Source organism: Myripristis murdjan, chromosome 4, assembly GCF_902150065.1.
Source record: "Myripristis murdjan chromosome 4, fMyrMur1.1, whole genome shotgun sequence".
NCBI classification, from domain to species: Eukaryota; Metazoa; Chordata; class Actinopteri; order Holocentriformes; family Holocentridae; genus Myripristis; species Myripristis murdjan.
In genome coordinates, this window is record NC_043983.1 from 28877218 (window position 1) to 28949306 (window position 72089).

General features: G+C 40.3%; 1 protein-coding gene across 1 annotated transcript; it reads left to right on the plus strand.

The window, feature by feature from the left end:
* Window positions 1–3026: 3026 nt before the first annotated feature.
* On the plus strand, window positions 3027–46902 carry brinp3a.2 (bone morphogenetic protein/retinoic acid inducible neural-specific 3a, tandem duplicate 2). Its single transcript, XM_030048753.1, has 9 exons — window positions 3027–3393; window positions 15949–16303; window positions 28770–28960; window positions 32631–32821; window positions 38588–38693; window positions 38956–39192; window positions 41458–41680; window positions 44539–44881; window positions 45579–46902. Exons 2-9 carry the CDS (start codon window positions 16086–16088, stop codon window positions 46347–46349), a joined length of 2280 nt encoding a protein of 759 aa, XP_029904613.1. The 5' UTR covers window positions 3027–3393; window positions 15949–16085; the 3' UTR covers window positions 46350–46902.
* The last annotated feature ends 25187 nt before the right edge of the window (window positions 46903–72089 follow it).

Below are 72089 nucleotides of genomic sequence, written 5' to 3' on the forward strand. Positions count from 1 at the left end.
TGTACTGCAGCCACTGTTGTCAAAAATGTAAAATCAAACAAGTGAGCAAGGCAAAGCCAAACAAAAACAAACAAACAAGACAAAAAAAGGGAAAAAAAAAGAAAAGAAAGTTGCATTTCTTCTTCAAGCACAGCTCTCCTCTTTTTGAACTGAATTCTGGCATTAGAAACTCCAAGATGACAGTGAAAATGGCCCAGTATTCCGTGTGACATCTGCCATCTTATTGCAGAGACATTTTCTGCGCCGGTCACACAGTCAGACAGTCACACAGCCAGAATAAGTGTGATGCTCTCCAGACATTCCCAGGTCTCGTAATGAGACTGTGCTTAAGGTGTAAATTAGTCACACAGCCCTGCTCATCACAGACACCCGAGCAGCAAATCCACTGGGTTGCTCCAGTTCCACCAGACATGGTGAGGATCCATTTCATGAACATCACTCATTAATATGCTAATGGAAGTCATTAATGCTTGATAGTGAAATTAATGGAATTAGAGGACTTAGTAGGTCAGGGTCGAGAAGAAGGGGGTACCATTTCAGACAAAGAGCCATTTCAGTAAAGTGTAGTTTTGCTGTGGTGTGAAGTGTTTTCGCCACATAAATGCATTATCGGTTAAAGTGGGTTGTTTGTATGTTTTCATGTAAAGAGTGCACTCTGGGTAAGCCTTTGCAGATATGGACTCATAGCACTATGAATCACTTATCCAATTGAGCTTTTAAGTGGTTTTAATCTGAAAATTAAACTTTTGTATTCCCCATGGCTCAGCGTCAACAGCTCCTCTCTGAGAAGTGTTTGAGGATGGCTATTCAGCACCATGGACAGCACCACCGCCCTTAGACTCCATGCTCCTTCCACAACTGAGACCTGCAGGAGCTGCTCGTTTACTTCTTCCTTACAGTCTCTCACAGATTTAAAACAGCCAAGCAGCTGGCATAGCACAATATTTCTGATAAGAGCCTCGCTATGGGAACAACACTGTCATTTTTCTGATGTTGCATATAAATGGGTGAGCATATCTTAAGAGAGGGTTAAAGGCATGATATTTTTCTAAGAAGTTGTCACTTTTTCTGCAGCATCCTGATCGGAATTGACAGTTAGGAATATAAAATGGAGTCCATGTCACACCGAATCTGGCACAAATCTCTGTTGGGACGGGACATAAATCAACTTCAGGACCACGGACAGCTCCGGCACAGCACAGCATACTAAGTGGACACTCAAATACACGGGGAACTGGGTTAATTACCCCCACACTGAGGCTCGTGCGCCTTTATATTTCCGAGACTAGATTGCTCCCCGAGATTCATTGCGGCTGATTCTGCTCTGATTTTTTTTCTTTTCTTTTTTTTAAATTTCAATAGCACCTCGTGTGACACAGCTCAGTTAATACTTAGGGAAATCTATTCACAGTATAGTGACATAGCATTCATTCTGTTAAAATAATGAGACATGGTTCTCTGACAGGAAAAAAAAAATGCTGAATAGCTGTACATATCTGTTGCTGTGTGAGAGTTCAAACTTCCTGCTATTTACACTGAAGTACACACTATGAGCTTTTAAAGGACAGCATGGAGTTTTTTTTTTTTTTTTTTTTTTTTTACCTACTTACCAGGGATAGTATCCACATCTCAGAGGGCTTTGAGTTTGGTTTCAAATGTAACTCAGACAAATTTCCCAAAAGAAACTGAGTCCTTTCTTCCACTCCATTGTATTTTTTCCATCTTTTTTTTTTTTTTTTTTTTTTTTTTTTGGTGCAGCAGTAAGCCCATAAAAGCAACAAAATTGGCCTTCCTGTCCAATTCAGATGCTGGGCTCTGAGATGGTTGGTTTTGATCAATGCAATCTAAAATCAAATCAGGTGCTGGGGTATATAGTATATCAGTGCTGATCGCTGTTTGTATAATATGTGCTGTCATAGTCATTGTGAAAATGCCAGCATTCATTCGTTCACACGCTCAGTGGCTAGAGTCACTTCTGCATGGTGGATTTTATGAGAGCTGTCTTTGCAGTGATTCTTAATGACTCAGGGCTCATGCATAAGCATGCTCCTCCAGACAAAACCAAAAGATTAAGCCTCATGCTCAACACCTTTGCTCTCCTCCTACTTGGAGACAACTAATGTGACAGCTCAGACAAGATAAGGACTTGTATTCTGACGTCTTCTCCCTGGGGCTTTCTTTCTTTTTTATTTATTTATTTATTTATTTATTTTTTGGAGAGCAGACCAGCCTATCAGTAATGGGAGATAATGAATCAATGACTTATAGGCTATAGTGCATGTCTTTATAAATAACAACGGTATTAAAAAAATCTTGGGCCAAACTTCTAATATATTGGGACATAAAGTTAATGACGTGAGTGTCATTTCGCTTAGTGCACACCAGTGCTTTTCATTTAAAGTAGGGGAGAGAGAGAGAGAGAGAGAGAGAGAGGGTGACTGTTAACAAAATGCTTGTTATTATTCCTGCCACGTCGCCCACCTTAGTCTACCCTCCTTTTGGCAGCTATTACAGAGGGCTACTTGTGTCTTAAACATGTGACTAAGTGAGAGAGGGGCACAGGGGAGAGCTGCTGAGGCTGCCCATGCCAGTTATCTGCTGCCCGGCGCCTACCTACAGTACAGAAATCTGGTTCCTCCGCTCCTGCGCTCCTTCACACAGCGATGCGGAGTAGGCGGGTCAAGTAGAAAACGGGGCTCGCGTGGAATTCATAACGGGATATTTAACCATCTTGGTGGGGCGGCTGTCCGCGCGCCGCAGCCGCATTAACGCCGCATCTGTCCGACGCGAGGAGCCCGCCGATGTTTGGTAGGGAAATGCGCTCACGTTGCCATTAATCTGCTAAACAAGAGCCCCTTTTGCGCTCCTGGACTCCCGTCTCTCTCTCTCTCTCTCTCTCTCTCTCTCTCTCTCTCTCTCTCTCTCTCTCTCTCTCTCTCTCTTCCTCCTCCTCCTCCTCCTCCTCCTCACCACATCTCTTGCTGGATGATTTCATTTTGTAAAGTCATTATCCCCAGAAAGGTCAAAGCCTCTGCTTCCAGGAACGTTGAATTATACTCGGATAAGCCGACTTTACCCCCACAGCGCACCCCGTCTGCTTTCCCAAAGTTTCTCACTGGTGTAGAACGGTAGGACGGATTGGTCGGGCGCAGGCTCTGCTTTTTACCCCCCTCTTTGACCGATCACTTACACCTCTCCTCGGATCTTGGTTTCTTTTTGGGAGTTTTTCTTTTTTCTTCTTTTTCTTTTTTTTTCGGGGCAGCGATTGAGTCCTGACAAACTGTGAAATGAGTTTCTCTACAATTTCGTCAGTTTCAGGATCAGAGTGCCTCCGACATCAAGCAAGAAAATGGGAAATACTCAGTTAAACTTTGAATGCTGTTCCAAACCGCGGTGAGTGATATCGTTGTTTTTGTCCGATTGAACAGTGGCTTTGACTTGTTCATTTCAGTACGTGAATTTTGACCATAGGTACCTGTGGACGTTTTCGCTCAACCTGCTGGCTATAAAATAACTCCATACCAGCAGTGTTCTTGACCTGGATAGGAATCTGCTGTGCTGTGACATGTGTGAAATCCTATCTGTAGCTTGTTCATCATACAACCAGAACACACACACACACACACACACACACACACACACACACACACACACACACACACACATACACATAGAGAGAGATAAACACAAGCAAACAGACACAGGGGGATGCACGCTTGCACAAACATGGACACAAGCTGAAACACACACATGCATGTACACACACAAACCATCTGCTGCCTCTTTGAGGCCAGCAGTGCATGCACCCTACATTCCTTTACACGTCTTTTCACTACATTACATGAGCTCAATCAGACTCCTCCCTGCCCTTTTCTATACTGCCTTCCTCCCTCTCTCCCTCCGTCCCACCTCTTCTTGCCTACCTCACCACCCTTTTATTATTTGGCTTTCCAGCCAACATCTCTTGCCTGTTCCTTATAGTGTGTATTGGCATGCTTACCAGGAGAGGAACGGATCTGTAACACTGATGTGCACTGAGCAGGATTTGCCAAGCACCAGTGAGGCAGAAAAAAACAGCTCCCACTCATCCAGGAAAAAAAGAGAAATAAATAAAGAAATCTCAGTGTCTTGATAATTATACATTTCACCCTCAAGCGTCACCCTGGAAGAAGGCACATGAGTCGGGGCAGCCTTTTGAGATTGCATGTGGAAGCTCTGATAATGAGCCAAATGCCCTCCGAGAAATCAAATAAAACTTTAAATGCAATTGTATTGGCCCTAGGCAAGCTGACATAGGTGCAAACAATATTATTAGTGTTATTTCACATTTTCTTACCTAATATTAGCCGCAGAATCCTGGAAACACCTCATGGTTGAAATACTTTAGCGCCAGAGAGATAGTTTGATAGCCATGCTTTATGATGGAAAAGCAGTGAGTCCGTGGTGTAATTCTCATTGTGACTTGCATTAGCCAAGGGCTCTGGAGGGATTTTAGCCAGAAGTGCTAAAGCCTCAGACTGTTTACAGGGCCACAACAGGCCCACTGTTCAGTCGTGTCCTCATCTATCCTGGGAGACTGGTGAACCCGACCGTGTCCAGGCCTGAAAGGCACACTGTCTCCTCCCATGAAAAGAGAGATTTCTCTCCCATATCAGTCACCTGCCCCAGAAATGAAAGAGAGTTAAAAGCTCAACTCATTCCCCACTCTGTTAGGACACCCAGCCAGGACTGGTGTGTGTGTGTGTGTGTGTGTGTGTGTGTGTTTGTGTTTGCCTCTGTCCTCTCCATCTGTCTTGACATGATATACTAAATATATACATAAAAATATGCATCATACCAGGTAATTTAGTCTGTACTGTAAAAATCTTGTTTAATCTCAAAACAAGTGGACAATGGAAAAAAAATGCCACCAAGATGAGATAACCTCACTTGTTTCCAATGCAGTTTCAATGGCTTCAGGTTTTATTTGTGGGAACAAGTATAAATATGTTGAATGAAACAAGACAGAGTAAGGCAGGTCAACCCATTATCATCAAGAAAATGGCACTTGATTCAAGAAAATTATGGAAATAAGTTGAGTAGTACTGGGAAACAGAGAAATCACCGGAGACCTAAGTTTGAGTCCAGCATGAAACAACAGTGGTGTGTGTTTGTTGTAAACCTTACATATGTTATGTAACCATAACCAAATGGTTTTTATGCCTAAACCTATCCTCTCCCAAACCTTAACCAAGACGTTTTGATGGCTAAATGTAACATATTTGTGATATGTCAGAAACAAACATATTCTGTGATAAAATACATTTCCCCTAAACATAATTGTGAATGCAGTTTAGTTTTATGGGCAACGCAATTTTTAGGAGACGGTTGATTTTTTGGCAGTGTGTGTGTAAGCATGCTGGACACAGTTCTCTTGTTTTCTGCATGTTTGCATGCTTGCTTGTCAGGCTGTTGTTGAGCAGACCAACTCTCGGTGACGTGGATGCGTGGCCTTTATTCTTGAGAGGAGACAAAGTGAGCTTGAAAATGCAATTACATTGTTACTGTGACTGAACAGGGAGCCATCTACAGGTTTCTAAAGGGATGCCGACAGAGAGGATTTCATGGCTGGGAGGGGTCCGTCTTCTTCTTCTTCTTCTTCCAGTTCCTGTTATGTGGATGTGGCATTTTACGAAAAGATGTGATAGCTGAGGAGAGTTGGGGAGAGGGGAGGGGAAGGAGAGGAGAGCACAGGAAAGGAAAGGAAGGGAAAGGAAAGGAGATACCCCCCCTGAGCCCATCCACCCCCGTCTATACACAGACACACACAAACACAGAGCCACATCCATAACTGCTACCTCTCTGTCAACAGTCTATTCATCTGCTCCAACTGTGAGATGCTGGTGCAGATCAGAGGGGATTGTAGTCGCTGACGAGATGGCCCCCTCATTCAGTCAGATGCACCTCGACAAGCCCCGCTCTCCTTAAAATGGCTCTTCATCTCATAGTTTTAGGAGACTAACAAGTGCTTGACTTAACAAATGAGGCGCCATGCCGTGTGAAATACCACTGCAGCAAATTTGATCGCATCCGCTATTCGCTGGGAAGAGTGAGACAGAGAAAGAAAAGAAAAGAAAGATGGAAAGAAGTCTAGGCTGAGGGAAAGAAAAGAAGAAAGAGAGCCCGAGTGTGGGGGAGCTATGGGGGTCAAGTTTTGCCACAGTGTGCTGAATATCCATAGCCCATTATTTTATGATAATGAGCAAACCGTTGGGTTTGACTTGAAGTGTGAAGTGATAGAGAAGAGGAGAGGGGCTACAGGGAGAGGGGGGAAAGTAGGGGAGACGAGAAGATGAGGGGAAGGAGAAAGGAAAATCATAAAGGGAGAGGAGAAAATGTCTCATTGAGGGATTTCAGACTGACAAGGGCGTTAAACTAGAATCTCTCTCTCAGATTAAGAGCGACTGGGGCATTAGACCAAAATCTCTCTCAGAGGCAATTGGTAATTGAATGTTGAGTCTTAACATACTCTGCAAATGCACACACACTCAGGGAAACACACATACTCTCTTTCTCTCTCTCTCTCTCTCTCTCTCTCTTTCTCTCTCTGTTCTCGGCTACACATACCGCAAATGTTTCTGGGAGAGTGAAAAGGAAAGTTTAACTTGCTACGTTAATGGATATTCAGCATGCGACTGCAGCGGGGGAGAGAAACATAGTGTGTGTGTGTGTGTGTGAGAGAGAGAAAGCGCGAGAGAGAGCATGCAAACTAATCCCCTTTATTTAAGAGCAACCTTTGTCCCTGCTTATACAAGGCCACTGGTTGAAGAGGTCTATTTGTGTTTTACTGTGATTTATAGAGGCTTCACCCTCAGTGTGTTCACAGACACTCAATGATATGCAGCCATATAAAAACGTACAAGAAAGAAGTTTACAGTCTGGGCAGCCATCATTAAGGTGACTTTCCCCTCATTGCTCTGCAAGCTTAGCTTTTTATGTTGCCTTAAAAGAATTTGTGTTGTTCCTCATTGCACCTTGCAGATTAAAAAGCGCCCGCCTTCAATAAAGCTTTCGGTTTAAATTTACCACGCGCAATCTCTGTGCATACACAAATATACAAGACACACACACACCCACCCACACAGACATGGACACATGACACCAGACGACTAATTGATTAAATCCATTTATTTACCTCCTATTGCTGCAACAATCACCCAGCACAACATATACTCTCTCTCTCTTTCTCTCTCTCTGTCTCTCTCTTACACACACACATACACACACACCCACACACACACACATACTCAGGCAAGAGTATTGATAGTCAGCACTCTCCTCAAAAGTCAAGGCTTGTTTTGAATTGATTTAGAGGGGCCTGAATAAGGGCAAGGCGAGTTTTCAAAGCAACACTCCAAGTTCATTTTTTGGTTCGTTTATCTTTGCATAATGATGTCCATTTTTGATGTCACTGTGCGAGGTGAACGGGCTCATCACTATCCATCTCACATAATAGATTACTGTTGTACAAAAGAGAGGTGCCTTGTTTTCCATCAGTTCATTGCTCGCCGCAACAAATTTCCATCTTGCTTGCTTTTGTGAGAGGAAAGATGAAATTGGCCCGTCCCGACAATCATTCGAATGCTGACCTAGAAGTTACTTTTAATGTTGTTGGCGACGATTAAACGGCGATACAAAGACTCAGAGGCAACTATTCCCATTCATGACAGTGACATATAGACCTATTTAACTGTTAAGACTTTACAGTAAGTGTACATGAACTGCCATTAATTCATGCATGAGTTCATGCATAAAAAGGCATTAATTCATGTATGTAAATAATTTATGAATTTTCAGGACTGTGCAAGAGTTAACAGTATCTCATGATTGCTTTAATGCAAGGACAATCATCATGAATGCTGCATTATTAAGTTCCTGTCTTCTGCTTAGTAGCCTACAAGTAAAGCAGCCAACTAAAAACCAGCTCATCTCAGAAAAGCACTCATGCATCCAACTGAGTAACTGTAACTGTTATTAATGAAGCATTTTTCATTAGTTAATCATATTTTTTTCAAATAACATAGAAATTTGCTCATTTTTTAATAGTGATGTATAATATTTTGTATTAGAGATGAAATAACTGAGCAGTGCCATAAATTAAGCATTAGTGCCTTATGAATTTATCATATTCGTGACCTATCAAATAAAGTGGAGTATTCAGCCTCTACTGTATTGATTTTGTCACCACTAATGACAGACTAATGCTGCTGATTAAGCATTATTTGCAACTTGCTTATGAGTTAAACATCTTTTTGACCCTGTGAGTAAATGTGGATGCTCATTATAGCTATTTTTTGGTGATGTAGTGGGCATAAACAGCCAACGCAGGTTCATTAAGGAAACTATAGGTCACAGAGAATAGAAAACAGACATCGGCCAATATAATACATTGCATTCACAAAAGGTCTGTATGCCATTGCTTTACTCACTAAAACAATGTTACAAGGTCATGAAATGAACAGTAATGACTGTGATTTTTTTTTTTTTTTTTTTTTTTCAGTATGAAGAAGAGAGATGAAGATTAAGTGCTTGTATGTCATCTGACATCATGTTTCAAACATGACATCTTTTCAAATCTGTCTTCATTTATGTATTTATTTAATTTGGTTCCTTGGTCTGGGTAAAAAAGCCACAGGTGTTCAAAATTAACAGTATTAAAATAATAATCAAGGGTTTACATATTCAAAAAGCTGGCTACAGTAATAATCAATCATAAATCTACAGTATTTTTTCCCACTTGAGGATTGCTTTAAGTTGGCTCCTAATTACAGAAACCCCTGCATTAATGGCTCTACTCAATACTTTCACCTGTTCATCAATAAAACATTGAGCATGAATTTACAAAAAAAAATAATAATAATAAGGCACAAACAAGATAAACTTTAATAAAGCAAACGCTTAATAAATGATCATTACAATAGGTGCAATGCAGTGGAAAGTGTGTGCTGCGTGCTGTGATAGACAAGTTTTGTTTCATGCATGAAACTGTTACCGTTTAGTTAGCAGTTTGTTTGAATGTGCTCCTTTAGTTTAATCTTCTCCATGACCAAAACAGGAACATTTGTCTACGCTTGGCTTGCTCATGAATGTTAGCCACTGAATTGTTATCAGACATAGCTTATACCATATCATATAAACACATGAAAATAAATGAATAAATACAAGCATAAAAGCACTGCTTATACAGTAATGCACTTAATTAAAAAAAAAAAAATCTGATGCTGTGACAATTTACCATCATGATAACACCAGTTTATTTATTTATTTGTGTAAATTGATAAATCAAGAAACCTAATGGCGTTACTGAAAATAATTTATATACAGACATTTAAGTGCTTACTATATTATCAGTTATATACTACTTAATCATCTCATGATTTTTTCTTGGTGAGGTGTCAAGCTGAATTCACGCTTGAGGAACACAACACTAGATTTTACAGGAATAAGAAGTGGGTGAGGGGAGAGTATGTCTTTGGATTTATGGCTATCTTCTATCACAGATGTGCCTCTGAATTAGACCCACTACACCTCCAGAAGGCTCAGCAGTAAATTCAGAACTTCCAAGTCCCATCTATACCTTCTCTCAGCACCGTTCGGACCCTCATGCCACCAGACTACATCTCCACTTTCATTTGACCTTCACTGCAGCCCACTGCTGCTGTTACAGTGTTCAGCCTCACCAGTCCATCACAGTGAGTCTCGATATGTGCTTATCACTCGTGCATGTTTGCATATGGCTGCATGCATGTGCATTCACAATAGTGTGTGTGCGCGTACATGTAGCGCTTACATAGTGGCATTTAGTCTTTGATGTCTTCTTCCCAGGACACCACGGGAGCTTATCCTTTGTGTTTGTTTGTAAGACAGCCGGATGAGTGCGACTGGCAGTCGTATTATAATTTCACAAAGGCTGTGTTTTACCCCTGGCGCTGGTATGAGAGGTATTGTTGACAGTTGTAGGAGGGAAGATAACTGGGTTAATTAGGGCCAAAAACCTCGTTAGTCAGCATGGAGGGGAAGATGTAAAGTTTATCAGTTCCTGTTTCCCTACTTTGAGGATGGTTTTGGGGTTGGCTTGCAGACAAGTTACAAAGTGCAGGAATTACAAATTGGATCCTGTTGAAGAAATTCTAATGGAATATTTTAATCAAATCCCCCCTGCAAAGGACTCACCCCCTCCATCTTTTTTCTCTACCCTCTCCTTGCTTAAAATGTATTCAAAGTGTGAGATATCACAAAAGGAAAGTCACTTCAATTTGCATAGTTACAGCGCCAGCCAAGTGAATCTGATGCAGTGAGAGTGTCCTAACCATGGATACGGACAAACGCTATATGGACACACAGACAGAGACAGACTTACATATCTGATGTACATACTGTACATTCATACATACATACACAAAGCTCAGATAGCTGGCTGTTACACTGGAGGCGCCGGAACACAAAGCAAGTGAACAGATGTTCAGAGGCCGAATTCTCTGTTTTGTCCCAGTCTCCCATGATCATGGCAGATGAAATCCTTAAGAAAGATTAGGCTGGGGAGTTCCCACATCTCATCAAACCTCCTGTATCCTCCAAAAAAACAGGGTGAGAGTCAAGATCCAACAATGCAGTCGGTAGCCAGGCCTGTCTCTAGAGGAAACAAGTAATTCAGCAGGTACACAAAGTTATAGCAAGTGCTGCAGGAAGGGCTAAGAAAACATGCTCCAAGACTTTGCCAAGATTTAGCCCCGATTTGTGAGTCATTCCTCACAAATCCTTAAGACGGCTATGGAAGGCCAACATGCTAGATTGATTGCGATGTCTTCTTGTAGCAAAACAATTGAGATTGATGTCAGCGGCGACTTTGGCAACATATTTTATTAGTAAACAGAACAGAATAGAAAAGAAAGCCTTTAGAGTCAGTGTACAAATACAACGAAATTAGCAGCACCACTCATGATCAGTGCAATTAATAAGACAAACAGACAATAAGCACACATTCAATAAATATAAAACTAAAATAAATACTACAAAAGAATGGGTGTTGCACTTAAATCTGAGCAATTTTCAAAACAAACTTTGAATAACTTAAGAAATTCTTGTAATCTCGTTTCCCATAAATTGACTTCTTTCATTGAATCAGTTGCATAGCTAAAGAGCTTTTATCTATGGCAGCAACAGGCAGCTACTCCACAGCTGTGCAGAGGCCTATCTGGTGGAAGATTCAGCATCCAAAATGTTTTTTTTTTCCTTGTCAGCATGCATCTCACATGGTCATCGAGAGGCATGTGGAAAAACAAAAAGAGTTGTCATTTTACATAGATTTTCCAAATAGCCAGAGGTTCTTCCTTGCCCACGCTGTGCAAGTCATATTTCAATATATCCACTGGAGCTCTGCGCTTGTCTGCTGCATGTTCAGCAATGAAAATGCCTTTGACTCACTGTCTCTCATCATGCCATTCAGCCTTTTAACATTATGTATAGGGCTCTTGCCTCAAGGAGAAACATTTTGCGAGGATGAGCGAGTTATCATCATGTGTCCTGGTGCTTGAATGGTGGTCTTCCAGCATGGATCCCTGTGTTTCTTTCAGTCACTTTTGCAGGACTAGAGCACTCCCCTCAATGAATTTAACCATGTATTGAAGTACTGTGTGTGTCATGTTTTTTCTGTAAAAGGGCAAAGCTTGATGTATTGTAATGGAAAAGGAGTCCAAAACATTTTAGAGTTTTATCAGTTTCCAAAAATCAAATCTGAATCAGTCTCAAATGCCAGCTACCTCGTTTCCTATATTAACAGAGGCTGATTTAGCATAACAGTCAGTGTTTTTGAGGCAGCACCAGTGCACAGCTTTAGAAATGCAATGATTGACAGATGACCCTGGGCCCACATTACACTCAAAACCTGAAACCCTGTCCTAGAGACACTGTCAGCTCTGTGGTGTCAACCTTGTTGTTTTCCTGTTTTTGGTTATTAAAAAGACAATCGATCACTTGGATCTCCAGCTGCTAAGGGATATGTCTTAGTTAAAATAAATAAATAAATAAATAAATAAAAGTGCATTCCATTTAGAGCAACAGTTTGCCTAACAAAATTGCATGCTTATTCAGTAGACAGACCTGCATGGCCTTTTGCTCAAGGAAGGACTGGGCATTAAACCTGTCTTGCATATTACAGGAGCCATCGCAGACTATTTAAGTATTTTTTCAGCTGAAATAGTTGATATTCATTGGTGCTTAATGAATATAGCCTGTCATTATGGTGAGCAGTGGGCGTAAAAATGTTACCGAGCTTGAACCACGCTGGCTGTACCTCATTGGAATGGCCATTTGCTTAAAGCGCTCCCGTCGCCATTGTATCGCCACAATGAAAAGATTTTCAAACAGATATTTCTTCCCCACAGAAATAAACAGGACCTTGTCACAGGGACCATTTAAATGACAAATTGCAATCTCTGTGCGCTCTCTCTACTGATGGAAGCCTTGTAGGTCCGTCTGCAAATATTTTGGACTTTTTTTTTTTTTTTTGGGACGTTGTTTGAAGTTTGAATGAAAAATTGTATGTCAAATGACAAGGCTGAGGCGATTGTGCACGGGGGCATATGCTGACTGTAAATTACCCCGGAGAGCTGTTTGTAAACCTTGAGGGCCCCATAACAGATGTTTGCAAAAGCAGGGAGAATGCTTAGGAAAGCTTATACAGTTTTTAATTTAACTTGAAATTATGATTACCTCGGTGCACTGAGAGTGAACAGCGGATTATGAAAACACTGCCACACTTTAAAAAAAAAAAAAAAAAAAGACAAAAAAAAACAAAAAGCAACTGAGACACTCAATAGTGAAAATAACATGGATTGTTTGTAAAGGTCTGGTGGGCTATATGATGACACATCTTGGCTTTCGCTGCTACTTATTTTTGATACTTGCCTATTCTGTGAATGCCAGCCCTCATTACATTCATGTGAGAGGAAAATCTATTTCCCCATCATTTGCACTCTCCTCACAATTCCATTGAGAGGACCTCACAGGAACAAACAGAGCTTTCATTTTATACAGAGGTTCCAAACAGCCTCAGGTTATTGCTGGCCCACGTTGTGCAAAATCATATTTGAGTGGATCCACTAGAGCCCCAGTGCTCGCCTACTGCTTGAAATGAAAATTCCTTCCTCCTGCAGCACCCAACATTTGATTTGTTGTTTTAAGATTATGCGAAGGGTTCTCGCCTCGAGGATGAGCATTTTAACAGTGTTTGATGAAAAGCAGTGTTTGCATGAGGTTGAAAATGTGACGTAATGCCCTTGTAAAGTGAGAATGACATGTATCTGATATCAGCCAGGCAGCAGATAACAAAGGCTTAGTGGCTGGCTTTGTTTGGGCGATAATGTGATTATAAGGCTGGTGCTAGACTGTCTGAAAACAATGAATGTTTACAGACAGGAATGTCATATCGGGTGTGTAAAAAAATACGGAAAAGTGAGTCAAAAGTGAATTTGAGAGACACTCGAGAGGAGAGTGCGAGAGAAAGGAGGTTGTTTGAGGGGAGAGACAAAAGAGTGCGAGGGAAAGGAGAGGAGCAAGAGAGCCACAGAGAACAGAGCGAGCCTGTGTTCTCCGACCCTCCTTTCCTGCATCAGCTTTTTGGACGGCTGCCTGTTGGATGATAGGATTAAAGAGTCTTTAAATATGACCTCTGTGCTCTATTCTGATATTAACACGCCACACACTCCCCTCTGAGGAAGGTCACTTTAAACACAACGTGCACCGTGTAAACCAAGGCAGCATTTCCCCTGTAATTTGTCCATCAAATATTGCACTTGTAGCTGTTTTAGAGCCAGTTTTACTGCAGGTTGCACCCATTGCAAACCATTACTTCGGCTTCAAATTTTGTTTAACGATGGTGCCACTCCCTCTTGGTGTGTGGCCCTCCACTGCTGAAGGAGGAGAGAGAAAACTGCGTTGCTAGTGCTCGAACAAAAGAACATGGCAGAAGATAACAGAAATGCAGGGAAGAGAGGGGTCTCTTTGTCTCAGCGCGAATAAACTATTCAACACTGCTGGAATGAGAGCAGAAATCGCTAAAGGACTCTCTCTCAGTTTAACAGCATCAACAACAAAAGAAGTTAAAAGAGAATAGGAGAGAATTGCTCCTTTGCAGTGTTTGGTAACTTTACTCCCGCCCCTGTTTCACTATTTGGAGCAGTGCTATGCAGAGCTGCACTGCATTTATGTTCCTCCACACACACACACACACACACACACACACACAAACACATATCACTGTGTTCTACCGTAAATCAAGCAGCTTCCTTCGATAATCAATACGTCTAATCATGCATGAATGTCTGCACTCAGAAATTGGATGTCACACAGAAACATCTTGTGATTAAAGAAAGTCTAATGAAAAAACATAGGCACTCTACATGCGTGTGCAAATTGACTTGGGAGTCCTGTTATCTTTGAATTATCTTTCAGCACCTACCGTACCTGCCATACCGCACAAACCAGAGTATGTGCACTCTCTCTCACACACACATACACACACACACACACACACACACACACACACACTGGGGACAGGTAGGCCAAGGCTAATGAGTGATGACGATAAACCAGATGTCAGAGTGAAATCAGTTTCCAGACAGGCACAATCTCATCTCATCTATTAAAAGTACCAATTCCACGTTCTCCTGCATGGTTAAATCTCAGTGACCTTCCTCTCTCTCTTTCAGCACACAGTAGTATACCAGTATTTCATATCATATGCTAAGACTGTTTTGACTCTCTCCTGCGCTCTCTCCAGCATTCTCTGCACACTTTCACCTACTGTGCCTTCTTTCTGTGGTGTTTTGTGGTATTGTCTGAGTTATGATTTTTGAAACCCACACACATGCACACACCCACACACGTGCGGTCATATGGCTGGGTTCACTTGACAGATTGTCATCAGAATACTGTAATGGGACTCACCGCTACCCACCACTTGCACCACCATGACACACTCACACACACACAGCAAAGCAGTGTGTCACCATGGGGGGAAATGATTGACAGGCCTTGAGATGGTGATGAAGACTAATGTGAGCCCTGAACAACAGTTGGAATAGCTGGTAGCCTAATAAAGCAAAGGCACTGAAGCCTTTTATTTTAGCAACAAATGTGTTTTTTTTTTCTCTTTTCCTTGGGAGTGAGAGTACAAATGGTAACAGATCTATTGTTGCGACGTTGTGCAGCAAAGCCCACACTGAAGAGTGATGAATATAATTTTGAAAAAAAAAAAAGAAAAAGAAAAAAGCAGCACAGCACAGTCATTATTCTTTAATTAAAAGAAGGAAACTGGCAATAGGGACCACAACTGGTTCTAGTTTTAAAGCTGCACTTGGCAGGATTTTTATGTCAAAACACGCTTGTCCTATCAGTGGGGCTGCAACGTAGTCTCCCATCTCTACTAATTGAGACGCATAAATTTCCCCAAATCAAAACTCAAAAGCAAAATACAAAACTGTCATGAATCAAGAGAACGCTCTGTCCAGAGAAAGTTGGGCTCACCGATAATGAATGAGACACATTGTGAAAATGTTTTGTTGCTTCCACTACCCCCACGATATGCTAAGAAGAACAAATTGAAGCTTGAGGATTGTGCAGTTTACTAATGTCAGATTAAATTATTTCTGGGTAATTAAGTCCTTAAAAGTTTGAAAAATTCAGCTATCTCTCACTGCCACTTGAAGCCACCACGGTGCAAAGTGGCCCATAGTGCAGCTTTAAATATTCTGATGATTTTTCTTACTTTCTTTCTTTTGTTTCTCTCTGTCTGCATTTGTGCTTGTCTATGTGTTCTGTGTGTGTGGGTGTGTGCCTGCATCCTCATCCATGTGTTCCTGTGATCCTTCCTCTGTGTCTGTATGTCCACCCACCATGTCTGATGCTCAGGTGCTCGGGGGGCGTTGAGGTTATGCAGGTCCCCCCGTCGTCCCAGTGGAGGAGGTTAGCTGACGAGCTGACAACCAGTGGCTTTGGCTTTGGCTGCTGAACCCCTCCTCATCCCTCCCTCGCTCCCTCCATCTCTGATGGCTCTATGGGGCGTCCTCAGCCTCAGCCTTCACTGCTGGGTGTGTTTACGGTCAGCAACAACAGCAGCAGCCACAGCCAGCCAACCCAATGACAAGCCTGGGGGTCCGCTGGACTGGCTCCTGTCTGATAAAGGGCCCTTCCACCACTCCCCGGAGTACATCGACTTTGTGGAGAAGAACCGGCAAGGCTTCTCCACCAGATACAAGATATATAGGTGAGTCACAGACGTAAAAAGAAAAGTATGCACTTCTGCACCATGTGGGCACTGGATCAGAGTGCTCCGAGTCTGCATTTAAGTAGCAACTGTGTCTCACACCATCATGGTCCACTGGAGAATTGACTGTGTGCAAATAATAGCTAAATATAACAACCAGGCAAGAACAAACTTGGACAAGAATGATGTGGTGTGCCTGTAGATCCATTCAGTAATAAGAGAATAGTCTGAGGTGAATAGTCTTTTTTTGTATAGTATATCACACAAAACAACTTGTCTTTAGCTCAGACCTGTACTTTCTGTAAGTCACTGTGAGCGGTTAATCTAAACAAACTGCTGCTGTGTTGTTGTTGTTTGGTTTTTTTTTTTTTTTTTTTTTTTTTTTGTTTTGTTACTTAGCTAACAAGCCAGAACAATCTAGTTTAGCAAAGCCACTGATGTCAATGTTAAAATACAACTAACCGCAAGTAACACTAGCGTGCACTTGATATGCTGGCAATTGTGCTAATTAGATGTGTTTACAATAAGGTGGTGAGCTGCCTAGATACTACACCGGTTAATTGGCTAAAAGCTGACGAGCTTTTAAAAATAGTGTTAGATTTTCATTACATTTACATTTATACATAACGCTGACATACTGTCATTGACACTGTTACCCATGTGCTAAAGACCTATAATTCAGCTGCCAGAGGGTGTGTGCTCGGTGACAGAAAACACTTTTCATGTAAATACAAAAAATATGAGAAGTGCAAAAATGTCTGCGCACTGGAAGTAAGATCAGTTTACCTAAAACAAACATTAACCAACATGGCTGTCACTGAGTTTAAAGGTTGCATGTTTTACATGAGGGGGAAAAAATAACTTAGACAGTATTGTGAACATAGCAAACATGGTGAATACAGTGAAGATTTCACAGAAGGCAATGAGCAGGAGGTCGCCAAATTTAACATGAACCTAAATTATCATAATTTTCGCATTGTAATATCATGATAAAGATAAAGAGTTTTTTTTTGTTTGTTTTTTTAATTGACATCTTAAAGATGTTTAGATGTAAATTTCACAGCACAAATACAGGTGGTCTTTATAGATGACTGAAGACTTCCACTTTCATTCAGGGTGTTGTATTTAAAGTTTTCAAACACGGGTGTAGGTTATCACATCCACATCATTATTCAAGATCAAAATGTTTGCTGGGAAATGTTCTGAGAAGCATTTTCAGAAACTGAATGCAATGATCTGGTCACAAGCTCTTTTAATGTCTAGTGCAGCTGAAACGTGGGTCATTTGGTAAATTTTGGCACAGAAATATTAACACACAGAGGAAATTAGTGCATCTCTCTGACACTACGAAAGCTTTTTGGTGGTTTGAAAATAGCACCGCTGTACATTCTTATTAAAACAGTTGTAGGTACCAGCAATCTATTGATTTAGGTAGAAATCGGTTCTTCTTCACTAATGTTCATCATGTTTTTGTCCCTGTGTGCGCTTCAGTGGTGCAAATCACAAGCTGAGGTTCATGTCGAATTTGTGCCAGTCCCTTACCTGGCTGCTATTAAAGTGCTGCAGTGGAAAATATATTAGAAGAAATAAACTGTACCTCATTTGAATCAGGTGAGGTGTATAAATTGACTGAAATGAGGAACGTAGAGAGTGAACCGCTTTCATCTGTCAGGGTCAAGTTAACCTGCAAACTGGCAACTACACTACATCAGCTGTAATATCTTGGTTAAGGAGCAGACTGTGAGTGAATGGCACAATCATTCCAAGGATAATGCTTCCTAGTAAAGTCTGCTGTACGGTTATCTGACCAGCACTGTCCAGTAATGCTTTCGTAGCCATAAAATAAGAGTGAATTTAATGCCAGTATATTTGTTTCCCCCTACAAAATAAATGTATGCACAAATTTATTCTAATGTGGTCATGTACTGCATGCAAGATGAAATTGAAATAATGAAGGAACTGCAACACATCAACATATGGTAATGCTTAAAGTAGGCAATTCTCAAAACGATCCTGTCATAACCTTGTTCCTGATTGGCTCGTGGCTGTGCATGATTTGGCCTGGGTTGTCATGCGGAATCAGCTGCTCAGCCAATAATCACATGGTATGTGGCACATGTCTGGACAGGTTTGATTTATGAGTCATGATGTATTACATGCAGGAATATTGCTATCAGCTTGCTGCACGTCACATTTTACTGCCTTTTTTTTCTTTCACCGAACCCTCAGGCAGAATGCAGAGCATGTCACCTGATCAGGTGGTCAAGTGAAATATGTTGATTAGTGCCGGGCAAAATGATGATTTGTCATGACGGCAACACAGTCTGAGGTATCAGCTTGTGACCAAATTAGTGGGGATTGTGTCATAAATCATATCCATCGTCTTTTAACGGGATGTTGCCCAGGCCTCTGGAAGTGGACAGACAGGGTTCCTGATATCTATGGATCGACACAGAGATGCTTTATGGCTTTGGTGATCAGCCGCCGCGTTGGAACGTTTTAATATTTCCTACTCTGGCCAAAGCAGTGGTCCACCGGAGCTGAGCTGCATGGGCGGCAAGATTAATAGTCTTATCATGTGGCCAAGTGATTAGTGAGCTCTTAATACTTATTACTCTGCATTATCACCAACTCCCCTGAGAGACTTCTGTCAGCTTTAAGGTTGTGTTTGAGGCCCTCTAGATTACCACAATGCATCCATGATTAATAGTGATGGTATTAAAGGGAGAAACTAACCAAAAAGTAAATAGTCTGTAAATCTTCCTAAATTCAGCGCAATGCAATTGAATCCAGAACCCATTCAATTCCACAAACCTTTAAAGAAAAGGCATGGACACTGCCTTGGGATACATTCTATTGTTTTGGGAAATTATATCTCTGTGTTATCGAGGACCTTTAAACCCATGAAGACGCCGTACTCGTGCTTTAATACCAAAAATGAGCGTGAGGCTTTGTGGAAGTGCAGCTGGGGGGTCAATATGCCATCAGATTTGTATCATTTGTATCTTGTAACATGTGTAAATCTAATTCTGCCCACCGCCATAGGGCATTTGTAGTCATGTGTTGTAGATCTGATTAATCATCAGTTTATCTGAAGGAGATTTCAGCTCCTTCATTCCCCAGCTGATTGCCTTCTTCTCTTCTATGAAGACTACAGTAATGAAAGGGTACTTAGCTCACTAACTAATGTGTGCAAATGAACCATTAGCACACATAGCCCACAGCATATTACATACATAGAGGCACTGCTTATACAACAGTGAGCTTTATTAGGGAATGCCAGAGCATGTGTTGTCTTACCATTATTAAAAGATTTAACCGCATATTTTGCTGTATAGGCAGCTGCATCACAATATTGCAGCAGTCCGTTAATAAACGAAGAATTCAGAAGTAAGTTTTGCCATTGTTTGATGTTCTTGAAACTCATTTGCATGTGAAGAGGATTATGGGAGATTAAACTTGCAGCTAAGCTGTGAAAAATTACGGTTAAATTTTCACAATAATATGACTTTTACTTTGTTTTATTAATTATATACTGCTTAGTGTGGAGCAGGGCTGATTTGGGCAAAGTGACTTTTACCATACAATGGCAAAGTTTCCTAGCTGCCTGCAGGTAAAGTGGATGAAACAGCAACATGGTAGAAAAGTGCAGACGCATTTCTACAGTAATATCATTATTATTTTATCAGCCTGATGAGTAAACCATGCTGGCTTTACATTACAGTATCTGCACATGAAACACCACATACGCATTTACAAACACTACATAAACACATAACAATCTGTTTCTCTTGGACTCTTGGAACAAGTCGGATGTGCCCACGCTTTGAGTTTAACTTGATCAAAGAAACCTGCTTACTCTTTGATATAAGAGCCACTTAAAGTACAATGAGCAGGAGCAGCTTTCCTAAACCACAGGGGAGTCTGAGCGGGGTTCAGGTGAGTGTTGTAGTGCACACTCCCTCAGCGCTGCTTCTCAACACTCTCCTGCTCCATTCTTACTGATGTTCTCTGTCTGTTCTCCTCTCCTGAAATCCCCTCAGAGGTTTCCGCACCTCCAAATTGCTCCTTCTAGTAAATAGACTGGCGATGGAGCAGCAATAAATAATCTTTTTTTTTTTTTTTTTTTTTTTTTTTTTTGGTCATTTTTTCAGCAGCTTTTCCACAACCCTTGACTTATTTAAAACATCAAATCTCCAGCTGGTCTAAAATCACTCTCTTAATTCTCCAAGAAATTACTCAGGCAGCACTCCACTTTGGCTTGACATCAACTCTACCCTGGATACAGCTTTTGTATTTTTGTCTCCACTCATTTTGAATTTGTTATCGCCGCAAGCGAATGCTGTTGTGATTTCTTTGGAGTTGGGTTGTCTAGTTAACTTTTTTTTTTTTTTTTTTTTTTTTGATTCAATAAAGATTAGGAAAGTGCCAAAAAAAAAAAAAAAAGAGGTGATGTTACTAAGCAGGCAAGCCTCAGGCAGTTTCATTTCTTATTTCCAAGTTTTGGCTCTATAACCTGATACCATCGCAAACACCAGGGAAATTCATTCTACATTTAGAGGTTAAATTAATTACTGTTTCTTACTCTGACTGTCAGTAATACAAGCATGGGCTATGATATTATTGATTATATTTATTACGAAAGTTTATGAGGGATTACAAATTTGGAACAGATCGTTGTTTCATTGCTTTACTGTTACTGACATGAAAACTTGAGCAGCTTTTTCGGATTCAAAAGACTCAACTATCTGCAAGACCATAAGCAAGTGGATCTGTGATGTCAAAAATAATAATTAAAAAAAAAGACAAAAAAGCAATCTTTAACACCCTGTGACATTATATTGTTTCTCCAGTCTATTTGAATACAGTAGCATTCGTTAAAACCATTTGACTTCTGTGATTGATTAAATCAGTGTCAGTGGCCAGCACTGGAGGCATGGACAGATACTTCTTATGGTCATGTTTATTTGTTTTAAATTATATTTACAGACAGTCTATTTTTTTTGGTCAAAGTCACATAATTTCTTTGGAAAACAGGGCATAGGTGATTGGAAGTGACAATATTATTTTCATGGACTGGTTCTCCCTCTGTGCAGTTTGGATCTCTGTTAAATCCTAATAAATGTTCAATGACAGGAGAAGATGAATTACCAGAAGTGGTGCTTCTAGTTACAGTGTTGTGAACTTAGCACAGCAAAGACGGGGTAATGAATTTGCACCACCTCACCCTTCTCTTCAGCTTCCTACCTCTTTTACTGATTGAATTTGAGAGAATTTTTAACAAGTCCTCTGATGCAAACCAAAGAGGATGTGTGTTTTCATCAACGTGTGTGTGTGTGTGTGTGTGTGTGTGTGTGTGTGTGTGTTTTGGGGATTCACTGGAGAGTATATCCCATTGCTACCAATGTAAACACAATGTGGGCCTTCCGCCTTAGCCACCTGTCACCTGTAAACATTGCCAAAGGAACGCTGCCATATTCACCGCGGTGAAGGCAGGAGCGGTGACACGTATTTGGCTAACTTGTGGGCATATTGCATTTATGTAATGCGAGTTATTACAATTATGGGCTGAGATTCTGTTACAAATATCATTTAACCATGCTAATGAAATATTGTTAAGCATGTGCCAGTAAAGAAAAATGTGGATAGAGTTAAAAAAAATGTCTAAATACTTGGGATGCACCTGAATCCGAATCCATATTCGGCACATAACGAATAATGGCTTTCTGCCAAATAAATTACCCTTCCGGTCATTCTTCTTAAAGTTTGGCTTTAAATAATACATGCATTTATTTTCATCTGAGTTTACTTGCAAAAGATAATGCTACTTTACCTACTTTGATATACAGCCCTTTATTTTGAAGTAGCATTACCCTGGAAACTACATCTTTTCTTGCACAGTGGATGGAGGCTAAAATAATAGACAAATGTGAATAATATTATAGTTCTTTTGATTTACAGAATACATAATTGTTGGATTGGGTTTCCTAAACCTATATAGTTTTAATAAGCAAAAATTTCAGTCATTTTGTATTTATTTGTGGTTAAAATCCAACGATTAAAGAAATATAATAAATCACTTTGGTTTTAAACCATGCCTACTTTTTTTTTTTTCCCCAAATCCAAATCTGAATTATAGTGGCCCAAAGCAAATACAAATACAAATACAAATAGTGGTGCCTCCCACACCCCTACCAAACACCGTAGCTATGATGTATCTGCGAGAAAACAAACAGGTGTTTTAGTTTTTTGGATTCAATTCAGCGACGCAAAAGAAACTTGTCCACACTTTGCTTATGATAATATCCAACGAGTTGAACTGATGGAACTGATGTACCTCGGCAGAAAGCAAAGAAATTGATAATAATAATGACTTTGCAGGTTGTAGGAGAACTGCAGCCCCAAAAATCAGCTCCATGGTGAAACCCATTTCATTTCCTTCTCTCCCTCTAGGACGAACCATTTGGCCTATCGGGGGTTTAAGATAAGACAGGGCTAGCTTATCACAGTCAATGATAACTGAAGAAACGAACGACAGCGGGGATTTGCGAATACTCTTTCTATACCTGTTCTCTGCCCTCTCCTTCTCTCCCTCCCTCCCTCTCTCTCTCTCTCTCCCTCTCCCTCTCCCTCTCTCTCTCCCCGCTCTCCCTATGCATTCCTCTCTTTCTCTCTACGTGCTGTGGCTTTGAACTAGCGCTTTCACATTGCAAAGTGGGACTCGAGAGACACAGTGTCCCATTTGAAGAGGTCATTTATTTGTACGGCATGAAATGAGGTAAAGATTAATAGCTACACTAGATGTATCTGAGCAAGAGATTAGTCAAGGGCTTTGTCCAAATAGTACGGAGTCAGCAAAAAGGTCAGCGGACACCACATATCCATTAAACATCATTATGTTTAAAACACATACATTGTTACTCACGAACACTGCGTGGTTTGTGTTTTGTGCCTGTAAAACGAACGCCTGCATGCTCTGGAAATGTTTGCCCACCGCCTCTTTGTCACCTCTGTGTGCAGCGGTTTGAGTTCACAGGGATTTACGCTTTGAGTGTATCATTCAAACATCTGGGTGTTAGGGCTTTCCTCATTACTCCTGGTTTAATGTGATATATACCCTTTCAGAAGGCCACACTCCCTCCATCCATCATCAGCACCCAAGGTTGTCCAACTCGTTCTGATTACAGCAGTCAAGCTATTACTACAGAGAGAGAAAGCTGCAACATTTGACTGATCTTACCTTGGAGAATTCACTGTAAAGGGAGGCCATGCAAATCTTGCGCGTGTTTTTGTTTTCTTCCTGAGCGCCCGATAAAAAATGTTCAGCTCAGCAGTCATTCCAAAGCATAAATCCATCGCTGTTATTTTTTTTTTATTTTTTTTTTTTATACATCGGCTCTGCAAGCGTTTGATGTACAAATGAAAAGGTTAGATCTCTTTGGTGTTTGTGAGGCACGAGTGGCGCGGTGCCTCGATGAACTTTTTGCGGTGAACATTGTGGTCTCTGAAAAAGCAAAGGGCTATCTGAGAAACATTTTCCCGTTCCTTTTTTCTCATAAAAGTGTGATTATGTGAGTAAATTGGGGGCAGTGCCAGAGCGGTGGCAAAAATTGGCACCAGCCTCTTGTAGCCTCCCCGAGAAATTTCAAAGTAATCACAACTGATCTGATGTTATAATTGCAGCCGTGATATTGGTCTGTCACTTCATAACTGTCCCTTTATAAATTCTGCTCCATGCCCATTTTTGTTGGAGTGAGACGCCCTGCAAAAATAAATGCCCCGGCCTGAAATCAGCCCTTTACTTATTTAAAACATCAAAAATAATAATGGTCTCCAATCAGTCTCTTAATTTTGAAAGTTGATTGCAATTTGTTAAAGTCATGGGCAACAGAAATTGATTATTCCTCTATAGTTAATCTTTGTAGCTTTCTTTTTTATTATTTAATAAAGATCATGAATGCGTAGAAATGAGGCAATGTTACTAAAGGGAGGAAAGTCTAAGAAGTGCTCGGGTGGTCTTTATCCTGATTTCACCTTATCACCACTGAATAACCCCCCCAAACACCATAAAATGATTCTTAATTTCCATTTTAAAATACAAACTCTCCCTCTCGGTGCTGGCAAAAGAGTGGCGGGCTGTGTTGCCCTGATGAAAAAGTTCATGATAGATAAGAAATTGATTGACAGCCTTTTCCCTTTGCTAAACCAAGACTGCATGAACAGTTTCACTACTAGACTGTTAAAACACGATTGGAGCTATATATATTTTTTTTCAAATGATGCTGTATTCCCTCAGTGTATTTTTTATGTATTATTTTTAAATATTAACTGAATATGGAGTCTCAGATTATGCATTTTTGTTAATATGCAGAGAACATGAATGTTAAGCGCTTTTATTTCTATTTTTATGTTGAACATTATATGTTCATGTTTAATGTCACTAATGGTTTTCATGCCAGTGCTAATGTTAATGTTTTATAGGCCAATGTTCATAAAAAGTGTGAATAAGATGAATATTTGGAAGCAGCTTGACCACCAACAATAATTTACTGAACACGTACTGTTAGATTATGAATTTTTGTTAATATGCAGAGGACATTAACATCATGCACTTTATTTCTAATTTTATGTTGAGGGAACATTGTATTATGTATGTTCATGTTTAATGTGACTAATGTTTTTCATGACAGTGCTAATGTTAATGTTTTATAGGCTAATGTTAATAAAAAGTGTGAATAAGATATGTATTTGGAAGCAGCTTGACCATAAATGCCACTTAAGCAATTATTTACTGAACATGCACTGTTAGATTATGCATTTTGTTGATAGAAAAGAGGTAAAGACATTGGACATTATTTTTTCATTTTGAGGTAACATGATTGTTTTCATTTTTTTTTTTTTTTTTTCACTTTGAAAAATTACAATGAGGGAACAAAGGCCCAGGAATATAAACAAGCCTCATCAAAACAAGCTAGCATTAAATCAGTGTTTGGTACATCCCAGGGGCTTTGGTCTCCTTCATTCAGCCAAATTTGAAATGAAAAAAGCCAAACTCCTTTCTGATTATACAAATACACAAAACTCTCCCAAACTCTACAGAATATATATGCAAATAGCTTTTATTTATAATCAGCCAGCTGACATTTTATTGGTCTAACAAGTACATCTTAGTGATTTTGCATTTGCTATTCCAAAATGTGCAACAAAATATGTGTTTGACAGGATAAGACAAAAAGGTCGGATTCATAGTGAGAATTCAGAAGGAGTTATATTGCCTTCAACAGGAAGTGACAGAGAGTGTGGCTTGTAACTTTGGCTTTAATGTGCAGTTTCCTCGTGTAGTGTCAGCCTCCCATTTAGCTGGGGTCATGCCTTCCACCTCTGTGTCTGTCAGTCCCAGCTGAGCACTGTAAGGATGAATTCTGAAAAGAAACCCACTGGAAAGCCATACCTGTCCTGTTTTTATTACCAGGGCTTTGTGTGATAGCTTTTTTTTTTTTTTTTTTTTTTTTTTGCATACATTTTGAAGAGGCAAAAGCTTTGCTGCTATCTGAAATGTCTTCAAACAGTACACCTGTGCTTTGAATTATAGCAAAATACAAAAGTATTCATCTCCTCAAGAATATACCATGTGTGGATATAGCCTGGTCAAAATTCAGAAGGTCATTTTTTTTTTTTTTTTTTTTTTTTTTTAAAGTCCCTTCCTTTGTCTTGCTGCTCATCAAGGTTAACCTGCAACATCTGCTCACCTAGAAATATGAGTTGTGTACTCTTTGCCGAGCCTACAGCAGCAGCCGAGATTGGGAATACTCTGCCGGATGCCTGTTGTGAATGCATATTTTAGGTGTAAGCATGCCGCAGTGACCTTGTGTTTTTGATCCGCTGCTGCCTTAGTCATATGGAGTTTAGCTGTTGCTTCTTTTATCCTCTTTGTTGTGACAGCAGGCCTGCCATGGTCAGAGTACAAGTTGTAGCCTCTGCTGCCCGGGGCAAGCGGCCCCACTTACGCTGAGTTTAGCTGAAGTTTTCTTTGGGAGGTACAAGGCTAAATGGCCTGTTCCTGTAGCTAACTGCATGTTTTGGCAACTCCTAGCAGAATATCTGTGTGTGTTTGCGTGTCTGCATACAGGCACGTGGCTACGGTTGTGTGTTAGCGATGAATCTGCAGAAAACAAAGGACAAGAATCGATGCAAGATGAATTAGCACCGACTGTGGCAAAGGTGGCAAATTCATGCTTAAGCATTCACACACCTACCTATTTAGTTCATGTTTTACTGTCTCAGTCCGTCATTAATATCATTTTGTTAACATCGCCGTTAATAGTTTTACAACCATTTGCTGGGTAATGTTCCCATTTTTAATTTTTTTTTTCAATCTGGCACATATCCTGTAGGCCCAGGAGCTATCTCAACTCTTATATTTGATTTGAGAGAAGTGCAGCTTAGTTTCCATTAAGCTATAGCTGTTGCTGCTGTAGCTTTATCTTCACTGTTGCTCCTTTGGCAATTGAGTTTAAGCTCATGAAACGTCTTTCAAAGCTGCGCCGTAAATCAGCAATTAGAGACTCCCATCAAAAACAAAGGGATTAGAGTGTTACTTTTTGTAGCTATCAAAAGAGCTAATTTTTGCAATATGTAGACTGCGCAGACACACAGTGTTTTTGTCCTCCAGATAGTCTTTCAACTTCTCAGTGCAACAACAAGATAACTGGCGAGACATAAAAATTTGTTGACCTATTTCCAGATATAATTGTGATTTCTTCAAATGTACAAAATGCACATGCACATGTCTGCATTGAGCTTGATCATCGAGAGTATAAAATAAAATGCATGATGTCATTATCATAAAAAAATAATTAAAGATTTCTTTTTCGCTATTTGATATTTGACAGTTGTATATACAACTCCTTGTGCAAAAACATACTGGTGGAGGCATGTACCAGTCTGTACTTGTAACACATTACCCAAGGCCTAAAGATTTCACTGCTTTGCCAACTGTAAAGCCCAGCAAACATAAAACACTTATTTCCATACAGTCACAGTGCATGAGCCAGTCTCAGCAATGCAGACTGAGGAATTGCAAGTGAAAGATTGGGGGACCCAATGGGCAATTCGACCACACAAGGGATCTGTGAAGGACGCTTCACAGGGAAGATGGAAATCTTTCAGCACACAACTGTGACTTCTGAAAAGCAGAAAAATATCCTTTCTAATGTTGGATATGATTCAAAACACTGCCAAATATGAAATCAGTTCCAAGAGCTGCACCCCAGGCATGCTTTCTACAAAAATACTTGCAAAAATACATGCAGAGTGCAGGGCTGGTCTTTATTGACTGAACAACGGAATCTGTCTGTTTTGCTACAGTTTTGGCGTTAAAATACAGCATTTCACTTATCTGCCTATTCTTTCTTCACATATGTCTTGTGTATTAGCTTTTCTATATGAAGCAGAAAGTCACACTGGACAGAGGAGCTGTGAGAGGGAGATAGGCAGGCAGAAAGTCCTCTGCCTTTTATAGTGTACAAAGCTTTGTACAGATTCCTTATTTCTGGTTCCATTTTCATATTCCCTGCAGCTACAGTAGATGATGCTGGTAAAACATGTACAGTTTGCCCCGACTCCTAGCATTATCATTTTCAAGCTGTCAGATGCAATTAAATATGAACATGTTCTGAGATACTATAATCAATGAAGTACAAGGGATTAATATAAACAAAGTGTAAGCTGCACTTGTCGTTGGGGTCAGACATATTACTTGTCAGTGGAAAACAGAAGAACATGATAAGGCAACAAAGGCTGATGAGTCTTTTGTTCAGCCTGCTTTCAAAAATTTCATCGCATTTTTTGCTCTGGCTTTGTTTCCTTTCTCATTATGGAACACATTGGATGTGCCGGTCATGGGGCTATTTCTTCTACTTTTTTTCCCCCTCTTTCAGTGCACATCTTTGTCATGATGGGTTATTAAGGAAAACATCTGTCAGCTGTGCGCTGGGAGCAAATTCCTGTCTTGGGCTACAATCACGGTTCCAAACAGAACCAGGTTGTTGTTTGGATGTGTTTTATCTCCTCTCACAAGCTTTCTCTCTCTCAGTCTCTCCCTCTCTCTGTCTCTCTCTCTCTCTGTTCTTTTTTTCTCTTTGCCTCCCTCAATACAATTTCAATTGAATGGGTGCTTGATTGGCATGACCCAGGGATTCCATACATTGCCAAAGCAGGAAGTGTCAAAATGAATTACATTCACAATTGTCTCTTTTTCCCTCTCTGCTCTTCTCCACTCATTTCCTTCCACAGTCAGAGCTTTAGGCAAGTCATGCTGCCATGCAACGCCGTGTCCGCCCCTACAGACTCACCTCATTTTCCTTACTAGACACACATTAATAAAACTACGCTATCAACCTTATTTACGCAATTCCCCCCTTTCAAAGGTGCTTTCCATTTTCTTTCCTCTCTTGATTCTTTCCAGGGAGTTTGGGAGATGGAAGGTGAACAACTTGGCGGTGGAGAGGAGAGATTTCCTGGAGTCTCCGTTACCTCTGACACCTGAGTTTATCAGGAACATACGACTCCTGGGCCGCAGACCCACTACCCAGATGATCACCGACAATCTGATTAGGAAGTATGGGACTCACTTCCTGTTGTCAGCTACACTGGGAGGTAAACAAACACACAAACTGGCTCTCTATATATTTATTATGTTACCTAGGTGTCTTCATTATGGTATGCATGAACCCCAATGCATTCACTAATTGTGCCCCCTGAAATAAATTGACCAAACTTACATTACTGCCTGGTAATTCTTGGGAGGTAATTATGCATTTGGGAATGACTTCCCTCCCACACAGATGAAAGATGTCATAGGCTGCAGGAAAGCATGCATTTTCTCTTGATGAAGTTTGCTAAAAAAAAAAAAAAAAAAAAAAAAATGTTGTTAAAAGTCACTCTCCCTGGCATTCGTGCTGCAAACAGATGGACATTTTAAAATAACTCAATCACAATAAGTGGCTGCACAACACATCACACAGGCTCGGTGGAATGATAGGTCAATGACAGCCCAGAAATCAGTCCTGCACAGATGTAGGAATGTATGTAAAATCCTGGGTGCTGTAAACAAACTCACACACTCCCAATCGTGAGCACAACATATGTGGCAGGGGTGTGAATCTTTGGCTTAGCAACAATTGAATTGATTCAATTCACGATTCACTAACAGGCGATTGGATTGTAAGGTTTTTTTTTCGGATGATTCAATTTGATTCAACTATGTAAGCCACCATTCGATTAATTGATTCAACTGAGTAACTTTTTCACCTTATCTTTACTTTACTATTAACCCCTGAATTATGATTTTCCCTTAAATTTCCCTTTAAAGTCAGAAAAAAAATCCTATATTGTATAGCAAGGTCACAGTCATATTCTGTTTGCTGGTTGTCGTGCAGAAGAGCTACCTCACACTTATAATGTGAGAAATATTCAAAGCCAAGATGTCATTGCTTTATGTCTGTAGCATTATAATAAAACAGAGAATATCTGGAATTGCTGTGCATCATTTTATGCACATTTCCCTGGAGTTCAGCAGGGCATATTTAGTATCTTTAGAAACACTGGGCTCTCCACCAGAATTCACAGCCCTGAAAGTTTGAACAAAGAACAAAATATAAAAACAAATATGAAAAGTCAAAGTTTAAAAATGAAATTGTGTTAACAGTTATTTTATAAAGCAAATAAAATGAATTTTAGTCGCTCATTTTCTTCAGCGGGCGCCTCATTCAGCTCTCTGGTTTGTAGATGTACATTATGCACGCTGCAGTGAATGAAACGGGCAGTAATCCAGTCGTAACATAACCCACTGCTGAGCAACATGTCCAGCCATCACCTGTGATATCCACTCGGTCAGCTTCACAGAGCCATCTCCTCACTGCTTTTTTTTTTTTTTTTTCATACGTTTGGGACATCTGTCAAACTTCTCTTTGAAGGACTAGCAGCCGCGTGAAATCCTGCACGCCGCACCACTTTTGTCTTGGTTGCCGTTTTTTCTTGCAGAAGCCAACAGTTTCCCTGACTTTTGGATTTTAGATGTGGCGGAGCTGGAAATGTGTCCACTGTGTCAAGTCAGCCACGCTGCTGTGTAGTTGTTATTGTTGTGGTTAAAGCCTTGTGTTGCAGGAAATGGGGTTCGTGCTGAAACCTGCATCCTGTTGTATTTGCCCTGTGTGAGTTTGGTGTGTTTTTCTAAGAACTGAGAGCAAATTGATTCAAAGTACATGCTTAATGGTCCTTGGAGTGAAAAAAAAAAAAAAAAACCCTACCTATGCAAGTCTGGCAAAGCAGATTTCCTCTTATAGAGCAACACTTGTCAATTACTTTAGACTTGACTCCTGGCTTGTGAAAGGTCGCATTGTGCATGGCTCCATATAATATAACCCCACCTGCTGCCTGAGTGAATGCAGCACACACACACTGGCACGCGGCCAGCTCTTAGTGGTATGAAGATAGGAGAATGAGGAGTTTGTCTTGGGTTTTTGCCAAGGAAATGCCATTGGGGTTAAAATGAATTGCTTTTGTGTTGAGAAGCATATGGACTTCATGAAATGAATAAATAGAATGCGATATTAAGAGCTTGTCCTTCAACATCAGAGGAAGAAAAACAAAATTGTCCTGGGATGTTAACACTACATGAGCGCTACAAAGTCCGGTATCTTTACTTTAAAGCTTTTGAGGTAAAGAGAGTTTGCTGTGCCACAGCCTCCCTGCACAGGTCAAGTATTGATTGCCACCCCCATCAGTGGCTATTGTTCCAGGGTGACCTGGTAATTAAAAAGATCATCCTTTTGGAGAGGAAGAGGGTTGATCCTCTGTGCCAAAGTGTCCGTGAGCAAAATACATAACCCCAGGGCCGCCCCTCCAGGAGGCCCTGTGTTTCTACCCATCAAGCAAAAGGCAATCATGTACGTGTCTCTGAGGAACAGGCAAAGAAAACTATTCTGTATCACTGATTGTTAAAAAAAAAGTAATCACAATGCATGTCTTGGTGCTTTGTGCTGTGGCACTTTTCACCTCCATCTTGTCCATTTATGCCCCATATTCGGACACCTCGGCGTGCACTGACACACTTACACCCCTTGTCAACAATTATAAAGTAGGGAAACTTAATTAATTTGGGGGGTGATTTGCTCTGAAAATATAATTTCTTTGCCCACACCATTATATGGGTCAGTGCCACTCACATGCTGCCAGCTGATTTGGCTAATGTTATTCAACTTAATAGACACTGTGGAATTGCCAAAATGATTTAAATATGGTGCAAACACAACATAATCCCCAACCTCAACTGCTGGAAAATAATCACAATATTTCTGAAGCAAACAGGATTTTGAAAACAGGGTGAGGTGTTGCAGCTTACACAGGCTAATATCTTTTCTAATATCTTAATGTAATGCAAGCTGGTGTAGCTGTTGGTTTATTGTTGTAATGTTGGCGACAGTAAGTTTATTTATAAGCTGAGTCTAGGCCTATTAGTGAGCACTGAGAGAGATCAGTTTTAGATGTCCTGATTTACATTTTTGATAGATACTCTCCAGCCAATCAGGGTTCAGGCATTTGTTTTGGCCCATAGCTAGTCCTGAAAGGTCTTTTGTTTTCGGCTGCAAACACCTGGTGCGTTGTAGATCTTTCCTGGGTAGAGGCCACTGGGTAAAATAATCTTTACTGTCTGAAAGAGGAATTTTGCCTTGGGCGCACACCAAATGCTGTTTAAAAACACATAACCTATGAGGAAATACAGAGTACAAAAACCACAAAAAAAGACTACAGTAAGTAGGGTAAAAACATACACTGGTCGAACTGGCATTTAAGAATGAGTTTCTGGCAGCAGCAACAATGTTTGTTAAGTTTAATAAATAAATGAAGAGCTGCGTAGTTTAGCCTGAGCATCGATAGCTACCATGGCTGAGCAGACAAAGAAAAGTGTGCCATGCACCCAGAGGAATGCTTATCAACAGAAAGAAAGAAAGAAAGAAAGAAAGTAAGAAAAAAGTTACCACAGTACCGCCCACATTGTTTGATTGACAGGTGATTTCTGGGAAGGGCAATGCAGAAACACCACAGTGACGAGCACGTAGCGGGGAAGATGCATGCCAAGGAAGACAACAAGACAAGTATATGCCAGGATACCACTTACAATCCTGATAGACACAACAAAAGAGACAGGTTGCACTCGGAAGCCCGGGCTGTACACAAGTCCTCAGCATGTGCACGCCACTAGTATCTTGTTCAAAAACCGCCACGGAAAATCCTCGTAACATTTGCTCAATCTGTGTCTGTGCAGGAGAAGAGGCCTTAACGATATTTGTTGACAAAAGGAAACTGAGTAAGAAAGCAGAGGTGAGTGATTACTCGGGTAACTCCTCCACTGTGACTCTGGAAGCTCTGCACCAGCTGGCTGCCTCCTACTTCATTGACAGGGAGAGCACCCTGCGCAAGCTGCACCACATCCAGATCGCCTCCACTGCCATCAAGGTAATGCTGTTGTTGTGTTCTTCGCTGTATAATTTTCAGGGACACGCTCACAAACTAAGACATTAATTGTCAAGGACTCCATCTACTATAGGATTCTGTAGCTGCTTAATCATCCGGAGGCTTTTTTCTATGGCAGATCATGACTAATTCACTCAGAAAAAAAGTAGCAAATACAGCTTATTGACTTATTAACTCCTATCCTTTTATTTGAATACAAATAACTTGAACAGAATCCAAGTTCCACACAATGAATGTGTTCAGTAATACAAGAGTCTTACAAGAGTCACTGATATTATCAAATCATAAGCAAAAGGACTATCAAAATCAAATTCATCATCATGAAGCGTGCAGAGCCTTTTTCATGGTCAGGGCCTTAATGACAACAGAGCCACCTGTAGTGTGAATATGAGGATAAACAACAGTAGATATGTTGAATTTAACACAGATTTGCTTTTTTTTTTTGGACTTTGTGTCCTGTCACAGAAATCGTAAGCTAATAGGACACACACAGAGACAAATTATTCATGTCTGTAATGCCACAAGTTTGTCATATTTTGCCTTCACTGTTGCCATCCTTCTGAAAAACAAATCTGGCAAACAGAACAAGCATCATAGTAAAGACAGCTGGTGATCAGCACAATTGTCAAGCACTATGCAAATGCAAAGAAATCATGAAAAATTCGAGCCTGCATGTTTTGCATCTTTAGCCTTGAAGTTATAACTACTTATTAACTACTTATTAACTTATTTTTATTCAGTAATTTTGTAGCTATCCTAATGTTTTTCGAATGTCACTATTATTAGCTGAGTCTGAATCCTATGGAATTGCATTATAGCTTATGTATTCTAATTATATATTGTTTTCTGATATAACACTTACTAGAAAAAAGCATCTCCATTTCTTCTTCCTGTATTTGAGCCAGCCCTGACAAACATGGTCCCCTCACTGTCATTCTCTCTCACCTGTTGTTTTTATCTAACAGGATAAAGATAAAGACATGCTCCCTCTGGCTGCTGCTCTCACCTGTCTTTCATTTCTCTTCTCCTTTCTTTTGAGGGCATTTTTCAGCGCTGTGCATGCAACAGGCGATAGTGAGGCAGATTCCTTTTGCCCGTGGCACTGACTTTTAACAAACATCCGGATGAATCAGTGTGGCTTATGAGTAACAGTTTGACAACATTACAAAGGGAATTGAAAAGCTACAGCGAAAATACACAAGGAAATGTGATTGCTGGCTGATCAATAGGGGAGTTTGGCCAAATGCTATTTCAAGAATTCTCACTGATTTGTGGTGATTTGTAATTTATATCAATTTTTGTTTTCTGCAAAGAATATGGTCGGAAATAATGGAAACTCTCATTGTTAAAACCTTTGACACTCGCACACATTAATGCCATGAAGATAAGCTTAGGCAGGGTGTCTCAGTGCCAAAAAAGCCAGAGGGCATGTCCTGTCTCAGTAGACAGAATAGCCATCTCTTTCCTTCCTCTTCAGCGATTTTCTGTCTTCTATCTCTTCCGCCCATCATCTGTCCTTTTTGCGCAAAGATGGTTTAAGTCCAAAGTCGAATTCTCTTACTTTCTCTCTACACTCTTAAACCAACTCAAATTCTCAGTTATCCCTTATTTGGAGGTAGCTTCATTGTAACAGATGTATGGCTACTATCACAGAGGAAGAACAGTAAAAATTGTGTACTAAACACTGGCATGATGACAGTTTCACAAAATACCCCTCTGGCTTTGTGTTGCAAACTTGAGATTTTATAGATCTTCCTAGTGTTATACAAAATAGGGTTCTGTTTGCAGTCTAATCACAACCACTTTTTTTTTTTTTTTATAACCAAATGAAGCTGCAGCAGAGGCAAATGTCCCCATCTGAGATACTGTAGTGGCATCGACCAGTCAAATGAACACTGGTGTTAAGCCGCGTCTGCCCACAGGAAGTGACGAATCAAAGCTTAGGCAAAGCACACACATATCAGAGTGCAATTAGCTGGCACTGAGTTACATGTTCCTGTATATTGAAGTTCAGATTTTTCATACACTTACCTCTCTCTGCCTCAAAACTCTTTGAAATCTTTCCCTTCCTTGAATATGAATAAAACATCACTACCATTGAATGCAACAGCTGAGAGTGAGCAATATGACATGGTATGATGTGATTCTTTAAATATTGCTTGGTATAGAAACAGCTCTACAAATGTACAAATGAACAAAAGTACAGTGAGTGTAGCTATCACATTAATTGCCTTATATTTGTGCAAATCTTAAAATCTTTGATTATGTATGCGGCGAGGTGTTGTTTTTGCGATGGTGATTATGAAAGGACGATGACACTAGTGATGAAAATGACGCTCGCTGTCAGCCCACTCATGAGACATGATCTGCAGCAGTCATGACCACGTCGACTCTGAACGAAGATCCAAAGTGCGCACATATGCTGGCGGAAGAAAAATTAATCTGGTGAAACACAGCTCATGACAGGTTTCTGCCTCCGGTTGTCACCTTCGGAAAGCGTGGGTTAATAGGGTGACTGAGGAGAAGATGACCCCCCTCCGCTGTCTTTTTCATCCCCCAGAACATGCTGGTAGTTGGCGTGTGAAGTGCGGCTCTCTCTGTTGTAGCAGAGCATGAATCAGACTCCCTCAACTTATATCAAAGCTCTGTCCTCTGACTACCTGCCGTTCAGGGACGGTTAGACATTTCGCAACTAAGGTGGGCGCATCTGAGCCGGAGAAACAGATGCTTTGTCTGTTTCACTTCTGGGGAATTAGGGTTTTTTGTAGCTACAGAGAGGGGGAGAGGAAAAGAGAGAGTTGGCTTTCATGCTCCAAAGGCAGTCATCTGGCGTAACTGACAGGTAGGAACTGGGAAGAGGAAAGGTTCACTTCCATCAGCGGAGGAGAGTGAGTCAGACGAGCGACAGATTCCTCCACCCTCGTGCATCATTTCCACAGGGCGTTGACCCACACAGTAGCGGAACAGACACAACTAAGCGCTCCTCTTCACGAATTTGAAATTGAACAAGTTTAGGAGTGAGAGACGGTTGGTGAGGCAAAGGCCCTCCTGCTGTCTCCATGCAGAGGGGAAATTGAAGCTCATTTTGGAGGAAAAGCCTGTTACTCTTGTGCTGTGCTGGGGAATGGCTGTGGAAATCTGGGCTCTCTTAAAGAAGTCACGGTGCAGTGCAGAGTCTGTGATCAGAGCAGGTTGTTTGCACAATGAGTAATGACTCAAGCTGTTTGAGAGTGGCAGGGATCATTTTTGTTATGATTTGACAATTTCCCAGACTAAATCGATTGTGATATCCCCACCTGACTCTGACCATATTTGCTAGTGTGTCTACACAGAATGATGAACAAGGAGGCAAACTTGAACAAGGAAACTGCAGGAATCGAGCAGGATTCTCTTGTTTTCTCATTTTATTTTCAACCGAGGGAGAGCGTCTTTATTGTATTGTGTTCTCATTGTAGCAGACTAATGGATTTTTATGTTTCTACCCCTATGACTCAATCGATTTCTTTGTCTATTATCACAGAGCAGACATAGTGTTCCCATATACAGCTGACTTCATGCATGATCAAAGTCAAGCCAAACTTTATTTGCACAGCACATTTAAGAAAATTAATATGCATAACTGAACTATGTGTAATTGCAGATGGTTGATTTAATTGAGGACGTTTACACTCATCTGATAAAAACATGGAATAAGGATCTAATTTGATGGTGGGTCTATGTGGTTCTCATCATCAGCCCAGCTCACAGATAAATTACATGCATATATGATTTGCCAGTTCGGCTCCTCACTTCAGTCATCACTCAGCAATTTTGCATAGTGCACCTTACACAATTAAAAGGCTAATTGATTAAAATAACTAGTGCAAGCTTGCCATTTAAATACACAGAGAAAATAAATATGGGCATGTATCACACGGAGAGAAGCCCCTCAGAAATTTAGCACAGATGCCCACACACCAATATATACAAGGCTAGAGCCGAGTAAAAAAGCTTGAGAGAAAAGTTTTAAGCCTGCTTTTGAAAAGAGGTTAGAGTTGGAGCACATCTCAGCTCCCCTGCAAGGCTGTTCCAACCACTTCGACCATAATAGCTGAAAACCAAATAATTTGTTTGTCGGTTTCTGTGCTTAAGGGTTTTTGCGATGCCGAAGACCCCAGCTTTTAGACACACTCATCCTCTTTGTGACTAGGGTCAAACCCTGCCTCCTCCTGTGGTACACTGTCTCCCACTTCTGTTTGAATATGCCAGTGAAATACTTTCAGCGCTCCAGCACCTTTAACAAAAGTTCACATCTAGATGATGGACCTCAACCCCCCCTCCCAAAAACCAGCAGAGGTAAGAAGAAAAAAGAAAGACAAAGACACACATGTTCAGCATAGAATTTCAGCCTTTGCCTCAGTCCCTCAAACAGCCTTGCACCGGGATACAGGTGGCCAATAATGTCCCATTAAGTATTTTTTAATATACCAGAATGTATCTACAATGAATAGCAGCTGCTATACAAAGCGGAAATTGAATGCTCTGCTCATCAGTCAATGTTTGCCATATGGCATATCATATGGCATATCAAATAATGCCTTATATAGATTCAATATTCAAGTGCTCTGAAACCTAGGGGTGTATCTCATTTCCTCACATTCGTATCAGTGGTAAAAATCCTTTCATGAGGGAAACAAAGGATTTATAATACGATGTAAATATTATAGAAGAATTGCACTCAAATGATCTCCATTTTCCTTTTTCCATTTGTGGGGCATATTTGTTTTTCCTTTCTCAAATCCCTTTGTTCTGGATTAGGACTTGATTAAGGTGCCCCTCGCAGAGTTTTCACTTCCCCGCAGCTCTAGCCTCATATGAGCTCCCAAGCCAGAAGCCCTCTATGATTGTGTTACTGATCGACTGACCCTCATTGTCTTGCCTCATCCATCTGTCACTTTACACCAACTGTCCTCTGACAAGCCTGACCAGGACAAATCACTGAACAAAATATGGTGTCCTGCAACCACAAAGAGAGAAAAATGGGAATCAGTTAGGTGCTCTCCACCATGTCGCAGCAAGAAAAAGGAGGGGGTTGAAATGAGATCTCTTATTGCAAATGAAGTGAAAAAGGATGCTTTGCTGGAGCTGCTTTGCAGCAAAGGTCAATGGGAATGTCATCAGTCAATGACTAGACGGAAAAAAAGAGACCTGATGTACAGTTTTGGAGGCCTCCTTTAATGCTTTTGCGCTATTGGGGTGAGGAAAAAACTTGCCAATAGCCATTTTTCTTTTGTGCTAAAGATGTATTCAAAAAAGACTGAAGTATAGTTAAGACAAATAATTAATTTAAATAAAACACAAAGAGGGTGCAATGTATCATTTCATTGAAACATGCTTAATTAGCAGTATTCTTCATCCAGAAATGGTGGAAGTGTGGTGAAGTGGAGCAAAATGCTGCACGCTTAGTGAAATTTATGAGAGTCTGAATGTGCTTACCATCATTTTCAGTTTCTTTCATGTTACTAGCTTTTCCTGAAGTAGAAATGCTTAAATAAAAACAGAATTTGTTTACACATTGCAAAGTCAATTTTTTTTCCTCATCTTATTGGGATCCTCTCAAGCCACTTTTGTGTTGTTGAACATTAGGAGTGCCCTTTAGGTGTTTTTGTGTAAAGAAATAAACCCTGACCTTGCACTTGCTATGAGCTTGTGCTAAAATAGATGCTGTAGAGAATTCATAAATGAGCTCTTTTATTTGTTGTTGCCCAGGTGACAGAGACCCGAACAGGTCCTCTCGGATGCAGTAACTATGACAACCTTGACTCTGTTAGCTCAGTGCTGGTCCAGAGCCCTGAAAATAAGGTCCAGCTTCAAGGTTTGTGTTATCATCTTTTATTGCAATTGAGTGTCATGACACGGTGTTTTTTTTGTTTAGATCAGCTTTTACTCACAAGCTATGTAAACCACAGAGTGGCATCAATAACGAGCTGACATGTATGGAAGGCTAGTTAAAAACTTTTAAAGATTTTATCGAGTAAATTACATGCTCTGCCAGAACTATACTGCCATTAAACTTCCACTGTCACTCCATAAGTTCACAGTTTGATTATGGTACTAAACCCGGCTTGGTTTTACAGGCTTGCAGGTTATTCTGCCAGACTATCTGCGAGAAAGTTTTGTTCAAGCTGCTCTCAGCTACATAGCCTGTAACGGAGAGGGAGAATTTGTCTGCAGGGACAATGACTGCTGGTGCAACTGTGACCCCAAATTCCCAGAGTGCAACTGTCCCTATATGGACATCCAAGCCATGGAGGACAGCTTGCAGAGAATCACAGAGACATGGGGAATGCTCTACAAAGAGTTTGAGGAATCAGGTGAGAAAGCCTCCTTGAAAAGTTTTCTGATGGATTCGTGCTTATTTCATAGATTGCAAACCCTCCATTCATGCCTTAGCCTAAATCCAGGAGCATAAAAGTTTAAGAAGATGAATCATTCATATGAAAGGAGGTGCGAATGAATTTAAGTGTTTTATCATAATCTGCACTGTTAAATCTGAGTAAGGATCCTAAGTGTGGACTCCTCCCTCCTCTATGATTTATAGGTGAAGTCCTGTAAACTCTAATAGCTGGTCATGAATCCTGAGTCCTGGCACGCTATCTGCATATAGCAAATTAACAGTGTGACAAGACCAGATTAAAAAAATCAACAGCTTTCGGCTGAGGTAGTTTACAATATGTCTGGAGCAGATTAATCAGCTATAAAACCCATTTATTGCCAGTCCGGCTTTTCACATCACCGGAGAAACAGAGTTTGAATGGAAGCACTTAGCATAATGTTTGGTTATTATTGCTGTGCTCGGTCACCCTGTCTTGGCGATTATTACTCAGGTGAAATCAAAATGGATGTTTTTTTTTTTTTTTTTCCGCTCCTCAAATTTGGCTGAAATATCCCTAAGTGCAATTACTTTCAAAGTTTATGTTTTAATAGCTGAGTGAGAAGTGAGGGCGAGAGTGTGCCCAGAATGCAGAAATCCTCAAGTGTCATAAACGTGTCCTTCAGTGAGGGATATCAAAGATTTCTAGCACTCTGCCCCAACAGCAGAGGAGGACGCCAGGAGCTGGTGTAACTATGGCCACATATGGAGATTAACAATGGTGGCTCCGACCGGCGCAATTGTTAGCCTTGAGTGTAATGGTGACAGAACAGAACACAGTTGAAAGCCAAATGCATTTTCTTGTCAAACTCATGCCTATTGTTTCAGGGTAGACTGCTTCCTCAGCTCATCACCATATTTCAGAAACAGAATAAAGCTGTCCACCAAGCGGGATTTTACTCTGTCTGTCCTGCTCAGATTAAACACAATGTGTGAATGTCATACATGATGATGAGAGATGTGATAATTCCAATGCCAAAATACTGTTGGCAACGATGATGAATGTGACAAACTGGCCAACACTGACCTTGTGAGACAGGTCAGTGTTGCATGAAGAACCTTATCTTTCACAGAAATGATAATGACAATGGCAATGATGGTTATGATGATGATACCACTACTAATATTATTATTAGGAGTGATAGTATATAGATAAAAATAGACATTAGTAGCTATATTATTGAAAGTATTACAGGGAGCATTTTCAAACAACCATATATCATTCTAAAATTAATTGTCATGTCATGGTATAATTGCTTTTTAACAAAAAAGAAGTGATTAGTTACCTCTATATTCCAACCAGAGGAATAGCGCTAATATTTCTTAAAATTAAGACCACATTTCCCATAAACCCTATTGATTCCTTGCAACAAGGATATTGCTACTTTCTCCCTCTTCCCCTCCCTTGCATTTGCTTTGAATGACAAGAAGGATAAGAGCCATTAACAGCCCTAGACTACAGTATTAAAAGGAGGTAAGCTACCATGAAATTGAAACTATGCCATTAGAATGGTAAAGCTGTGTATTTCGGGCAAAGTTAAAAGGGCTCCTATTTTGTGCCATAAAGCAATTTTTGCCCTGAGGTGCCCAAAGTCAACTTTAGCTGATGGACTGGTATAGGAAGCCTGTCTTCTCAGCAGCAGCATTGACAAATTAATTGTGATCCCTTGGCATAATTATGAATTATAATGATCTTGTTACCATGCTTGTGATGACTGGTGACCTCATGTTAGCAGTATCCACCACATTTCTCCTAAAAGCTGTTTCTGTCATCAAGAGGACATTGCTATTTGTCTCCTCTCCCTCTCCCTGGCTTTTGTTTTCTCTTTGGCTTTACTGAAGAGGATAATCATGTTGGAAGTGATTTTTTTTTTTTTTTTTTTTTTTAGGCCTACAACTCGTACCACCATCTGCCAATACTGAAAAGTGTGTGAGCTGGAAAAATAGCACCCTCTTCCTGTGTTGTGCTATAAAGCAATTTCCCTTTGTATGCAAATCAATCCTGCAGATTTTCTGTCAAGTCCAAACTGAAGGCACGCCGTGTAAAATGCAGTGTAGAGGACGAAAGAGGCTGCCACTCTTCTCTGCAGTGGTCTTGTTTGTTTGCAGTAATTACACTTATGTCTTGAAATTAATGTGTTAACGATTTATTGATGTGAAAATGCTACACATTGCATCTTTAATTTGTTTTATGCTGTTGCAATAGATGAGTTCAGGACCTTCTTTGCAAGGCTGCCGCAGAACATTTTCCTGAATGTGTCGACCATCCAGCACTTGTGGTCACTGGACAGCCTGTTCCAGTGGCGATATGAGCAGCTGGAGAACAGCATGCGTGTCCTCTTCAGACGGGCCCAGAGAGTTGTTTTCAAGCTGTTCAGTCTCAGCAAAAGGTGCCACAGACAGCCACACATCCGCCTACCCAGAGAACGGTGAGGACAGCCCAAAATTACTCACACGTACAGAACAACACACACACGCGCCCGCACACACACACACTTATTTTCTTTCTCTCTCCATTATCTTTATCTGCATCTACATCCAATACTCTGGGAGAATCTACATCCAGTAGAAGCCAGAGGCTCTCACCCTACCGTGCACCCTGTTCAGTGTCCATTCTCTCTCTCTCTCTCTCTCTCTCTCTCTCTCTTTCTCTCTTCCCCCAATCTGTCGCATTCTCTCCACCACGTTGCCAAAACATACATTAATCACTGATCTACGCAGCTGATATTCCCACCCACTTGCCAGGAAAAAAACGGAGTGGGGGAGTCATCGTCCTCATCCAGGCAGTGTTTATCTGTGTTATTACTGCTGCATCAAATGCGAGGCATTCTCTTTTTTCCTCACTGCGCTGAAATCTCCATATTCAGTGGAATGAGATTGGGAATGGGATGTTTGTCAGTTTGCCTGGTAGTGAAGCGAAGGCTCTTGAAAGCGCCTCACTCTCCCTTTAACATCCTGTTCATGGCACTTGAGACAGATGAGAGATATATGATTGATTTTGCTTCCTGGGGCTACTTTTCCTCTGTGCTGACAATTATGAGTGAATAATCCAATAGAAGCAGCAGTCAGCCCAGTTTTTATAAGGCAAATAATGATTAGACTGCACGGTACACTTTAAGCCCAAACTTTAGCCATTAGGCATAATGATGCACATTTTCATTCTGTTGATGTTCCCATTGCTCCTCTAAGCAGCTTAGAAAACATCTTTCTCTTCTTCTATGAAGGCTTCTCATCAACTCCAAATAAGTGGTGAATTTTGTGACATGCACCAGGCTCTTGAATCATCCACTCAAAGAGTGCTCTCACTGTAGTTTGATTACTAAGACAGCGAAATTAACTTTTAACTTGAAAAAAATCCCGTTGAATGTTAAAGCATTAGTGTCTTGTTAATGATCTTGTCAAATCACCATCAATGTCATGTCATGTATTAACCGCCTATACTTTTTCTGTCATTTCAGTTCATTGAGGAAATGATGACCAGAGGGTTTATAATTGTCTTCAACCTCAGCCTCTTTTTTCCATCATCTAATATCGTTGTGATGCTCTTCACAGTCTGTTGCATGTTGTTGATACAGGCATGAAAGCTGACGAAGAACACATAGAGATTTACTGCAGTGCTTGGAGGGAAGACTTACAGGGAGTAGGAAGCAGTACAACCTAACACAACTATAATCTTTTGTTGGCAACAGGATTGCAGTCCTGAAGCAGTCAGGGGGCAAATGCCTTGCTCACAGGTAGCTGCTGAGGGAGGGGAAGAGCCTATTTTGTTCATTTCCCATGACCAGATTTTCCATCAGGGGATTTAATATTTAAATCAGTGATTTTCCGAACTCAAGCTTGATCCCCTAACCTTCAGGCTACTACCAACCAGACCATAAGGCCATTTGGGATTCAGACGAAAGATGCCTTAAATGTAATCCAACAAACATTTTCAAATTAGCATAAACTTTACCACAATTCACCCTCATCAAAGAAAAAGCTTTTTTTTTTTTTTCTGAAAGGAAAGCCAGCAGTATGTGTTGTGTATTTCTTCTCTTCAGCAACCAAAGAGGATAAGAGGCATAAAGGGATCACAGTAAAGAAAGTGCTACAGACGGGAATCAAACTGCAGCCCACATGGGGGAATTATACGTATGTCTGAAAAGTCGGTTACCCTACGGCTGCAGCTCACTTCTAATATTTATGTCACAAACTGATCAAAGACAACTCTCTTTTTTCTTCTCTGTCTCTATCTCCCTTTCGCACACACACACACACACACACACACACACACACTTTCCTCCCCATATGCTATGTTTTTTGGTGTGTGACAGCTACAGTCATTGGCCACTTCAGGACACCCTTTTGCCTCAAGGACAGCATAAAATCTTTGAGGTCTGGATTCAACAGGGTGCCAGAATGTTCCATGGGGATCTTGGTCCATGCTGACTCAAAAGTGTTCCAGCACATTTTTTTTTTTTTTTTTTTTTTGGGCAATACATTGATGCTGCAAATAACCTGGTTCCACACATACGAGTGTATCTGGCACCTATGATCCTCACCAGCTCAAAGTCACTTAACTCACACATCTAGTCTACTGTAATATTCAGTAGGACTGGCCCTGACTATTTCATAATTTGCATAATTGTTTGTCAGTTTGACAGGATTTACTCTTCTTTAGGCTAAGCCTACAGGCATATTTTTAAAAAAAATTGTTCAATAAAACATTATTTTAGAATTAAGCTGTGCTGTCATTTCAGGTACTGAAACGACATTAAAATACAGGGGAGTGTAAATGAGTGCTTCAGCAGCTCAAACATTCATATGTGTCACACGCAACATCTACCTGGATGTATTTTGAACTACAATGACTATTAACCTGTGCCTCAGGCACTAAGGATTCGGTTGCAATGATTCAGTAGAAAAGCTTTTTTAATGTTATTATTTTTTATAGTGAGTATTTCAGTGTTTGTCTGGAAATCATTCAAAAGTAGTATTCAAAACCTGTAAAATGGTATTCTAGACAGCCTCACTGTTTAGTGAAGCAGTAACTGAAACTCCTGGCCATCCATGCATGTCTTATATTTATGCTCTCTTTACACGTGACATGCTGTGTGGATGGGCAAGTTGTTTGCCAATGTTAGATACTACTGTATATCCTGTATCAGCCAGCAGTTCACCCTACAGTGAGCCCTGTTTACTAACCATTCTCCCTCTCTCTCTCTCTCTCTCTCTCTCTCTCTCTCTCTCTCTCTCTCTCTCTCTCTCTCTATCTTTCATCTTTCTCACTCTTTTTTGCCTCATGCAGGCCTCAGTCTTATTGGCTGAGCCATTTTCAATCTCTCTTGTATTGCTCGGAGAACAACCAGCTTGGTACATTCTCTGAGGAGCTCCACAGCTGTAGCTGCCGATACGAACACAGCCCCTGTCAGCTGCCTCCACCCTGCTCTGTTGGGGAAGGCACAGCATGTGCAGCTTGTGCCCCAGACAACCACACTCGCTGTGGGAGCTGCAACCCAGGCTTCGCCCTGACACAGGGGGCCTGCAGGCCCATGGTAGCAGACTCCACGGAAAACTACCTGGGTTTCGAGACGGACCTCCAGGATTTGGAACTACGCTACCTACTACAGAGAGCTGACCGCAGGCTAGAGGTATTTTTCTTTTACCCTTTGTTTAATCGTGTCAGTTTGACCGAGAGCTGAGCTATCTATTGCAGTAATAGCCTGGGGAGGATACATTACCTCACGGGAGCTACTCAGCATTACAAAGTCTTGTACTGCTGGCTACTGAGGAACTTCCTGGCTTCCCCAGCATTTTCTTATATTTTGTTGCATCAGTGTTTAGCTCTACTCTAGGTCTGCAGCAGTTGTTGTTTTAGATGACTGAAAAGCAATACATATAATACAAAAGCACAATAGATTTTTTAGTGGTATGATCTGTATGGAACTGTGTTCAGCAAACTGATCAATATGACAAAAAAGCTTAGAATCAACATAAATCATACACATATTTAGAGTTTAAATAGTGTCATATTGTGGCTACCCTTTCCCCAAGAGATGTCACTTGATAATTTGAATAGAAGCAAAAGAAATCAACAAAATTGATGGAACATATTGAATATGGAGTGTTATGAGGAGATGTGAGAATGTGATCTGCTATGTGAAACATCTGGTATTTAGAAAAAGCTGATCTCAGAATTAAGCATTCAGCAAAGATATGCAATAAATAGCATTTTAACTTAACATAACTTTTACATTAGACTATATTAGACTACATAGACTTTACTGTGTGTATGTGCAGTGTATATGTATGTATATATATTTTTTAATGTTCACCTTTATCTTTAAGGTCCATGCCATCTTCATCAGCAACGACATGAGACTCAACAGTTGGTTCGACCCATCATGGAGGAAGAGGATGCTGCTGACGTTGAAAAGCAACAAGTACAAGTCCAACATGGTGCACATGCTGCTAGGTGTGTCCCTACAGATCTGCCTTACCAAGAACAGCACCCTGGAGCCTGTCCTTACTCTTTACATCAACCCGTTTGGAGGGAGCCATTCAGAGAGCTGGTACATACCCGTCAATGAGAACAATTTTCCAGACTGGCAGGCCACAAAGCTGGACCTGCCTCTGGAGTGCTACAACTGGACTTTGACTCTGGGCAACAAGTGGAAGACGTTCTTTGAGACCATCCATATCTACCTTCGGAGCAGGATAAAGACTCAGGATGGAGTGAATGACAGTGTTTATTATGAGCCTTTAGAGATGACAGATCCCGCCCGGAACCTTGGCTACATGAAGATAAACAGCATCCAGGTGTTCGGCTACAGCATGCACTTTGATCCGGAGGCAATCCGCGACCTGATTCTGCAACTGGACTACCCGTATACCCAGGGTTCCCAAGACACAGCCATGCTCCAACTTTTGGAAATACGGGACCGGGTGAACCGGTTATCCCCTCCCGGTCAGCAGAGGTTGGATCTGTTTGCCTGTCTTCTCCGGCATCGACTCAAACTTACTGCCAGTGAGGTGGTTCGCATCCACACCTCCCTGCAGGCCTTCAGCTCACGTCTGCCCAATTCCTTGGATTATGAGACCACCAAGCTGTGCAGTTAACAGCTGCTGGAGGGGAGCTCTGGAATGTAAATGGCTACAATGAGAACTATTGGACATATGATTTGTGGCCATTGTGGTGTCGAGGTTTACAGTTCTGTACAGCTCTGTCCGCGTGGAATACCAAACTGTATGGCTAATTGGAAGAGGACCGGCTGTGGACAGCTGGAGAATGTACTAATCGGATTGTTTTGGTTTCTTTTTTGTGGCAACGACTCACAGTGCTATATCATTAAGAATATGATGGATCAGCAAGATGAAATGCACAACTGTTTCGCAAGAACAAAATTTTAATAAAAGAGATCTACAGTAGAAATTCAGATAACACTACATTAAGTTGAACCATCCTGTTTCAATATGACCCTGCTCATTTATACTGTAAGTACCAAGGCCAAATGAATGGACATTTTAAGATAAACATTATACAGTATGTTTGTTTGTAATTTTTATATGTTCCTTTGCTTCAGTGACAGTGCACTTTCCATGAAGACCAGAATACAGTGGTGTCAGTAAAGGTTTTGTAGATAAATTGATATTAAAACATCATGTTATAACAGACTCCAGCTGTTGGAAGATTCTTCATGTTTCTTTGAGCTAGAATTTCTTCCCATTTTGGGAAAACAGATGCTATAAATTAAACGTGGGTGAATGAATTTGATAGAAGAGATTCAATAATCTCAAATATTTTTGCAGTCGACGAAATATGTCTCACCATTTTCTCCTCAGATTCAGATTCAGGCCCTGATCACATTAATTAAGCATGTTTTTATACCTGGACCGGTCCTGAAGTGTGTGGGGAACACAGACTCAATTGTATAGTTTAGTCCTCCAATAGCCAATGATAGACAGATTTCCAGACAGGTGAGGCAGAGGAAATTAAAATAAAAGGTTCATTAATGCTAATAATTGATAACATTGCAGGGCTAATTATTTATTAATTCCCATTAAGCCACAAGCTTAACTACCATTACTTTTTTCTGATGAAGTCCTCTCACCTCACTGGGTCTGTCTGGCCACAGTTTAACCCAGAATTTCTTAATGGTTTTCACTTGTTTTTTGTGCAGTGCATATTAGTGCACATTTCATTAATGTGCGTATTTTGACTCATGATAACACTTGACATTATTGATGTGTCTAGGGTCAGCAGGATATTCTCAGTTATATATTTAATTGTGTGATACCCCCTCCTTCACTAATCATCTAATGTGAGATCTAATGTATGAATGAAGTCTCCTAGTGTATTCCTAGCTTTTGCACACATCCACCTTAACACATTTCCAATCAAAAACTCCAAGCAAAACCAAAATTCACAGGTTATATCCTCCAAAATGCTTTTTCAGTTTAGCATTACTGACCGGGCAGGCATCCTATATATGATGTATATTCAGACATTATCATTATCAAATAGACTGTCATACCTCGGTTTGAATACCACAAACAAAAGGGACCATGGTCCAAAAGCTGGTAGCCTAAATATCAAGGCAGTGTTATTGTTATGGTTATTGCCAGAGTTTAAGACCACATTTGCAATAAATTTTGTCTCATGAATGTACAGGAGGATGTGTCTACTTGCCCCCTTCCCTTCCCTGTTTGCCTTTAAAGGACCATACTAGCGATTTTCCACGTTTAGCCTATTATCTACAAAATGTAATGTAATGCTTTACCTTTGTGCAGTTTTTTTTTTCCTGAAGCAATTAGTCATATTTTAGAACTCCATTCATTCCATTACAGTATGAAAATTACCCTTCTGAGACTTCAAACTTAACAAGACTTCACACCAGTTTTCCATTGCCACAGTAAAGACTAAGAGTAAAGTCATTAGTTTTCCTAAAAGCAGCAACAGGGCAGAGTGAAACGGTCTCTCTGCTGGAAAACACTCCCGAGGGAAACGTTACACCACAAATTATCAGTTCTGTGTTTTATGAACGCTGATTATTTTGTTAGCCGCAGGAGCAGAACATTATAAGGTGGGTGTTCCAGCCAAAAAGTCATATTTGAAAACTGACGGATTTTGGCTATATGTTGTGAAATCTTTAGTACCCCCACAAGATTTGCAAAATGGTTTGTTGCAATGTAAAATGTTGCTAAACTGTGGCAAATGGGACAAACATTCAAAATCAACAGTATGGTCCTGTAAGTGTGGAAAGGTTTAGAAAGGTGGAACTGGAATAAATATGTGTATTACGTGTCACATAATTTAAAATGCACAGCCAGTCTTCTCGGTGATGGTCCCGTTTGTTCATGGTAATTATACTAAGGTCTCAGAACAAACGTGGTAATGGTTTATTTATGTTAAAAAGCTAAAGTGACCCTTCCTCTAAAAAGGGAAAAAATGCATGGGCTTCTTGGCCACTCACCATGATCAAATGCCAATGTGCCTCAGTACAGGTGGCCACATATTCAGCCTGCATTATTAATGTCAGGTAGACGATGCCACCTCTAATCTGTTAACATTCCCATGCCTTCGTGACACTGCAGCCCGGAAGAGCAGACCAAGGGGAATTCGAGCACCTGTGAAGGTTAGCAGTCATCACCTCAATTTGTCTGCTCCCCTCATCAAATCCAGCTCATGTCAAAAGTTAAATTCCGACGCGGGTTGTACATGGTTGAGTAGTGTCTGATGAGATGTGTGAGTGGTTGAATGTATTACCAAATGTCAGAATGTCTTCTCTTGGATAGAGCGATGTCAATTACAGGGAGGTAACAGACACTTCAAGGCGGAACAAAGACAGCAGTAACACAGGAATGAAGGATGTGCACCTATGGATATGTTTGTGAGGCTGATGTCACTCTGTGTCAACCTTGATGGCCTCACGAGCCCAAAACATTTCTCTCACCGGGTGGCCATCTAAGCCATGGCTAATCCAAACTCTGAATCCAGGACGTTAATGTGCAGAGGACACATGGAAATAACAATGAACCATCAACCATGCAGCTTTTTGTCTTATGCGTTTTGTTGCTGTTTGTTTCTGTGTTTGTTTTTAGCCTCAAAAGATGAAATATCCACCCGGCCAGAGTTATCGGCAAGGAGTAGAATTAGTAATAGGCTGTATTTTTCAAAGAAAAGCGGAAATGGGGCACTGGAAATCATTTTGCCCCCACAGTATTTAGACAAAACAGAAAGATCCCCAGGTAGATACCCATAATTATGATGTTAAACAGTGCTCCACTCATTGTGCAATTACCAGACTCAGTGCTAAAAACCCGTCCTGCAGAGGCAGCTAGCCATAATTCATTACAGCGAGCTTGTAAATAGCCTTGTTTTTTATTCCACTGATGGCTCCACATAGCGTCCCTTATGACACCGTGAGTGGGTGGCAAGAGGCGAGCTTTGATTAGGGAAACTCTGACCTTTAGTAATCTGTCAGTCAAGGGTATCAGAGACAAGAAAATACCTCCCATTCACTGTACATGTGCTTGATAAAATTCTGTTTGTGATGTACTGAAAATTATTTATCTTCCTGTGGTTTCTTATTCTGTTTTGACCAAACTTAAAGGGAAATTTCACCCCAGGGCAGGATTCACAAATGTTTGTTTTGATGATCTTGCACAGTTCACATCAATATTCATGAAAATGAACAAATCTCTTCCAAAGCTGAAAAACACAGGCAAGGTTCTGATTTAAGATGTCATCCTGGGATAAGAAGCTGGAGCTGCTCCGTGGTCCATAAATCATGATCAAGCTGTCCAAAATCATGGAAGAAAATCAAGTGAAATGCGTTTGAGGGTGAATTTTCTGAACGATTACTGTTGAGAGAAATCCTTTATCTTCAAATATTATCAAAAGGGGTTTCACGTTGCGTTGTCACATTGCTTCAGGTGCAAATGCTCCAACGTCTGTCATTTTGTCTCTTGCACTCTTTGCTGCTCATATTACAGAATTATAGATGCAGATACTCATTATAACAGACCATTTGCCCCTAAATACACATGAGCTGGGCCTGTCTGGTCTCTTGACAGTGTCAGAAAATCAACACACAAATTTGTGCACAACAAATGAGCTCCCCAGTCTGAACTACTGCATGCAATGTTGCCCAGAAATCTCCCAGTCCAAAATTAACAGTCCTTCAATTCTGTTTTCACAGGAAGATAAAACCTTAATGTCAGTATGGATGTGCATTATTCTGTGGCATAGGGTAGGGCTTAAGCTTCCAAGCAGACAAAACTTTTCCTCCCCAGGGATCCAGCGGTGGACTGAAACAGAGAACGCGAGCAGGAGGCAAAAGGTAACCGTTGCCCGCCAATAAATCAATAGGGCTGCTTTATTACTTCAGAGAACAAAAGGCTCTGCAGCAAGATCGATTGCACCGTTGAGAAGCCTCCGATAAGAAAAAAAATATAAATAAATAAAATTCTGCTGGCATTTGGTTGCTCTGTCCCTGCGACCAGATCAGCATCAATTTATTACCGATGTGATGGTTTCCGCCTGATGTGTTTTTGTATAAGCACAAATCAATCCGGACTTTATTAGCCTCCATGATGCATTGTAAAATGACATTACTCAGGGTGCCAGATGAATGCTATTCATTAGGAAGCAATGCCGTATCGACTGTGGATGCTCACCCTCAGATGTGCAGTAAATAAGAGGGAGAGATTGAAAGAAACTTGAAAATAAATGAAAGTTTTGATGTTCAGGTCGAGCTTAACTTTAATTCATGATTATGTTACAGATTAATCTTGATTACTTGTGTTGCTAAGCTGCACCGTAAAATAAGTTTTAATGAAACTGTTATACACTTAAGTTTTAATAACACTTGCTTCTTCAAATTGCAGTTTCAGACCACCCACCCCAAAACTGCATTATCCATTATTTATGCATGATTCTTCAATTATTTATTGAAAATCAATAGCAGATTTGACTTGAGAAGTACAAAAAAAAAAAAAAAAAAAAAAAAAAAAAAAAAAATCCTTAGAACTAGTGCAAACATAGCAATGAGTGGCTTTATTTGGTTTGTTTTATTCCATGCTATTCAATTTATTCATTTATTTATTTATTTTTTCAAAGTGAGGTAGAAGAAAAGTGTCTTGGGAAACAGCAGAGGACGGTGCTCTTCTAAATCTAACCACACACATGCTTTACATGAAATGGTGCTTAGGAGATATTATAAGCACATTATGACGACATTGTGACTGTATCGTGATAGGTTGTGTAACATACACTGCACAAGACGTTTTGTTGTTTTAACGCTGCTATTTAATTGTGCAAGCTCACACAGTACTGTACTCCAATTATGATATATTACATAGACTGTATCATCGTCTATGATAATGGGTAATTTGATTATAATGTAAAAAGAGTGCATACAAGCTTGTAATGAATGTGCGATGCCTCAAAGTGCAGTCAAGTAAGCTGCTTTTGGAAATTACAGGCTCACATGTTCCAACAAATGTTTATTTTAGTCTCATTCCTCTTGCCTATTATAAGCAGGGGAGGATCAACAGAAGACATGTCTGATTAGCCCTGATGAACTCTGTTGGATCGACGAGTATGTGGAACACCAGGGCATTTGCATTGAGTCCCCAGAGTCCACATGGCAGTGAATACAAGAAAAAAAACGAAAAAAGAAAAAAAGGGGGGGATAGAGGGAGACGGAGAGAGAGAGAGGGAGTATTTTTTTCTGAATGCTCATTCCAATAAATTATAGATCACATTCAATACTCAGAAATTAACTCTAGTCTGTCTATTTCCCTTCGCTGCTCTTCATCACTTCAAGTAAGAGTCAATAATCCTACTTTGTTCTTTAATATTTATACACACACTCTTGTCTCCTGGCCGACAGACGGCGCGTGTCATTTAGAGAGACAGCGAGAGACAGATACATGAAAACGCCATAGGAGACACAAGAACGGGATCGGATGTAATGGGATAATTGGATGTGAAACTGTCATTCCACCTGGTGAGTGACTGTTTGTGAGAGCGGAGTGGCTAGACACCAACAAAACCAAACTAATCAGCCCAAGCCCACAGAGAGCCATTTTATGCTGCAACATCAATTACAAAAGAATTGCTTTAGGGATGCTCTGGCTAGGCTTTCCAATGCATCACTTATTAGACAATCCTTTGCTGTGACATGTACTCATCAGAGGATTGAGGCACCGGCACTGGACAAGGTCATTTATGAATTATTTGGATTCGTGTCACATTTTACAAAATGCTCTCCACCACAGTCAATGTCTGGGTCTGTCTCTGCATTAGTGGAGTGCTGTGGAAAATCAACTCTATTTTATCACTGGATAACTGGAGCCACATAGTGGCGCAATGCTTGAATGAAGTATTACTTATTGACCTAATGCATTAGTGACTCATCAAACATCGGATTTGCCATTAGATAATGGCAAATTTGTTCAAATGGGGTAATTGAAACGGGGCTCATGGTATAATATTTCTTGCATGGGATGTAAAGAGATAGAAATCCCGATGCCAAGTAAATACTCTATATATATAAAGGGGGAAAGCAGCTGTAAAAGTGCTAGATAGACTGACAAGGTTTTTTTGATATATTACAACAACAGTAACACTTTCACAGACAAAAAGCCATTTACTTATTTATGTGAGCTACAACATTTGTTACAAAGCCTAATATCAGGGAAAGAAAATCTGTCATATGATTCATAGATGGTAATGGTCTCCCTCTGCCTTATCAAGGTTAATGTCACATGCTGATTGTGTCCTTACGATGTTACAAGGAAGGAGTTTTTATCTCTCCCTTGGCCCCGGTGCTCTTCATCTGACTTCAGCCTGATTGGAAAAGCATCAAAATCAATAACATATTCCAAGCCCAAATGAGATGATCATGCTACTACATCAGGGCTATCTTGCCTGCTGTCAAACATAACACAATCACCTAACATTTTACTTCCCCTATCTCTGTTTGATTGATTTAATTTCTTTCAGTTACAGTGCATAACACCACAACGCACTTACAGTTTGTTGCCCAGACTGTGCTCATAATATTCACAGCGTCTCTACCTCACATTCACACACTGTAGTCCTGTGTAGTCCCACTGAAACTGATCATGTCTCAAGCTCTCATGGTGTACAATTATAGCTTGACGAAACATTATATATCAATCCAAGCCAAGCCAAACCAAAGCAAGCGAAACCCAGCTTTATTTAAATAGCACAAAATCAGATATAACGCACTTTTTGCTTCTTAACAGTTGAACAAAATAGATCAAAAAGAAAAAAAAAGACCTTCATGAAACCTAATAACCTCTGCAACCTCTATAGTAATAAAATTGATCATATTTAAACACAACAGCCATCTATGCTTATATGGAGTGTAGTGCACAGCAACCCTCTATATGTTAAATAGAATAACGGACTAATTTTTAATTTCTGTATTTTAATTGTGTACATGTATTGTTCTGAGCTGCTGAGTGTCTAAATTCCTCTGGGATCAATAAAATATCTATCTATCTATCTATCTTACAATGCATTGTACTTTGATTGAGTGCAGATAGATGATGTAATTCTTCAGGCATTTCAGTTGTTTCACAACAAAACTGATCTCCTTATGAATGCTGATTTAAGAGCAGACAAATGAGTAATGACATTCATGAAAAAAGACATTTTTGTGCACTTTGTTCAAAAACCCGGCGTTCCAGCGGCACGAACACTTCAAATCAAATGCGGAGCAGCCTGATACACCGAAGAGTGATCATTAGGACCCTCAGTGGCACTTGAGACGTTGCTGTTGATGCTCACTGGATGCTGTTTTTTTTGCCACCTCATGTTGATATCATTCAGCAATCAGAGGGTGAAGATGCCTTCCAAAAAGCCAGGATAATTAAGGTTGAATCAACAAACATAATCAACACCCAATCAGAGTGTATTGTGGCCGACCACTCTGCCTGAAGAGGCCTGTGTTAATTGTCTGTGTCTAAGTAAAGTGGCTGGAGGTGAGAGCATGGCTGCATGCATTTGGATGAGTTTTCTGCACCGATGAAAGATTATGCATGAAATAGCTGCAGTTTGATCACAAAACAAACACAGCACAGCAGCATCTGGCACCGTCATGGGCGTGTACACAAAATATCCCCAAATATAAAACAACCAGGTTAGGGAAAAGAGACAAAAAACATTCTTGCTGCGTGGGTGTAGGTCAGCAAAGTCATATCATGAGTCAACGTAGTAAAATAGTCTCATAGGGTTGTTTCAAAATTGAAGTTTGGTGAGACGGGAAATTGCCTTGTCTCTAGCCGCAGTTTCTACTCTACTACTCAAACACTCGGTTTGGACTATTTAATTTAAGCAACTGACATTAACTCATTGAAACCTGATTTTCCCTTAAATTTCCTATTAAGTGGCCTCAAACTTCGAACAATCTGTAGGTTTTAGGCTTTTTTGTATATTATTTGATAATGTCACATACATAAACATGATTAAAATGGTTAAACTGAAGCTACATCTTACCTATACATCTCTTATGCATCATTTTATACATATTTCCCTACAATTTAGGAGGATGTTTTTAACATCTTTTGACACCGCTGGATCTCCACTGAAATTTAAAGTTAGATTCTGTGGGTTTGAACAAAGCTCGGCCTTATACTGTGTATTACGATCAATGGGACCAGCCGGGTTGAAGATGTACTTGGTGTTTGTTACAAATCAGATGTGTGTGCAACAAGACAGTGATGTTTAATGTGATAATGTTATATAGCTGACAAAGTGACAACAGATAACCACAGATTTAAGCAGACGTATGAATGGAAATCGAGCATTTCTTCTGAATTGTGCTGGGAAGTCTCATGTGTAGGTGTGCAGTCAGTTGTGTTTGCTCACAGAGTACCTCCAATATGGCAGCCAAAAAGCCAAATAAAACAGAATTTCTAATAGTGTTAAACTTACAGTAGAAAACATTTTTAATGTTAGCATGTGAGTATGTTGGAGGAGTTCCTTTATATTGCGAATCCCTGTCCCTTTATAAGCTAAATGAATGATTTTTCAGTAGGAGCATGAAATTCTGCTAAATGATGAGGAGCAGGGGAGCCTCAACTTTAATTAAAGAATGCTATGATTGCAATCATTTTTATTCATAAACAAAAGTTAACAAAAGCTGTAAAAGCTGCTTTAGAGAGAGGGATATATTATTGATTGAAGGGAGAGATTAGAAATTAATGACCCATGTGTCCCAGATTGAATAATCAATTTCAATTAATATCAATTTCACAGTGCAGCTGCTCTGTAACAGTTCCTCAGGTCGGGTTTTGCACTATTCATTTTTCAACCTTTCAGAGAGAGCACACCCATAAAGGGAGCGCAGTGGCCATGTAGGAATGAATCAGAACCGTCTGTGTCACCGAACAATTATCTCCCAGAGGCAAAAGACACAATTATATCCTCGAAAACGTTCAGTGTTCCTTTAAAAATGGTTGGTTTGTGTCCGAGTTGACCTCTGACTCAGACAACCCATTGTGCTCTCCTCAGACAAACAAACTATCACCACAACAGGTAATCATGGATCTATATGTAGCATCAATACATAGCTCATGTATTGATGCTATGGATTCCTCCTGTGTACATTGTGAAGCTCCTGGCAGAGCATAGGGCAGTAAATTGGAGGAGCTGGGTGAGAAAGCTGAGTGGTCCTATTTGGCCTTGAATACATTGCACAACCATCCATCATCCAAGCCTTATGTGAGATGACAATGATGAGGTAGGTGTGTGTATGTGTGTGTGTGCGCCTGCGTGTGTGTGAGACTGTGTCTGTGTGTATCTGTGCAAGTATGAATGTGCATACTTCTGCAGCAGAGAGGTAACAATCTCCCTTGAGAGAAGTGCAAGTGATATTTTGAATCCAAATTGAATGGATGGGGTGATTGCTCAGCGAGAACTGAATAGTGACATCTCAATAGGCATGCCCTTATCAGGAAATAATAAGGCTATTTTCATGACCAAAATTAGACGTGCACACTGTCAGACGAGGGGGAAAGGTTTGAACCAATTGCACCAAAAAAGATGCTTATTAGAGAGGTTCAATTTGCATATATTGCATGTCAGACATATTGGTGAAAATGTCAAAAACTAAATCAAAAAAGCTCTTCTAGTGTATCTGCTGAAATTGCCTCTTGATCAGAGCGAATGAATTTGACAAAACAGTGATGTTATGGGTATCTGGCAGAAATATATCATTGCGGAGACATTTATCAGACCTAGCAGCATTACAAGTTCCTCTCTCAGACTGATTATAGCAGGAGGGGGAAATATGATGGAAATGAACTACGCAATTACACAAGTTTCTGTTGTCTTAAAACGATATTCCATAGAAACTCTACAGTGTTAAAATCAACAGAAATGCTGCAGTAATGAAGGCATGTGTGTGTTTTTTTTTTTTTTTTTTTTTTTTTTTTAGATCTAAAAGACACTGGAAATAGAGAGTTTCAAACAAAATCAATTCAAAGGCTTCCCTCCCTGACCATAAACCTCCATGCTGCCTCTTAACTTGCTTTGGTTAAATTGCTAAATGGGCCAAAGGCCATCACGCTGCAGTAGGGAGTGAATAATCAGCTCATCTTCTCATTTCAACATGCTGAAAAGTGATAACCCTTTCCTTGCACCGTCTTGGGTTGGTCTCCGGCCTCGGCTCAAGTTTCCCAAAGTCATCTGAGTGGTTAACTTTTAGAGTGCATGGAGAAGAGACTTCTGACGGATCAGCAGTGCCTCAGACACCAAATCGCCTGGCAGATCCCTGTCAGCCTCTCTTTGAGATGCGAGCCGGAGGGCCTGTAATGTCAAGTGCCTTTGACACTTAAGACAAATGATGCTCTCAGCCTACGTTTGAGAATATTAGAACACCGCAGATGGATGTATGGCAGGCCGGTGCCTGCGCAGACACACAGGAATCTAAATAGAGCTGTTATCATGATCATCATCATCATCACGTTCGAGTCCACTGATTCCAAAAAAGCCTGTGAGATTGGGGTGGTTAGAGAGCCTTATCATTTATGGAGGCACCAGTGCCTTTCAAAACTTACAAGCATTAATTAAGAATCCATTATGAGCCCAAATCCATCAGAAATGTGGCCATTATGCACAATGACACCCCATTATTTGAGCCTACACAGTGTTTTGTATGCAAGGGTGGTAACAATTTCTTGTGAGTTTATGTAGAAAAAGAGCAGCAAAGCCATCTGTTCATAGCCGTTTAGGATGCAGCCTGAATATTGATAAGCATATCAGTGTTCTCAGCAATGTGTCAGCTTGCAGTTTCTTGAAATGGGCACAGGCAGGAGGAGATCATGTAACTTATGTCATAACGATCAATCTCACACAAACAGGTTCAGCATGCTGGCATCAGCGTTTGTCTTTCCACCAGGGATACTATTGATCCTGAAATAACAAAAATATATTACAGGTTATTTGCACTGAAAAGATACATTATATGAGCAGCCTGATTAGATATAGTTTCAAGGGATTTGTTAGGAAAGAGTATAACTTCTTTGATTTTGAAGCACTGGGGTTTCTGTGCAAGGTTACAGCTAGTCTCACAATGCAACATACAGACAATATTGATTTTCTGATATCTGTGTGGGCATACAGTTTATATTCGGGTACCGGTCAGCAAAGGTAAAAGTCTAGAGAGGAACCCATACTTAAAATATCCATTCACAGACCAATTATTTTTTATTTCAATAGGGCAAATCTCTGGCTGTTCTCCAGCTTTGCCTTTTTATATAATGAAGTCTGGTCTGCTGAAAAGAGCAAGGTTATTTTGAATGTGTGACACTAGAGCAGTTAGAAATGTTGGAATTTGTTCAGGTTTGCTTAATGTGAAGGTTTCATTTCAAGGTGACATCACTGTGAAGCAGGCTAGTAGGATCATGTTGACTGAGACAATGTGCCAGAAGGCAGTAAGGTCAAGCAATGATAGGATTTTGTTGGTGAAGGACAAGTTAATTTGCAGTGATTATAGATGCATGACCTTTGAGTTTGAACTGTTGAGGGGTCAGATGGAATCATAAATTAATCAACCCAAAAGGTCACGTAAATCACACACAGGTCCAAAAGCGTCCGAACACCTCTTTTCAAGGTTGCACCGCTCTCTCTGATCTTTGTCTGTGGCATTCATGCCAAAATCAAAGAGGGAACGGAAAAAAAAGGCAGGGAAACAAGATTCATCGCAAATCCCACTAAGCCTTTATTGAATAAATGCTCACTCACAATGAACCCAGCTCACTGGAACCGACATAAACAAGGACTTGTGAAACACAAACACATACAAAACTACATGCACACACACACACAAATGCACAGTGTAAATCACCAACAAAGGCGACAATGAGAGAAAAAAATAAAACTGCTGCAGATGTTCATGACTGGATCGAATTTTGGCTAACTATCATTGGAAACCATTTAAAAATCAAATGACTATTCACCAATGAAGAAATACCGGGCGTTTATTTCTGATGACAGTGTGGCTCAAACAAAAGTGAATCACGCTACTGAGGAAGCAAGCTGCGCAATAAGTCGACATTTAATGCCAAAAATGCCTGGAGTATTGTGATTGCTTTTGGAATTATTGACCCAGTCGAAGCCTGATTAAAGTTAATTGCTCCCCAGTGTGCTATGACCAAGCATGACAGATTGCATGGGTATGTACATCCACATTTACGCCCACATCACCTAGTGTGATTGAATACCTCTGTGTCTGCTGCCAAGAGGGATTTCAGACGAGGGCTAATGTGAAAGCTATCCATCATGTTTTGATTACTATATTCTTAAGAACTAGTCACTGGAACTGACGATTAACTGTTGAAACCTGCACAATCTCTCTTTATGCCTGTCAGCATTATGCAGGTTTTTTTTTTTTTTTTTCCCCCTTGCCATTTTCCAGTCTGTTGATAGTGGAGATCACTCAATATTAAAATTAAAGATCTAAAAATACATGCTTTGGATGGAAATCTATGAGCAGACAGAATTTTTTCTTTTTTTTTATTCACCCCGATTTCTCACATGCAAACACTGAGCGCTCTCACTGACACTCTGCCTTAGTTGAGTCAAAACTTTCTCAACTTGCCTCTGAGAAATAATGCAAATATACAGTAGTTCCCCTCACTTGCACAAGAGGAGTGTGTTATGCACAAACTGGATTGCATAAAAAGAGCTGCAAATGTTATCATTTGATTAGGCTGGGGTAATGTGACGGTCATTAAATATTCAGCGGCTGTGTCCTCTATTCTCCACTCTGAATTCATGTGAACATTTGCACTCCATTTCTATGTTTCGTACAATAACAGTATAATATTCACTCAGTTAAATCGTACCATGTAAGATGATGGCTTCCGTTTCTTTTCTTTTTTTAATTTTTTTTTCCCACATATTGGGAAGAGACACCATCTGAAATAACAGCTAGAGGGGCTGATAGTGCATGCAAATAAAACACGGCTCTGCGAGGATGAGAGGACCACGGGCTTTATCAGTAGATTGCAAACTGATTTAACATACTAAAACAAAACATTCAGCAAACAAGGCAAGAGGAAGGAAAATGAGTAGCACATGGGTTTGTGTACTGTGAATTACAATCAGCCCCGTCCCTCTTTTTTTTTTTTGTTAAAAATTACAGTCTCTTTCATCAATTTATTGTGCTGTTGTGTTACTTTTCTCTTTCTCCCTCTCACAAATGTGACTTTTAAAAACAAAGAAAATGCATTTTCCAACTTGCCAAGACTTCAAGGGAAACAAAGCCCAGCTCCAATAGTGCTTTGCTGCCTTTAAAAGATAATGGAGAATAATACAGAATAATACAGTATTGAGCCACAGAGTATTTAAAAAGAATGCTGTTTTTTATGTTTATTATTTATTTTTATTTTATTTTATCTTGCCTCATTTGCCTCGCACTGCCTTGACAGAATGCTATCCATAGGTAATTTTCCACTGAATGACTTTGATGTTTTGATCAACAGCATTGACTGAAAGGTCACTTACTGATGAAGTCATGAGTCACTGGCAACAACAAAGAAAGGGCTCACCGCTGAGCTCTGCAGGGCACTGCATGCCGAAAATGTGTATTGGAATAAAAGGTTTATAGCTTCTTCAACACCAACAGGTTTTACTCTGCCCTTATTCAGGGCTGCTTTTCCAAGAATTTGTCACCAGTTATCAAAGAGGGTCTCCAGCTGCATGTGATGGTACAGTATGGGCAGCTTATGGTAATGTGACTTTGAATTTCAAATTTCATGGCACACGGTATTTGCTCTCAGCAATAGTTGTGCCAGGTCTAGGCGTTCATGCTCAAAGTTCTCTCCAGACTTTGTTTTAGCACTGCACAAGAACCATGATAAATGACAGCTATTGCCTATTGTGAGGCTGAAACAAAGGCAGAAATAGCATCGTCTTGTGTGCACGTTAGCTAGCACAGCTGCCAGCATCAGGAACAGAAGGAGAACTAATTATAAGTTCATGTCAGTTAGACTGAGGTTGGTCTGAAGTGTAGGAGAAATGATATAGATGAGTGAACAGCTCGCTGACACCAGTATTCCCCTTCAAAATGCAAAAATACACTTTTCAACTTTGAAACTTTTAATGAAATTGTTTGAAAAAATGCACTAGAATAATAATAATATGAAACGCTGTAGAGCAATTTACACTTAGTTCCGAGCGTTCCTCAGCTGTCCTATTTCCAACTGTGACCCAGTCGTCCTCCTTTCTCTCAATGAGAAATTCAAAAAAAAAAAAAAAAGATCAAAATGATATGCAGGGGGGGGGGAATCATTTGCGCACTTCAATCTACACAATTTTCATTTATCGGGACAGTCTGATGCTCTGACCAAGGTCTTGCAGACCGAATGCTTGGCCAAACAAATGTAAATTGTGCAGATCTACAGTCAATGTGAAGCGGCTCTTTTTCACTTTGAATTCAACTGGTTATCGAGCACCTTAGCACAAACTCTCAGCAGGGTGAGTGGTCAACACGACTTACAGATGAAAGCAAAAAGCTAAAATATATGTCGAAGAGATGAGCTCTTAAGCAGTTCAGTTGATTTCACCGCAAGATCTTGTTGCACACTAATTGCAAAAAACTCATCTCACTCTCTCTCTCTTTCTGACCTTTTCGGCTTTTTGTTCCCGTTCATTCCGACATTAGGGCATCAGGGATTACAGTGAAGAGAGAGAGACTGTCCTTGAACCAGAGGACTGTGTGAATCAAGCCCCAGTGCCGGCAAGCATCCACCCTGCAGCAGTGTCCCTCAGCAAGCACCGAATCCCTACCAGCTCCAGGGGGCTGTGCTATAGCTCAGCCTGACCTCTGATCTCGCTGTGGAGGCACGGGCAAGCAGAAAGCAGAATTTCCCCATAGGGCGCTGTAAAGTGTCTGAGCACCGCGGTCTGTGTGACTGTCTCTCCATCTCATACATCCTCCTCCGCCATAACTATTTGGACGCTGCTTCATTTTACTTTTGCTCGAGGCAAATGTTAACAACAGGAGAGAGCTGCTGGTTGTGCTGAGGAAATGATAAAGGCAGATTACGAGGATTGGTAGAAGAGACTATATTGGAAAAAAAAAAAGTAAGGGAACAATCTAATACCTTGTGCGCAAAAATAGTTGATGCCAGGACAGCCTCCAGATTGAGGAACGCTCACATTCCTCTGTCTGTTTGAGCCCAACAGACTCAAACGAGATAAGCCTCAAAGCTGCAGTTTCTGGCTTACTGGAAATGCAAAGGATGCAATTCTAAATAACATAAAGTGAAACACAGCATTGAAACACAACTATGTTTAGTTTACATTTGACCTTGATGGAGCAGGGACATCGAAGCTCGACATTTGCAACTCACCCAACCCTCCCTTGCACACGGTCTGTTCACAAGTTGCCAAAGTGTCATCTGTCAGTTAAGTTTTCCATAGAAAGTAATGACTTTGCATGTGTAATAAGTCAACGCTGCATAAAGCTGGGACCGAGGTATTGCATTATCAGCCAGCCACACTTGGCCGCCATGCCCATGTTCATCCAACCCATTCAAAAATTTTAATAGCAGTCTATGGAGACAGTCTCTAACCATGTTAATACCGCCAAATGGTATTGTATCACCCGAATATAATAACTTACATAATACATTATTACTTTCATTATTATAGTAACTGCACATAATGAAGTTTATACTTGATGCATTCTTATTAGTTCCTGTCAAGTAAAGCACAAACTGTTCAGTAATGCAAAATGAAAGGTTTGTGTTATTGATGGTGGAAAGAACATTACTGTAGTAGCAGTATGAGAAGGCATACTAATTGCCCCGATGAAAAATAAATAAAAGTAAATAAAAATCTAAATCAATATCTTGCATATTTCCAGGTTTAGCAAGTAGCAAGAGTTGCCTGTTTTTTTTTTTTTTTTCTACCTCTTAATATATATTTCATTTCTATCTTTGGAACTGAGCTTTAATTGCTTCGGTGTGTGTCTGCAATGCGCCTACCAGACATCACCTGTCAATTCTCCTTGGATTTACTGTTGTGTGGGTTTCTAAGTAACACTGTGTTTTTTTCATCCGTTCAGCCACGGTGGCTGTCACTGTTCATGCAAACTGCCCAGTTCGCTTGCTGCTGGAAATGTAAATCATCTCCCAGGAAAGACTGACATATGGTGTTTAGGACAGCAAATGTAAAAAAAAAAAAAAAGAAAAAGAAAAAGAAAAAGAAAAAAAGAAACAAAATCCTGGACTGATCGCTGCTGTGTTGTATCACTTAGCAATTAAAAAGTTAAAAAGTAGCAAACAAGGATTTATTTGAAAAGTTGTAGATCATGTCACTCATCGCATACTTGTTGCATATTGCTTGTGAGAAAGGATGGAAGTTACATCTGGGCTTTTGATCCAAGCAAACACAGCACTAAATGGTTTCCTACTTAAAAAAAAAAAAAAAAAAAAGGCTCTGTTATATACAACTGATGATGTAGCTCTTTTGTTAATCTTTGACAAAAAATGTTAACATTGCAGCTCAGAATGGGAAGTCTCTAATAATTGTACCAGACAGGAATTCTGCTTTTCCTTGTGGGAGTAGGAGCTTTTAGGCTGGCAGGTTCTCCCAGGAAGCATTGCTGTGTTCAGCACTAACTCTTGGCCCCTAAGGAAATATATATAGCATTTCTCAGGTTCCTTGCTAGCTCGAAAATAACATCCCATTAAAAAGTATGAATCACAACCACGCACACCTGCATAAAAAAAAGGGAGCGAGTGAGAGAGAGAGAGAGAGAACAGTATTTTTGTGCTGCTCTTTTGAACTCATTGGTTTTTCAGAGGGCTGTTATTGAAATAAATGCTTCCCATCAAGGTTACACTAAGCATATTAATTGCTGCATTTGATGAGAGCTGCATTAAAAGTGTCGGACCTGCTTATTAAAACAGTGCACAACGAATCTTAATGGCAGCCATAGTGATGCCTCCCATGGAGTCGTCGTGCCTGGCTGCATTTTCTGAGTCATTAACGCTGTGCCACTGCAGAGTGGGTCGCCGATTCAGAACAGCAGGGTCAACCAGGAACAAAGGGAACAGAGCCATTCTCAGCCATATGTATGAATAGCAGCTCGCGTGGGCTCTTTTCATCTCCTCTCTCCTGCATGAGGAGCCTGAAGTGGCACTGCATCGCTACATCCAAGCCCAATATGCCCAGAGGAGAATTTAAACAGCTGCATATATGAGCTGGTGCACTGTATTGGCCAATGAGGCATGCACTTCTGCATTTACTCAAATGAAGAGGGACAAGAGAAAATTGACAATTTTCCCTCAATGTGTTTGCTAAAGTTGATTTACCCAAGGAGATTATCAGAGTGTCTCTTACGATTTGTGCACGGAGGAAGCCATTCACACGCACTCCCACTGACAGCTGCTGTATAGTTGTGGAAGGAAACGTGGAGTAGGAAATTCAAATTGATTTAGGAGTCAGAAAAAATATAGTGATGAGAAGTGTGACCTAATTATATGCTTTGCTGTTAATGAGGCCAGAATGAGGGGTTGGAAGTTTGCACAGAGTGGTCTTAGCCTATTTGTGACTAATGCCTGGCATGGCAGAGTGTTGGACGCTGGTGAGATCAGCTCTCATTCCCTCTGCTCTGAGATATTGCGTTGACCTCTGCGGCCCGCATCCCGAGATTACCTTGACATCTGCTGGGCGGGTTTCAAAAAGCTAATTAATCCCTGCTGACCTGAAGTTGGGCTGTCTGTTCTAAAAGCAGCTCCAGTCTCGGGGTAAAGACCCACTATAGGTCAGCCCACAAGCTCCCTCCCTCATGACTCTTATTCTTGGAAAATGGTGTGAAGTTTTTCTTGGACAACTCTTTGGCAAGTCAGAGAAATCGTGTCACATAATTTGAGGTGAAGTTGCACTTTTTGCTTTGTGGCTTAATGAAAATTTAACCAAACCTATTTAGTGAATTTCCTTTTCCCTTGTATACCAAGTATCAAGTGTAAATGTGTTCTCACACATTTATTAGTGAGTGATTATTTCACTAACTGATAGGCTTTGCTCCTCTGATCCACTGCATTGAAAGCCCACAACTCCCATATCACATTAGCAGATATGATTTTTCTCAGCTTTGTTTCATGGCCTCTTCCAGCCCACTGAGTATTGCAAACAGTTCCCACCATGAGGCAACATTAATATTCATGAATAATGTTATGCAAAGAAAAGAGAAAATTAATAAATAAACAGCCAACACATTTGGCAATGTCACCCCCTAAAAAGTGCTACAGGGCCCCTGATGGAGCTTGTGATTTTTCTTCCATGACATTTGTAATTGTTACAGTCAGGAAAAAAATTGAAGACGTCAATGATATTTCCCAAGGTCCTCAAGGGAAAGTGATATGCCCCTGTGGATGTATAGTTACTGCAGCTTCAGAGAACTGGGAATTGTTGGAGATATTTGCTAATTTATTGCTCTAGTTTCAAGCAGGTGAAGAGAGCCTTGGGCAAAATTAGGTTTATCTGAGCGATGCTTGTGAGGTATTCTGAGGAGACCGGATAACCCTTTCCGTTTGTCATCCCACACAGACGAGTGTGCTCAGCTGTTGTACCCAGGGAAATTACTGGGTTGTTTTCTACATGCAAAATCCACCTTTGAAGTGGGATGGTCCTCAGGCAAACATGTCAGATTTTTTGGCACAGAGAAGAATGAGGTGTTTGGTGTTAGTGAAGGTCAGACTAAAAACAAATATGAATATAATAATGAGCACAATTGCTCTATTTTTATGTGAGCGGGCTTGTGGATTTGGAAACTTTTATTTGCAACTCAGTAAACAACTGGTGTTGACTTTTTTCTCTCTCTCTGTCTCTCTCTCTCTTTCCTTTTCAGAATTACTTTCATGACAACTTTGGAATTTTATTCAGTGCATTATAAGGTAAGGATACAAATTCACCTCAAGATACAATAATCATGTATCACGTATATTAATAGCTTATTTTCCTTATAATATCAATGATCAATTGACTAATAGTAATTAATGCCACTGGTAATGAGAAACAATGTTAAAAAACATCATAGATAATTTGTCCCATTAAATATAGTGTTACTAAATAAGCTGTGATAAGAGAGCTCATTGAGTGTGTAAATGTGCCATCCATGTGTAAATGTGTTATTTGATAAATGTGCAAATGTGCCATTGTAATGTTGTCTGCAGGATGTTGTTCAATCAGTCAGTACCCACAGGGTATTCTGTTAGAAACTGACTGCACGGATGGAAATTAACTGTGTGCTAAAGTGTAAACAAGGTGGGATGGTGTAAACAGTGTGAAAACAGGGAACTCGTCTGAGATCATAAAGCAAAGTATAACTTCCCAAGTCTTGAAATCGTTTGAGCGAATCTATAGTCCAGTCCAGAGGTAAGTCGGGGCTGTCACTTCATTAAGACACTCTGTTACAAAATGGCAAACAAGCTCCCTTTTCTCAAGTAGCTACAACAAACCAGAGCCCTCGGGTGCTCTCTGCAGCCTCCTGGGTACATTGTAGGGAAGGACAAACCACCCCCACGCGCACACACACACACACACACACACACACACACTAACACACACACCTTTCCAATTTCTGAATTTTGACCCTCCTCCCACTGCACTCACCTCCTCATCTCCCTGGGCTCTCGGCCTCCTGTTCTCCATCACCCTCTCCCTCCACCTCCCTCTGTGTCCATTCTTCTTCCTGGATCTATGAAGACCTCTGTTTCTGATCTTCAGTCCCCCAAGACCTGCCCAAACACTTGCTTATTCCCCACCTACTCCTCTCCGCCTCATAGCAAGTCGCTGCTGACATTCCCTGTCCCCGTGGTCATAGATCTATTTTGGCTCTCTCTATCTCTCTCTCTCACAGGGACAGAGCAGGGGAAAGCCTTTACAATTCATGATTGCTTTGTAAGGAATATTGTTCATTGTGGTGCGCAAGAGCAAGGCGTGACTTCCTTGGTAAAGACACAGGAATATGGTCTGTGTCATATGTGATAGCACTTGGAGGAGAGCTACACAATGCCGTCAAGAAACGGTCAAGGAGCAGACCTGTCTTTCTGATGAGACTGTAGTCAGAGTATTGTGGAGGTGTCAGACAGCTAACAGGAGGCCTGAACCTGTCTGCTGCTACTGTGGATGGGGTCATATTGTATGGTGCTCGGTGCACTGCCTGTCATTTGACAAGAATACAGCTCTGATGTGCTGGGCCGTAATTGCATATCCTTGAGAAGAACAAAAGAGTTCAGGCAACCGATTTGACAAAGCCTGAAAGTCAAACTACAAGTGGGTTTTTTTTTCCAGCCATAATGCGCTATTGTTGCTTTTGTTATTGTTGTTCTGATGTGATCACTGTGTGACTACCAAATGAAGTCTAAAACTGAGAGTGAAGAGCATTTGGCATTGCAAAGAAGGAAAGGAGGCTGTAATCTCTGTCTCTCTCTCTCCCCTGTGGTTTTGTTTGTTGTCGTTATCATTGTGCTGATGATACAAACCCCATTTGAAAAAAGTGCGCGTGAGGTTAATGTATCATGAAAAGTGTTTGATTCAGCGTTTCTCATAATCCTTGATCTGATTTTATGGATGAACAGATTAATTTACATGACATTACAAAAGTGGAAGGATTTTCCTCTCGTCCGTGCAAGAATCTAATAACTATAAATGTGCCATGGTGACATTTTTGGTGTTTGCTAAGCTGAATGCATTGGGCTGTCTAATAACATTGGGGAATTCATTAGTATGAAAACTACAAATTGTTTGTCATATGAATGCTTGACATATTTCTGAACACAATAGCATTTCAGCTTACCAGAATACACATATAATAAACTTTACACAGTTAGTTGTGGTGGTGGAGCCTGATTGGACCAGAGGCATTCCATGAGTGCTGATATATAGTATAACAGCACTCTGTCATTTTACTATTATATACTGCTCTGCTTTACTATTGTTTGTTAGTAGCCATTAATTACAGTAACACCAGAGATCAGTGTTTTAATGTTAACAAACTTTACACTGCATTGGTGCAAAGATAGACATATTACTTGTGTTGACAGAGCCGAAAAATTGATTGAATGAGTAAATCATAATCTGTTCTGCCTTACTACCAACATTTGATGAGAGACATTTGTAGAGCTGTTGTATAAAAGCAATGTCACACTCAAGGTCATGCTGTTATACTAAATATCAGCACACTTGTGATTATCTCCGGTACTCGGCCTGCAGCCTCATGGTCAAGACTGAATCATAGTCATGCTGAAATTCACTATAACAGCACTCCCTCTCTGTGATATTTCTTAATACCCCTTAATAATACGATGGCCCACCAGTGGGCCTGGTTGAGATACTGTCTTTGTGAGGCTGTAGCAGGCTTAGTTTTAAAGCTGGAGTGAGAATACTGGTATCATATGAAACTAAACAACCTAAGGAATCAATTGATGCCAAGCACGTTGTCAGCAAGGGTGCTAAATTCCGCTCCAAAATCAGGATAATTTTTGGCGACGGAAAAACTGTCATAGCCATTTTTAAAGAAGCCCCTTGACCTCTCACCTCTGTTATCTGAATGCCAGTGGGTTTTCTTGGGGTACCCACACGTCTCCCCCTTTCAGACATGCCACATTATGCTAATTTCATGCAGTTTGAGGCAAAAAAAAAAAAAACATGCAGTTTTGTTTTTTTTTTTTGTTTTTTTTTAATGCAGTACAAATTTGTTATTGTCGCCCAGTCTTGGAGTTGCATAAATTTGGATTCATGTGTGATGATGTTTACCCCCATAGTAATCATTTCATTGCAGTGAGACCATTTTTTTTTTAACTTGAGTCACTGTATGAAATGGCCTATTGTGAAATCAAGGATAATCACAGCTCTATGAAACTTCACAACCACAAACTAGAGACACAGGGCATTTAGAGGATATATGGCTTTTCGAGGTATATTGTCAATAAGGGGTAGTTTATGAGAAAATTCCAGACAGATGTGCTCACCATCCAATTGCCAAAAAATGCTTCAATAACACATAATTGAGCTCAGGAATGGTCATCATACAGTTTCATCATAATGTTCTAGCCCTTACACACTCTAAATAAATAAATAGGCGTCTAACCAAAACACAGTGTTAGAGATTGAAGATTGATGACTAGAATAAGACGCAGGGCTGAGGTGCATCTCAAATCAGTCCTCAGGTTCTCAGCTTTCAGATGATGAATAAAACTTTTTGGCATCTATTGTGGACTTTTTATCTCCTCCTGAAGATCCCTTTAAGAGACAGCACAACACTATGGGATGCATGGAATGAGGGTGGAAAAGCCACTCTTTGGAGTGTAAAGATATAATGTACCAAAGACAGCAGCAACAAAATGAACCACAAAAACACTAATTCAAACATAATGATACTCATACCAATACAAGTGACATAGCTTGTTGTGATAGTGTTATCAAAGGTGTAAAAACTTAATTGTTAACTGTAATTACATGAAATTAACATGAAATTATTTTAAAAAATAACATTGGTCAAACATTATTCCAGCTGAATCCACCTCTATTGAAGGGGAGTTAAAAAATAAAATTAAAAAAATGAATTAAAAAAAAAATCTAGTTTCTTGAAGATATGGCCATTGACCAGAACATACAATATTAAATATAATCTCCAAGCAAAAAATACAGATTAGCAGGAGATGAGTCAGGTCTATTTATACAGCTGCTTTAAACAGCATGTCTCCAAGGATTTCACAAACCATATCATGTACCCTACTACATACACATTACATGTTCCATACCACATCAACATATTCATGCCTATGGGCAAGGTGTATTATCCACTTCACCTGACTTGCATATCTTGTGACTGGGGAGGACACCGGAACACCTGAAGGAAATCCAAACAGATGCAAGGAGAACATACAAACTCCATGCAGAGAGGACCAAGGCAAAGATTTGACCTCAAGTCATTCTTGTGATGAGATGACAGTAATAACCACTGAGCCACTGTGGAGCTGAAGACAAGCAAATACTAAATCAGTTACTCTGGTGGTGGCCGCCAGGGGTCCGTGAAGGGCTTCCAAGGTGTCCTCAGCAAAAGAAGTCATAGTTTAATTTCACTGTAATTTAATTGTTACATAATAAGTTATGAATGAGCTATTGCTAATGATTAACTGTTAGTAAGACTTGTTACACTGTAAAATTGTGCAATCATGAAAAAGTTTGAAAAAGTCCCTGATTGGAGCCAGTTTGATGTATTGTATATAAAGTTCTAAAAATAATAATGATTTTATCTAGTTCTGCGAGAAGTGACATTTGGATTAGAGCATCAATAATCTGTGTACACAGATTGCCTCCCTGCAGGCTACCTTGAAGAGGGTACAGTGTCGCGACACACAGCACGGGTAATGTCCCTGGCCTTGCTTGTACATTGCATGGTCCGATGCACAAATAGAGCGCCACGGCACACCTCTTAAAAGGCAGCGGGCATCCGAGTGTGTAATGATGCCAGGGGTATGAGACACTTTACAACCAACCCATACCTTCACCCACAACAGAGATTAATTGCACTTGATTGACTATATCAGATGCGCTTCTAGTTCCTGCCTCCTCATTTGGAACACCCCAGAATTTATTGGAAGACCTCTGCTTGCTCAATATATATTGAGCCCTTATCAGAGAAAGCCTAATTAAGCTCCATTTCCATGTGTTTATTTTTCCCTTCTTCACATCTCCAGCCCACAGATGGAGTGGGAAAATCTATTAATGTGTTGACATACACTGTGCTCTCTCTGACGTCAGTACACCACCGAAAGAAAGCTTGATGGAATAGGTGCCAAAACTCTTGTCTTGGAGCTTGCCACAGCTATAATCAAAAGGACAACAGCATGCACATTGATTAATATTAAATAACAGTATTGCATACACAGTGTACCTCATGATTACAATCTATCATATTTCATGTAAATAACAGTTGGTGCCCTTTAAAGAGAATCACATTCCAGTGGTGTCTTTCTTATGTAATTCTTATGTACATATTTCCTCTTAAAACAGGATATGGGGCTGAGACATAAGACAGGGAGCCACTGCTCAGAAATGATTGGATGGAACAGAACAACTATGGGAATTAATTTCAGCCTCCACATTCTTCTAAATGAGCTCATTTAAGCTACTGGGATACAACAATGGTGAAAGAGAAACATAAGGATGTAAGTGACCTCACCCACCTTGCATCTGATGAAGTGTACGCAATGTACATTGCAGTAATTATTCCTCATATAATCAAATAATAAACTTTATTTGTATGGAACATTTCAAAACATAGTTGCAAGTGCTTCACAACAGCAAAATAAAAGGCAGAATATGCAAAAATGATAATGAAAGCATATATAAGTGAAAGCAACATAAAGAGAACATAAAAGTGAGAATAAACTGAAAAATACAGTAAGATAGTAAATTAATTATAGTAAATATCCATCTGGGCTGTATAAGTAACAATTAAAATTAAAACACACAGGTAGCCAGTGTAATGAAGCCTAAATTGGATGATATGTACTCATAGTGAGGTGTCTAGCAGGAGAATTTGGAATTAATTGAAGTCTGGAAAGGTAATGCTTGCTTAAGCATACAGTTGTATAAATGGAACATGATGAATGCATGAATGCATGAATGAGTTCTTGAGAGACAGAAATGACTGGGTAAAACAAGACTGGACAATTATTTTACCATGCTGATTTTAAAGTCATAACATGTAAATAGAAAAAAGCAGGGGCCAAGGATTGACCCCTGAGGTTCTCCACAAAACAAAGATTCTGTGGAAAATCACCAACAGCAACACAAAAAGTCCTATTTCAGAGATTGGAGAAAAAACAGACTAAAAAAGAGATGCCAATTCATTATTTTAAGATACTCAATTAAAAGTGAGTGATCTACAGTATCAAAGGAAGCGGTGAAGTCGAAAAGGATTAAAATAGATGAGTGGCCAGAGTCAGCTGCTAAATGAAGATCACCGAGGAGTGCAGTCTCTGACTGACTTTTTTTCAAAGAGATCCTCTCATAAATTAAAGTACCTGTTCTGCAACTATTTTCTCTATAACTTTGGCCAAGAATGGAAAATATGACCAAGGCAGTCCTATTGATCATGAATTAAATGTCAGTGGATATTGGGGTTAAAATTAAAATTATGTTTTTTGTTTTCTTTTGTTTGTTTTGTTTTGTTTTGTTTTGTTTTGTTTTGTTTTGTTTTCTTTTGTTTGGTCAGCAATAGTCAGGAAAATGCAGCTGTATCCTTCATCTGAAAAATGCCTTTGCTCGGCTCAGTTCTATTCACTTTCTGGTGG

Excerpts from the sequence above, each read along its gene's own strand:
- brinp3a.2 (XM_030048753.1), top strand. The coding sequence starts at position 16,086 with ATGGCTCTATGGGGCGTCCTCAGCCTCAGCCTTCACTGCTGGGTGTGT. Across the intron at positions 39,193-41,457 it reads CAAAGAGTTTGAGGAATCAG|ATGAGTTCAGGACCTTCTTT; the intron begins GTGAGAAAGCCT and ends CTGTTGCAATAG. Across the intron at positions 41,681-44,538 it reads ATCCGCCTACCCAGAGAACG|GCCTCAGTCTTATTGGCTGA; the intron begins GTGAGGACAGCC and ends TGCCTCATGCAG.